General features: G+C 40.6%; 1 long non-coding RNA gene across 1 annotated transcript; it reads right to left on the bottom strand.

Annotated features, from left to right (window-relative positions):
• Positions 1–31,773: 31,773 nt before the first annotated feature.
• Positions 31,774–47,295, bottom strand: LOC132017390 (uncharacterized). Its single transcript, XR_009404254.1, has 3 exons — positions 47,207–47,295; positions 43,606–43,748; positions 31,774–32,324 (listed from the first exon to the last, which is right to left on the bottom strand). It is a non-coding gene; the product is annotated as an uncharacterized LOC132017390 (long non-coding RNA).
• Positions 47,296–64,822: the final 17,527 nt, after the last annotated feature.

Consider the following 64,822-nt stretch of genomic DNA (forward strand, 5'->3'; position numbering starts at 1 on the left):
TTTCTTGGCAGGGCTGAAAGCTGAGGAGGAATCTGTGAGATAAGAAGAACTTGGCCCATTGGAGGAGTCATCAGAAGGTTGGTCCGGCTAGCATTCAGTGAGAGTTCTTGGGAAGGCTGGGGAAAAGCCAGATCCCATTTGAGTTTGGAAGGTATTCTGAGGCCAAGTGGAGGCCTTGGGAGGATTTAAACAATGGAGTAGTATAGGCCACTTTGACTTTTGTATAAAGAATGGGTGGCTGGGCAAGAGTGGCAACAGGAGTTGAATTGAAAAGCCACTCCAGTCGTCTGGGAGGCATCGCCAGGTGTCTGTCTCCAATGGTTGACATTCACAGAGAGAAATGCTGGGCTGGGGGTAGAGTGGTGAAGAAAAAGGGAATTGGCTTTGAGATCTGTTTTGAAGGTGTAACCTTCACTTTTATTTTATTTATTAGAATTTTATTTTATAGCATCTATTGAATTTATTTTATTTTATTTTATTTTAAAGATTTATTTATAAATTTTAGAGAGAGGGAGAAAGACAGAGAGAGAGCATGAGCAGGAGGGTCAGAGAAAGAGACACTCTCAAGCAGACTCTGAGCTGAGCTTGGGGCTTGATGTGGAGGCTTGATGCAGGGCTCGATCCCATGAGCCTGAGATCACAAGCCAAGGTGAAACCAAGAGTTGGATCCCTTCCTGACTGTATCACCCTTATTTATTGCATTTAGAGGAGGGTAGTTCTGGGTTCCCAGTCTTAGCAACCAGGTGATGGCAGAAGAGGAACAAAAAGACAAGAAAGAAAAAAGAGACAAGAGAAAGAGTGGGGGGAAAGGCCAAAAAGGATTTCAGGAGAGAGAGAAAAAAAAATCCCTAGGAACAATGACAAAATCGAATGGCATACACAATTTAGGAGGTATTTCCCCAGTCTTAATAATCATAGATGAACTCATTAGCTCCCACTGGGGAATGGCATTAAATATAGAAATTGTCACTCACTCAACTTGACCATAGATTGAGTGACTCTCACACTTTATTTTCAGTGTACCTGGGCCTAGTATAAGTTATTTGTCACATGAAAAGCCTCACTGAAGATGCCTGCAGGTGGAAAGAAAATAGGGCAATAAGAGGTTGGCCTTTGATGTGCCAGAGCTCTGTTCATAGGAACATAGCTTAGCGGTTCAGAGTACTGACTCAAGAACCAGACTCTGGGTTTGGATTCTAATCCCCATCCAACCACCACCACATTTCTAGCCATGTGATCTTAAGCTAGGTACATCCGTTCTCTTACCTCAGTTTCTTCGTCAATAACATGAGGGTACAAATTTACGCCTTCTTAGTGTCGTCTATGGCCTAAATGAGATATTGTTTATAAAGGGCTTACTATGACATGCTACCGAAATGTGAGCACAAACACAGACACTCTCTACGTAACTGGGCTAGAGGTGGTGTGTGTTTGGGTTTTAGTTCTTCATAAACAAACCACAGGAGGATGTGGTGACTTGATAAATGGGGCAGCCCTAAAAGCAAATGTTTGTGCTTAATTCTTTATGAAAGCATTCCTGGATTGTGTTAGAGCCTTAAAGACTTCTCTTGCAAAGGAGTTGATAATATTTAGATCCTTTGACTCTAATTGTTCATTTGTGGAAGGAATGCAAAAATCCTAAAATTTGATTGCTGCTACCGAAGTAGCCTATGGTCTTATAGGAGAGATGAGTACATATTCAGAAAGTCAATGAACCGAGCTTGGTGGTGGCCATGCTGAAGATAAGTACAATGAAAGCTTTCCAGACTCAGGTTCCAGACTGTAACACTGGAGTTCTAGCCAGCAGCCACTTTTAAGCTCCAAGGATATATCTGAAGTAGAGAATCCTCCTAAGCCCTGGAGTAGTAGGTTATCGGCAGGAGAACAGGTCTTCCAGAAGAAGCTGCCTCTGAATTCCATCTGCTAGTGTGTCGGTAGTGGAGGGTCTTCCTGGCTGGCCTTGTAACAGGAGGCTGTCTATGGTATACACTTGGATTTTTAGGAGTTTATTATTTCATAAAGGAAATAAGACAAATGCAAAAAACTTACCATCTCACTCACCTTAATTTCCTTCAGGACAAAACAAAAGTCCTTAGCAAAGTATATAAGTTTGTTCATGTTGTGGTCCCTGCCTATTGCTTTAAGTAAAGGATGCTTTCAGCTGCAAGGAATAGAATGTTGGATCAACAGTGGTTTCAACAAGTGCCTCTCAAGCTATAGGTTATCTTCCAGTCTCTTATTAAAATGCACATTCTGATTTAGGAGGTCTAGGGCGGGGCCCAAGATTCTGCATCTCTAACCAACTCTCATATGGTGCCAATTCTGTTGGTCTAAGGCCTATAATGTGAATAGCAAGACATTATAAATTGTAATTTCCCCTCCTTCATATAACAAAAGATCTGGAAGTAGTTTCAGATTTGACTCAAATCAACAACGTTCGTGGTCTGGGACTGGCACATCAGGAAAGGGCTGGCAAATATGGCCCACAGGCCAAATCTAGCCCACTGATTGCTTTTGTAAATAAAGTTTGATTGGAGCACAGCTAATCTCGTCTGTTGATGGGTGACCTATGACGGCTGTCATGCCAGAAAGGCAGAGCTGTCACAAAGATCACATGGCTCGTAAAGCCTAAAATGTTTACCTTCACCTGGCCCTTTATGAAACAAGTTTACTAACTCCTAGCTTACACATTACTATTCATTCTGGGCCTGGACCCATGCCCTCTCCCAAACTCAGTGCGGACTGGTGACAAGGAAGAAAGGCAGGAAGTAACTGTGCCTACAACGTGGCTCCTCTTCTTCACATCCTGTCATCCCCTAACACGTAATTCATCTTCTAGATATAGCACATACTGACCATTCCCCCAAGGCATCGGGCTTCACTGTAACTTCGGAAAATGCCAAGAACAGCAAGATCACAAGTGTTTGCTGAAAACAAGGTAAAGGCCTGCAGCCTGGGCTGGTTGCAATGGGAGTGACACACAGGATGGACTCGGGTTCCATACAAGAGTTTGGACTTCTAAATCTGTAGGGGGACCTTAAAGTTTTTTAAAGCATGAGATCAGATTGTTGTTTTATGTGTATAATTTTGATGACACTGCAGTGAGTGGCCTGTTATATTAGACTGCTTAGACTGTCATAACAAAGTGCCCCTGACTAGGTGGCTTAAACAACTTAAACTTATTTTGTCACCATTCTGGAGGCTGGAAATCCAAGATCAGGGTGCTGGAAAATTTGTTTCCTAGTAAGACCTCTCTTTCCTTCTGGTACATGGTCACCTTCTTGGTGTGTCCTCTTCTGTCCTTCTCTGTGTTTTAGCAGAGAGGAAAAGAGATTTATTTTTCCTCTTCTTACTGGATTAGGGTCTCACCTTTATGATCTCATTTAGCCTGAATTACCTCCCTAAATTCCCCATTTCCATATACAGGGGAGGGGTTAGGGCCTCAACATATGAATTTTAAGGGAACGCAGTTCAGTCCATAACAACTGATGGGAAGGAAAATTTAAGTAAGGAGACAAGTTGGACTCCAAATAAAATATTAAAAGCTGACAATACAATAACCTGACCTAGAACAGTGAGCTATAGGAATAGAAAGAAGGGACAAGAAAGCGATCATTATATATATATTTTAAAAAAAATCAATATGTCTTGGTTACCAAATGAATTCAAGCAAAGACTGTCTTTGATAGCTGTGCTGACAGTTGGAGGGTTAGGGAATGGAAAGATTAGAGAATGGAGCTACCGTTAACAGGAAAATGAAGACATGAGGTTTCTTTGGATAAATACAGTGACTTGGGATCTAATCATTCTGAGGTGCTATGAGGTTATTCAGGTGAACTTGGGGGACGATCAGTTCATCTTCCCTTAGCCAAATGCTACCTAAAACAACTTTTATGAAGAATTCATCAACATTGATTTTTTTTTTTAAACTGGCACAGCCTTCCCTTGAAACCCATTCGATCATTTTTGAAAATTGATCACCAGATCCTTCATTATCCAACCCAAGTTCTTTGTTCTAATCAGTGGGGATGATTCTATTACCACAACATGGTGCACATAGTATTCTCTACAGAAATACTTGATGGATATTCATCAGTGTATGCATTTAAGCAAGAAATATATAGTAAATATAAACTGATCACACAGCTCTAGGTAGCATCTGACTGTAGTCTACATTGGAAGGAGTGTAATCATTCTGTTCTCAAAATGCTTGTTTTCTCATCTGACATTTTGCTTTCTTCAATTTTCTTTAAATGTCACAAAAGAAGGTGAGGTAGTGTTCTGAGAAGGATCTAGGTATGCTGCACAACAGTTCTGGAGGAGGAGATGAGCCGTGTGACAATGTCTCTGGGTGTGGTCTTGAAGCTCTGCCCAGTAGGAGCTGGTTTTCTAAGAAGAGACACAGAGATGGAGCCTAAAATTGCTATGCAGACACCGCACAAGCCTGCGGTGGTTGTCACACATTTACTAGTGGAGACCACCAACCCGTGCACCATCGTGAGGTTTCACCCACCTTCTTTAGTAGAATCACTGGGAAAAGATCAAGTCAGAGCAAAAACCTGGATCCTTTTAGCTGTTTTCTAGGAGTTCTCATTTCTTATGATGTAGAAAAAAAAAAAGTGTTTCTTTTTTTAAGATTTTTTTTTTTTATTTGAGAGAGAGAGGGAGAGAGAGAGAGAGCACACAAGCAAGGGGGAGGGGCAGAGAGCTCCACTGAGCAGAGAGCCCCACATGGGGCTCAATCCCAGGACCCTGGGACCATGACCCCAGCAGAAGGCAGATGCTTTACCAGTTGAGCCACCCAGGCATCTCCAGTGTAGTCACTTTAAAATACTCTTTTGAAAGGAGCACTGGGTGTGGTGTACAAACAATGAATTTTGGAACACTGGAAAAAAAAATTAATTTAATTTAAAAAAATAAATTAAATTAAAATACTTTTTTGACTTGAGACTATGAATTCCAAAACATTCTGTCTTGTAGGCTGCAAGACCACTTGCCCTTCTGCCTTCCCTTGGTTGCCTTTGAAATTTCCTTTCATGCATGCTCTATTTTCAGGTGAAATAACCCTATCTCAGTGCCTTTTGACTATGTCTATTTTTCCATCAACAGATATTGACTATCTCTACATGGCACGAATGACCTTGAGCCAAGTGCTATGAGTTAAACAACTCATGAGATATGCAGTGAGCTTTGGAGCTTATTCTTAAATATTCAAACCAGTTGAAGGACAAAGAACACAATTACGCAGCTGGTCACTAAGCTGAGACAGACCTGGGGTGAATTCCAGCTTCCCTTTCTACCAGCTTCAGAAAGTTATTTAAATTCTTTAAGTTCCTGTTTTTCCTCCACAAATGGGCATGATAATAGTATCTGCCTCATGGGCTTGTTGTAAAGATTAATAAAATAATAAATGTACAGTACAGTGCCTGAGCACAGAAAGTACTTGATACAATTTAGCCTTATAATTTTTACCATTACCATTTATTTCTACAGGGAATGGGAGGTTTAGACTTTTCCTTCTGAACGCCGCTCTCCCAACTGTTTTTGTTTTTTTTTTAAACCAGTCTACCTTGTTACACAAGGTTCTCCAGTTTCCTTTCCTTTTTCTTTTTCTTTTGTTTCTTTAAGATTGTTATTTATTTATTTGTAAGAGCTAGAGCTCAGAGTGGAAGGGTAGAGAGAGAAGCAGATTCCTCACTGAGTGCAGAATTCAACATGGGGCTGGACTTGGGCATCGACCTCAGGACCCTGGGATCATGACCTCAGCTGAAGTTGGATGCTTAACTGACTGAGTGCCCCCCCTCCCAGGCATCCCTCCAGTTTTCTTTTAAGAGTGGTGGGAAAGAAGCTCTGCCGAGCACCTGGTATCTGATCAGAACCCCAGCTGCAGATGTATGTGGACGGCAGTGGGGATGTCGTGCCTTGATTTAATCTGCTTCAATTCTGTTCTCCTCTTCTCATTCCTGACCTTTGAGAAGCATTTCACGTGGACAAGACAAAGAATGCCATTACGCAGCCATTGATAGGTCTGGAGGCATTCACTCAATAAATATTTATTCTGTATTTTCTGTGTGCCAGGAACTGAGTCAGTACTGGTGACAGAGCAATAGATAGGGCAGCCCCAGGCTCTGACCTTCTGGAACATAGCCCAGCAGACGGCAAACACCGAAGGGCAAGGAAAGCTCTGAAAGCTAATGGAGTGGGGCTCAGCCTAGGCTGTTAGCCATCACCGTGACCTTCTACCAGGGACAGCAGGAGTCTCATGGGCAGGGCGGCAACTCTTGATTGCCCAAACTGGAAACCCAGGGTGAAATGAATAATTGAAAACGTGAAGTCTAACCAAGGAATTAAGCAGTTGGATATGAAAGTCTAATTTTACCAGTGATTTCCAATTGCAAAAGAATGTGGGCTAAGAGACAGTTTTAGCCTCTTCAGAATTTTTCTGGTCAGGCATATTAGTTCACAAATCACAATCTGAAGGTGAAGGGGTGAGAGGTGATATTTCTGGTGCCCTCCCCCAGTTCTCAGGACGGTAATTCTCAGGAAGCCACCAGTGGACTGAATTATGAATTTGGATTCTAAATGATGTGGTCTGCTTGGACAGCACTGATTTCACCAACTGGATGAATGATTGGAGGTGCTCCAAATTTCCTCAATTAACAAGATTGAGCTGGCCTCCATGAAAATGGTAGTTCTAATGGTTACAGGCTCTGTAACGATTTTATATAAAAATAGCATCCAGCTGCCTAGCCATCTGGCAAGGATCTGATTGCCATCCCTTGAGGTTCAGGAACTCATGATTGTCAAATCACAGCTGAACTCGGTGGGGGTGGAGGTGGGGGCCCGAGGCCTGGTCTTAGAACTATGTCCCACTGGAATGAGTCAGGTATTGGGTCAGAGCCTAACTGGCCTCAGATTCTGCCCCTCATACACAGCTCATCCTATGATGGTGAAGCCTGCCTCAACCCAAAGATGTCCTAAATGGTGGACGAAATAAGCCACCAGGATGGGCAAGCCTCAGAGTGCAAGCAGGAGTGGAAAGAACCAACATTTGTTGAGCACTGGTGTCTTGCAGAATTCTAAATTCCACTTGAACTACCTAGGAACCACTATGCCACTGTGCCAAGGGGTTGACATGAGACCAGTCCTGCAAGGCAGGGAGTGGGGAGAGGTGCTAGAAAAATGTGTCCTTAGAGGGCTTAGAGAAGAATTCAAAAACTGCGGTGACAGAAAGAAGCTGGCAGGATCCACACAGAGGGAAGAGCAGGAGCAAAGACTCAGAGGCACTGGCCCTTTCTGCTGTGAGATCTCAGACATGACTTGGTGCACCCACCTGGAAGAGAGTGGAATAACCAGCATCATCTTGGGCATTATTATCCTGACCTTGTAAATGAGGGAGAGGGGAGGGAAAGAGTGTCCTGATGCTTGCACATGGTTGGCCTGAGCTGGAATCACCACCTCTTTTCCACTGGCCTTGCACCTGTGTTTCTGTCTTCAGTGTGTCCTCTGAGGATGCTCCCTGGGAGAGTGGGGGCTGAAGGGCCGGCACAGCTGCCCGTAGTGGGGGGCAGGGAGGGGACACAAACCCTTCTCTCCCCGCAGCCACCCCTACCACCATTCCTTATTTACCTTGGCAGCAGGAAGGCCTGGGGTAGGAAGCCAACTTTATCATGCCCCTCCCCTAGCCAGGCTATAATTAGCCCTGAGATGAATTAAACATGAGCCCAGCTGGTCTAGGGGCAGCAACACTGTCAAAATAAATAAATAAATATAAATAAAATAAATAAAAATTCAAAAACTGAGACCCAGGCAGAGGTCCAGCCATGTGAATAGGTGCCCACAAAGACAGGCTAGCCATTTGTGGGTCACCCCAACTTAGGAGCCATATGAAGAGAGTCAAGAGAGCGATTTGGAAAATGATGTGGGAGACCAGAGGTGGCTTTGTGTTCCTGGCTCCAGCTTCCAGGTCCATCTGAGAGCAAGAAAGAGAAAACAGCTTTCTCCTTACCAGCTGCTGGACACTTGCCAGGTTACGAAGAGGGCTCAGACTGCTTGAGCTTCTTGATTCATGATGTCGGGGTCAACAACCGTAGTAGCAGAGGGAGCAGGAAGGGGGTGGGTGGGAAGGTTGTAAAGAGCAACAAGTCAAGCGCAGTCATTTTCTTGAAAGGGAACACTGATTCCATGCAGGACTAGGGTACTTCTGAAGAAAAAATAGGATTACCTCACAGTTTTGGAGAAAACGTACTTTCATTTTTACCAATTAACATTCTCCCTTTCCAACTACAAATAGATGTTCCTCCTTTTCCCGTCTGGGACAGGCAACTGAAAGCACAGTAAATCTGCCTCACTCTCTAGTTTCTTGGAAAGGAAGTGTTTGACTCCTGGGTCATTTATGATGTACAGCTGTATATCCAGAAAGCATAACAGGCTGACTGTTCAAGAGAATGAAATTACACTGCAAAGAAGTCACAGGGACTCTCTGGGGCCCCCTCCTCACTTCTCATTGCCCAAGGAGTTTGCCAGGCTGCATAGTGAGAGCTGGAGAGGGCACTGTAGCAAAACAGCATGGTTTGCGATACCAAGACTAGCTCTGCCAGTTTCTGATTTATGAGGTTTGGGAGTAACTGATCTGTTCTCTCTCAGCCTCAATGTCTGCATCCCTAAAATGAGGGGTTGTATTTTAGGATGCTGAAGAACGTTAGGATCAGATAAAATGATGAGAAGTTGTGCTCTGCTACATCTTCCCAGACACCCTGCCGGAAACCAGGAAGTCATAGGAGACACCTTGCTCTCCTGTTTCTCACTATACTATTTCCACCTTCTAAACCACACTAGAAATCATCCCTTCCTCTTTCTCCTAGTTGTCCCTGCCTTATGTCAGTCTCTCTGTCACCTGGAGATATTGAATCTCAAGCATCCAGTTTTACCCTCCATTTATACACCAGCCCTATCCATTCCAATCTCAAGCATCCAGTTTTACCCTCCATTTATGCACCAGCCCTATCCATTCCAACGCATCCCATCACGAAATAACAGCTAGAGAAGTGGTATTCTATCTTTTCTTTCTGCATCATCAGTGTCAAGCATGGTAATAAGAAAAATGTTTGATGCATGAATAACTAAGTAGCGCAAATGATTAATGTAACAGTATGTACAAGCACTTTTCTTACAAGATAGTGTATGAATGCATTCTTTTTCAGTTCAGTAAGCATGAATATTATCTATGTATCTGGCATTGTGCTAGGTGTTGAGGATGTAAAGATGAGTCGGATAGAGTTTCTGATGTTTAATTACCACCCATCGAGCAAGGCAGGCTGTATTAGCCAATGTTCTCCAGGGAAATAGAACTGATAGGAGGTATAAATGCCTGAAGAGAGAGATTTATTTTCAGAAACTGACTTGCACTTCTGCTAAGTCCAAAATCTGCAGAGTGGGGTGGCGGGCTGGAGACCAAGGAAGTTCTGAAGTTGTAGCTGTAGCCTGAAGGCAGTCTAGTGGTAGAATTCCCCCTTCCTCAGGGGACCTCAGTCTTTTTCTAGTAAGATCTCAACTGATTGGATAAAGCCTACCCATATCACAGAGAGTCAATCTGCTTTCCTCAAAGTCTACTGATGTAAGTGTTAAAATATACCTTCACGGGGCACCTGGTTGGCTCAGTCGTTAAGCGTCTGCCTTTGGCTCATGATCCCTGCATCCTGGGATAGAGTGTGACTTCTGGCTCCTTGTCAGTGCAGATCCCGTTTCTCCCTCTCCCACTTCTCGCTCGTTTCCACTCTTACTGTGCCTTTCTCTGTCAAATAAATAAAATCTTTAAAAATACATGTATACCTTACCTTCACAACAATATCTAGACTGGTGTTTGGCCTGGCATCTTGGCATCAAAGCCCAGCCAAGTTGACACATAAACTATTTCTCAGGTACATAGATAGTCAATGACAGCACAGTGGATACTGTTGTATATCTACAAAGTGCACTAGGTCATTTTTTTTTTTTTTAATGAACAATTGTTCCATACTCTCTGACGTTTTAACTAACATCTGTTCATTGTTCTCTCTCTATGCCATACACTCCACCGGGTGTTTCTGTGTGTATGCCGTTCACTGTTCACAGTAACCTGTGATGCATGTATGTGATCATCTTTTACAGGGAAAAGAAGTTCAAGTAACTTGCATGAGGATCCACAGCTAATATGTAGTAGAGCTGAGATCCAGTGAAGACCTTTCCACACCAAAGCCAATGATCTTTCTACTACATCACAAAACCTTTAATAAACATCAAGCTGGAAGACTTCTCTTTCCCCATAGAAGCACTTATTCCATCAGGAATTCTGTAGTATTGTTTGATTTTTGTAACAGGGATCCTCTACATATAAGGATGTGAATCTATTTTCCCAGTTCATTTCCTGTCAGCTCCATATGTGGAAGAGGGCCATGATTGGTCACAGACATATTGGATCATGCTGAGTCAATAACCTGAAGGTGAAATTTCTCAGATATCATTATTATGACTGAATTTTTTTTCCCACACACACATACATACAAGTCTCCTTACTCTAGCACGTAGCCACAAGTCTTTCTCAATAGAGAAGATACAATTATCCATAACAGGGTAATTTGGTGTAATTGTCTGCTCAGCATACAAAGAATATTCTGCTTTAAACCTACCAAAATTAAGTAGGAAATGGACTGCAGATAAAAAATGCATTGTCTCTGGAGCTCCAACCTTCAACAAGAAAAAGGACAGAAGGTAAGAAATGTGAATTCAGGAAATTTTTATTGATGGCCTACTTATTGATCACCAGACACTGTTAACATCTCAAGGGATACAAAATGAGTAAGGCATAGTCTTCTACCTCAGGGACACAAGGTGTGGGGAATAAAGGAAGAAATAATATTTCCTGAATGACTGAATGGCGGTCATTTCATCTCATTTAATTCTTGTAACAACCCCATGAAGTAGGTAGTAATATCCCCTTTTTATAGAGGAAGAAGCTTGGTCTTGGGAAAATGGAGGGACTTGCCCAGGATCATACAACTGGTAAATACTACAGCTGGGATCTTCATCCAGACCTCTTTCTAAATCCAACACTCATGTGCCTTACACTGGATCACACTGCAAGAAGATGAAACGAGTATACAAACCATTACCACTAGCATAGGAAGACAATGTTGAAAAAGGACAAAGTGAAGGTGGCTGATCAGAGGTGTTATTTGAGGTGGACTAAAATAAAAGCAGGGGGTATTTTTCAGGAGGAGATGAGAAAAACATGAGCAAGACTTGGAAGAAGAAGCCTAAGGTTTTGGAGGATAAGAGTTACACAAGCTTTCATACAGCTTTAAAATCAGGATGATCATTTTAGAAAGGGTAACTAATAAGGTTAGAGCAGAGTAGATTGGAAGAAAGGATGACTAGGTAGAAGATACTTGCAAGTGGTCTCAAGAGAGGCAACAAGAATAGGAAGGAGAGACAGATCAGAGGTATCAGAGGGAATCATAGGTGGCACCAAGTTGATATGATAAGTCAATGAGTTCAGGCTGCTGCAGAAGCAATGGAACCAAATCCAAGTGATGGAATAGGTAAGATAGGTAAGGATTATGGGCTGGTGGTCTTAATGAAGGTGAAAGGAAAAGAGGGAGAGAGGAAGGAATGGAGTGAGAAAAGGAGAGGGATATCAGAATTTGTTATCCTGGAAGTGAAGCACATTTGAGTTGTGACCAAGAGTAAGATGTTGCCTTCTGGGGTGTGGCTAAGGTAGACTGAAAACAGAGTTCATCTCAGTGGAAGAGACCAGAGGATTATGAATCTGGAAGTCACCATGAAAGCTGGCAACAAGTCCTATGGAAAGGAAGTCAGTACTCTGAGTGAGACCATTGAGGAAAGAGAAAAGTCCCTCAGAATTAGAGGTAACTGGGACCCTGATGCTGGGAGAGGGCAGAAAAGTTGGAAGTTTACCATAAGTCAGGAAAAAAAGTCTGAAAAAAAGGATAGTGCATTATCTTTCACTTATAGGAAATGTTTCCATAAGAAAACAAAATTATCTACTCCTAACTTAAAATTAGGGAAAAAACAAAATAATAGACATTCACATAAAGAATTACATTTTTTTCATTTTTGCTGGCAAGGAATCTCAGAAGAGGCAACTAACGCTTTCCAATCAAACTGAAATGCCTTACCCACACCTCCCCTCCACTGTCCTGAGACCCACCCAAACTACTTAAACCCAGTGAGAAAGAGAAAGATAGGAGCTAAACAAATTATCTCCCATTTTTGTTGAGTCAACCACTATTGATCACTGAAACAGGCTTACATGTTCGAGGACGCCCTACCCATCTGTATCACTTGTGATGTCCAGTAGAATGGGCGGAGCGTTGGCCCATGGAACGTGCAAAAGGACATGCAGCCTAAGTGAATAACTTCTCATCAGCATGAGGTATAAAAGGAAAGTCTGTCCAAAAGGGTACCACAAGCTGCATTCCAACCCCATGACATGCCATCAGGTTCCACGACTTGGTCAGCGATTGTGCTGCAGTTGTTGCTTCTATTAACTACAGGGTTTTGCAAGCCTGGAACTTCCACCCACCCAGAGCCGATTGCCGAAGCTTATCTGACATTTGTTACTGAAGAGCTCATCGCACTGTCATGCATTCTCTGGTTTAGACTTGATTGAATTGTCACATTATCCAGAGTGCAAATGAAGAGCTCTGCACACCAAACTTCATGTAATTTTAGTTTTTCTATTGTTAGTGCTTCACCTGCTAGGGAATTCCAGAAAGTCTACCTAACGATTATGTGGTAGGTCAGTGCAAAGACATGAGTGGTCAAGTTGACAGCTATAAGGGAAGACTGAGGAAAACAGTCCTGGTGGCTGGCAACTGACCAGATTCGTTTGCTTTGTGCTCACATTAGAACCTCATTTGGAAGTAACCTTGGAGGTTAGTGAGTCCAAATGCTCATTCAAAGCACCATAGTTAGAGTATGAACTTTGAGGCTCAGGGGACAGGCTACTTCAATGGAATGGCTCAATGGAATGGCTCTATTACCATCCTGAAATCTAAATATTAGCTAATATTTACTGAGTGGCTACTGTGAGCCAGGCACTGCGCTATTTCTTTAAATGCATTATTTTGAATAGCCCTCTTGGCAAGCCTACAAGGTATGTATTCACATTCCCATTTTCCAGATAGGAAATGGGGTTTGAACACATGTAAGCAGGTTCATAGAACCTGTATCCTTCCATTAATTCTGTGCTGGTTCCCACTTCAGGGTACAACATGCACTTTGAATTCTCCAAACATTTCCCCTCTGGCTTTGGGTAACCCCAACGTTTTGTCAGCTCCTCTATGAGGTAATATAAATCTACAGCTTCTTTCACAATGATATGAGTAATACCAGCAATAATAGGTTTTTAAGTAATTTGAAAATATATTCTTTTCATACAAGTCTTATAAAATGGATAGAATAGGTAGTTTACAGTTCAGGTTACTCATAAGGAGTCAAAATGGATCATTAAATTCCCTAAGGCACAGCTAGGATAGTGAGGAACCAGGATCTAGACTCAGGACTTCTAATGGTGAGGTCAGTGGTTCTCAGAGTGCAGCACCAAGACCAGCAGCATCAGCAGCATCTGGGAATTTGTTTGAAATGCAAATTCTCAGGGCCTATCACAGGCCTGATGAGTCAGAGACTCGGGGCAGGGGCGGAGGGGGGGAGTACGGTATGGGAAGGTGGGTCCAGCAATCTGTTTGAACAAGCCCTCCAGGTGACTGGGGTGCATGCTAGAGCTTGGTCCTGGGCCAGAGCTTCTTCCATTGTCCAGCATGGTGACCCCTGCCCACCTCCCCCACAACTTCTCATTCCGATCTCTGCAATGACTACAAAGAGGAAAATGTGATTGGTCTAACAGAATCTTCCATCCCTGAAGTGAATTTCCTCAGTAATTTCTTAATATTATGCTTAGGCATCTTGGTGTTGGAAAAACAGGTCTCAGCCCCCAAAGAGAAGGTCAATCAAAACCCATTGAATTTAATTTTTTCTCCATGACAGTCCTACAAAACAGAGATTGTGTCAGCATCTGGGTGTCTCAGTTGGTTAAAAGTCTGACTCTTAATTTTGGCTCAGGTCATGATGTCAGGGTTGTGAGATCAAGCCCCACATCAGGCTCCACATCAGCAGGGTATCTGCTGGAGATTCTCTCTCTCTCTCTCCCCCTCCCCCTCTGCCCCACCCCTTGCTCTTGCTCTCGTTCTCTTTCAAATGAATAAATAAATCTTTAAAAAAAGAGAGAGAGGGATTGTGCTTTTGTTGGTTTGTTTGTTTTGACTACTTACAAAATGAATTTGCAATATTGCACTTGCGAAATATAATACCATCATCATCACAAATGGCTCTTGGGGGACTTTGGGTTTTGATAGGATTTTGCCTGTAATCACTGAATCAAGGAAATATTTTTCCAATAAACTGTTTATTACAAGCTAAGCCATATTCATCAAAATGTTAAGTCTAAGATAGTCATTTGATGATCAGTGGAGTCTAGAAGGCCCAGGAGAGTGGACAATTCAGAAAGAAAATTGAGAACTGACAGCCCTGACCGAGCAAATGGCCATCAAGACCAGTAGAACTACCCCTTCCTTATTCAAAATCAATATTCACTGGGGAGGAAGCTCTGCAGAGAGCACAAGAACATGGCCTTCGAAGTCAAATCAACCTGGGATCCAGCCATAGCTCTGTCAATTACTGTCTATAACGTGGAAGACACATTGCCTTTCTACCCTTAGCCTCACTCTGTACATCTGAAAAATGGAGATCATATTCCCACACAAAATGATATCCTGAGTATTAAATGAGCTTAAATATAAAAAGCATTTAAAATCCAGTGACTAAAACAGAGTAAATATTCAAATATTGTTTTCAGTTATTTTTCTGTATTAAGTACATATACTCGATCAGATGCTATGTACTTGATCAGATGCCAGAGTTGTAACAATGACTGCCATACGAAGCACGCTTGCTGACGCTCTCCCTTTTTTCTGGAAAAGGTTGGTTTGGGTTTGTTTTTAATGTAGCATTTGGAAAATATCCAGAATTCATCATACAACTTGGTATAGGGCTGGTGTGGCCCCAGTACAACTTTTATCTTAAGTACCATATCTTAACAAATCTAAGATACTGTCATTGAAAGATGCCTTATTTTAGTTATGATTCAGAAAGAGAAAATACTGCCATTCATAACTGTAAGAGGCCATCGATTGTCAAAAGCTCCCTAATTTCAATTCAAAAGGTGAAAAAATCTATGTTTTAGAATTAATGCAATATGGTATTTTCATTTCCCCCTCATTGCCTAGAATCCACAGAGAAACATTCTGCCTGGATTATGTGTATATATATGTGTTAACAGGATGGAAGGGGAAGTGGCTCATGAGAAAGACATTTCACAATAGACCGGAACTGGCTTTAAGGGAAATTTACTGAGCCAGAAAATAAGTAAAATATTGATGTGATAATCATGGACTGACTGTGTGCCCCATCCAAAGTGCTGCAGCCAGTCAGTCAAACACATTTATTTGGTCCCAACTTTTGCCATTTACTATTAGGGGGAGGGCTACAAGCCAGATCCCACCTATTCTCTCTCAGCGTTCACATTCTAGTAGGAGATAGAGCTACGAAGACAGTGCAGATCAGTGGTTTCAATATACTAAAATATACACAGAGTCTAGAAATAGTACAAGGAAAATGATTCATTGGGGTTGGGACAGTAGGGAGTATATACCAAAGAAGGCTTTCTGAGAAGGCTATGTTTGAGCAAGGTTTTGAAATATAGCCCAGAGCTGAAGGAGTAGCTAGTGAGAACAACGGAACTGACAAGAAGGTGTGGGTGTCTTTATATCTCTTCCAACTTCGTTCCTGCCCACAGCTGGGGACTGTATGCCCTTCCTCAGCTGGGCAGGGCCAGAATATGGAAGAGTGGTACCAGTCTTCTTCTGCCTAAACCGGTTGACTTTGTGAGCCCACACAAATTGCCTCACTATTATTTATACACATACACAAAGAAGACAAAATAAAAACAAAAACTAGCACAGACTTGGTACTTTATTCTTTTTTCATGGAATTAAAATGTTTGTCTTTTTCAAAAAGCAGCAATAGGACTGTGTCTTAAGGAAACGTGAAGGTACTCCTTTTCTTTAGAATTCTTCCCGTTTTACTCTGCAAGAGAAATGAAGGGGGAAAAGTACGTTGTATTACAAGATGAAGAAATCAAACTTGTCATGAAGTTGGTGGAAAATACAAGTAAGTCAGGGAGATGGAGGAGTGTGTGTGATTTTTTTCTCAAGTGAGGGGTTTGCTCTATGGTTGGGATGATCTGTGTTAGCAGGGAATGTGTATACAGAAATTGATTCCATTTTTTTTCCTGGGCACTCATTCAACTTCATCTCCTTTCTGTCTCTATAATCTCTGCTGATGGTGCAGTAAAGATTTTATTATTCAGAGAGGACTCTGGCCAACCTTGACATTTCCAAAGCACCTCGTTTCCGGCACCCTATCAGCCTGTCACTGCCAATGCAAGATCCCTCCTTACATGGCAGAGGAGACTAAACCACAGTGTAGTGCTGCTCCTTCCTTGTTTCATTTTGAACATTTTTTTAAAAAAGATTTTATTTATTTATTTGACAGACAGAGATCACAAGTAGGCAGAGAGGCAGGCAGAGAGAGAGAGAGGAAAGCAGGCTCCCTGCTGAGCAGAGAGCCTGATGCGGGGCTCGATCCCAGGACCCTGGGATCATGACCTGAGCTGAAGGCAGAGGCTTTAACCCACTGAGCCACCCAGGTCCCCCCCTTGTTTCATTTTAATAGCTGTCATTCATCAAATTGCCTTCTTTCTACATCCGCCACCTACTAGATACTCTAAACTACACTCTGATCACACACCAGATAACACCAGTTTGATCAGTTTCATATACCAGAGCAACCATATTCCAGGTGACTCATCTCTGGACTTTCTGGGAGTTCAGAAGGAATTTGTCCACAAAGAATAGATGCATAGTACGGGTTCTCTCTGAAATAAAAATCCTGTATCAGTTGAACAACTCCCTGGAGACCAATTGTGGCAAATCAGAGATAGGCAAGAATATAAGATTACGGGGCGCCTGGGTGGCTCAGTTGGTTAAGCAACTGCCTTCGGCTCAGGTCACGGTCCCGGAGTCCCGGGATGGAGTCCCGTATCAGGCTCCCAGCTCCATGGGGAGTCTGCTTCTCCCTCTGACCTTCTCACCTCTCATGCTCTCTCTCGCTGTCTCTCTCTCAAATAAATAAATAAAAATCTTTAAAAAAAAATATATAAGATTACGATTCCAATGAAGTAAACCTCACCCCATAGAAATATTTTTGCATGGTGATCATGAATGCAAAGTATATAGCATACTGTGCCTCATTTAAAAAAAAAAAAAAAAAAAAGCTGGTTTCCTCTGGGTAGGGCATTCTCAAGGGTATCCTACCCTAATTTGAGATGATGGTGTTCTGGAAGGATGCAAATCTGTAAAAGAGGAGAAACACAGAGGAAGGAAGTTTGATTTGTCTTTATCAGAACCTGTATTAGTTTAAACAGAGAAAAGAAAAGCCTGACCATCTTCCTCTTTATTAAACCAAATTATTAGTTTGCAAAATCTAATTTTTAAACACACTTTGGTGAACCAAAGAATGTAGCCTGCTATATACATCAGTGGGGTTTAATGCTCACCTCAGACCATAATTTTTCTGTCTACATAATTTATATATTTTTTGTAAAGCAAAAGGAATTTTATTTTCATTAGGAGCTTTTATTTATTTTTTTAAAAGATTTTATTTATTTATTTGACAGAGATCACAAGTAGGCAGAGAGGCAGGCAGAGAGAGAGGAGGAAGCAGGCCCCCCGCTGAGCAGAGAGCCGGACGCGGGGCTCCATCTCAGGACTCTGAGATCATGACCTGAGCCGAAGGCAGCGGCCCAACCCACTGAGCCACCCAGACGCCCCTCATTAGGGGCTTTTAATTCAGTGCCAAAACTCCTTCTTCTTCTGGGTCCAATGTAACGTCATCCCATTTCACAACTGGGAGTGCTGGGGAAATAGGGAGCCAGAAAGCTCAGGGAGAATCGCTGGGCTTCAATTCATGTGTAATATATAGGTAAGTCATCTTCTCCATGCTTCCTCTGGCTCCACAGAGATAGTGGTGGTAGAAGAAAATGATAGTGGAAGGAATCAAACATGAGGGGTGCTTTCCCCTCTGTCCCTTCCCTACTTACCTACTAATGCCCTGTTGACACGCTTATCGCTTTTCCCATCAGGGAGGCTTCTATGGCTCCACGACTGTAGGAGTGATCCCCTCCTATCAGTCCTAACAAAATGTCATTCAGCAAACTATAATGAGAATATCATCATGGTGTGGAGTTTCAATAGAAAGTCTTTTTGTTTTTTTGAGAGAAATGCCGATACTGTGTTAAGAATTAAATGGTTCACACATGTTGAGCTTTCATTAATATCTTATTTATTAAAATATTAATATTTTCAAATGAATCATTGAACATATGCCCAATTACATTGAAATATTGAAGTTATATTCATGAAGAGAAGTATTTATGGATTTTTTTTCCCCAATAAAGAGCACTGTGAACAAGTGTGTCTTTTCCAAAACCAGTTAAAAGTATAAAATTTATAACATTCTAGTGATTGGAAATATTGTAGGCATCACTTATCCTCTTCTATTTGTTTTCTATAACAAAAATCAATCCAGAGTTTAGGTGCCTCATTCAAAAACAACCAACAAGACGATGGTAGAGGAGCATGACATTCAGGAGTCTTTCTATCACATCATGACATTCCTGGCTCAACCACAGGGATATGCTATACTGAGTCATAAGAAATTTTACAATATATTTGGAATAATGGAGTTTAGGGATCTTATCCAACATAAATACAATTTGCTAACATTTTCATGGACACGCTAAAGCAGCAGGATCCCAACTAACAATTATTTCTTCATTTTGTACTTTTTAAACTGTCTAGTCTACCTCATTACTAACTCTGGCATTACCCCCTTATTATCTAAACAAATGCCTCAGCTTGACTCATGACCATGTTTCTTTCCAGCATCTGTTTTCATGCTCCTTCTGGCCATCCCTTAGTTACCACAACACCTTCCTATCACAGTCTTTTGATTAACAAAGAGAAGCTTGAGAACCAAGAAGAATCCTTTCCTGTCCAATTGGAAGCGAAAATCTCAATGAATTCTCTCCCATAGTAAGAAATTCAATTATTTATTCATTGATTCATTTAAGAATTCTTTCTGGAACACATCCCAAATCTCAGGTGCTGGGTTATCTGCTGTGGAGAATCAGAGCTAAATGAGACGTTGTCCCTGGACTTGTGGAGCCGATAATCTGGTGAGAAGGGCAAGATGTGTACACAACACTGTGGATACAGAGCAGAGACAGAAATAAACAAGATATTGGCCAGGTGCTTTGGGGAGTAGAGAAGAAGCCATGTATGGGAATCATAAGGAAAAGCTTTGTCTAAATATACAAAATCCAAGAAGTCAAGACATTAGGTGCTAGAACTCTTCCAGGAACCATTTCATCCTCCTACCGTGGAGAAGACACGACCAAGAACCAACATCTGGGCATTCTGACCAGAAGAATATTCACAGCCATTGCCACATCACCAACCAGAATAGAGAGGTGGGTCTCAAGGTTCCTGGAGTAGGGAGAGGTCAGAATTGGAGAGAATGCTCCAGAGAGAATCTACTAGAACACCAACCCAGCCATCCGTAAGTCACTTGAGAGAGAGTCAAACTAGATAGGTTTGAAAAGACACATTCTCAGCTGCTTAAGTAGGCAGACTCGGCTGACTCTGGGACACATATCAGTCACAGGTGTATTCTGACATTCTAGGTGCATTTCAGCCAAAGGGGTAATTTCACTCAACACAGTTGAGGTTGAAGCATAGCAACTAGCACTTTTCTTTACTGGAGCTGATGCAGCACCCAAGCCAGAGTGCTCCCCTTCTCTGCATGTGCCTAGGAGACACCCAAATCACCGTATTGCCTAAATCTCAGATCCTCAGCTAATGTTGAGTACATCTCAGAGCCAAGACTAGGATGAAGCCGGTGAGGCACCCTGGACGCAAAATACAAGATGCTTACTGCCAGGTGCCCACCCTGCACCCTGAGAGAGTACTACCTTAAATCCACCTCTCCCTAAAGAGTGGCATCCAAATGTTAAGAAGAGGGAGGGCTTCAACAATCCTAGAACAGGTAGATACTTGCCGTCAGAAGAAAGTGTGGGGCAATGAGTAGTCTCGTCAATGTCCCAAGGATCTGTGATTAAAATTTCCTATTGACTGAATACCAAGGACTGTGGTATTCCTAATGCCTAGTCCAAATAGGGCTCTTTTGATTTCTTTTTTTAAAGGAAAGATTTAATTCACCCTTTAATTTACCGCCTTCCATGAGCCCCCTTCACATCTCTACCATTGAAAATGTGGTTCACAAGCTTCTGTTCATTGCTCTGTTCATTGAAGACGGAAATTGAAAATATATGCACTCTGGGAAAAAGTTTCCATGCAGGATATTTCTCTAATTCTGTTGTGGCTTAAGCCTTGGTTTGTAACACCTGAGTCCTGCCAAGGAGTGCCAGCTCTCATGTTCAAACACTATTCTAGGATTAGAGCATGTTTACCACAATGCCCTCTGGCTCACTCTCCTGAATGAGGCTTGAAATTGGCAATCATTTTTATAAACAGAGTAATAACCACAAAATATTCAGCAAATTAAATATATGGTTTAAAAACTACATAATCCAGGAAGAAAACATAAACACGATTATTTTCATAATACATCTGGTTTTCTTTGTGATCCAATTTGCTTTAGCTTCACCATTTTCCTTTAAAAGAAATAAAACTAGTATTACCATAAATTTGTATTCATGTTTCTCTTTCATTAAATTCTTTTTCTTCTCTCTTCATTCACACTAAAAAAAAAAAAAATCCTATTTTAGGAAAGAGAAAAAAAATGAGAATTGTTTATAAGGCAAGAACGACACACTTCCTTTATATAGCACCACTACTTCAAAAGAAATGGGTAGATTTTCCTCAAAGGATAAGAGAAAAATAACTAAATATATTTCACAGAACCACACATTTTTAGCTTTAAGATGAATTACACCTGAGACAGAGCACATTCTCTCCTTAACATGAAAGTCATAGATTCTCACAATATCTTTTTAATACAGAAGAGGATGAGCCCTGTGGCAAGAAATCCCTCCTGCCAGGCTTCCAAACAGAGGTCATTTGCCAGTAAACGTGCCTGAAGCCTGGCAGACTCAGAGGTTAAGTGAAAAGCTCCAACAGCACAGAAATGTAGGCCCTTCCCTCGTGATTCATCACCATCAGCAATCAGGCAGCAATGGCCAGAGTCTAAGCATAAATTACTTCATCACAGTCGATTTTAATTTAAACCCAATTGAAAGACCATTGAAGTCTGAATGCAGTTGAAGACCAACTACTTCACCTGTCACTTAAGATGAGCTGCAGGATATTTTATACAGTTGAGAGCAACAAGAGAGAGAGAAAGTATTACAGTTCATCCAACTATAATTTTAAGAGGAATCTTCAAATATCTAGAGAAATTTTTAGATTTCTGAGATGGTTAATCCTATTCTATATGAATGTGTTAATAGCATACATCTCTATGGAGGTAAGTAGAAACTTGAGGCAATAATAAATGGGCAGTAATTAAGAGAGCAGTACTAGAAAAAATAATAGCCACCATTTGCAATATCTTCTCTCACTGAATCCTCACAAAAATTTTGTGAAGTGGGGGTTGATATTCTAATCCCATTTGCAGATGAGAAAACTGAGAATCAGAGGGAGAAGGAAACTTGCTCAAGGGCATCATTTTTGTCAGTAGCAGCACTGGGATTTGAACTAGGGCAAGTTCTAAATGCATGCCCACATTTGTCTTCATATCCTAAACTGCTTAATCCAGATGATAGCTGAGTTTACTAGGATGGTTATACTCAATGGTGATTAAAAAAATAATATTAATAATGTGTAGCCAGCAAGTTATTTCTGTGTGGTTGCAAGAACAACCTCACTTAGACAAGGTTCCCACTTTGAAAAGATAGCCCTGTGAAGCATGTCAATAGTGTAGTCTATTCTAGCAGGATAGAAAAATCTGTACCCCAATGTTTATAGCGGCAATGGCCATGGTCGCCAAACTGTGGAAAGAACCAAGATGCCCTTCAACGGACGAATGGATAAGGAAGATGTGGTCCATATACACTATGGAGTATTATGCCTCCATCAGAAAGGATGGATACCCAACTTTTGTAGCAACATGGATGGGACTGGAAGAGATTATGCTGAGTGAAATAAGTCAAGCAGAGAGAGTCAATTATCATATGGTTTCACTTATTTGCAGAGCATAACAAATAACAAAGAGGACATGGGGAGATGGAGAGGAGAAGGGAGTTGAGGGAAATTGGGAGGGGAGATGAACCATGAGAGACTGTGGACTCTGAAAAACAATCTGAGGGTTTTGAAGGGGCAGGGGTTGGGAGGTTGGGGGAGCCAGGTGGTGGGTATTAGGGAGGGCACATATTGCATGGAGCACTGGGTGTGGTGCAAAAACAATGAATACTGTTAAGCTGAAAAGAAATTAAAAAAAAAAAAAAAGGGAAAACTGCTGTATGGGTAAATGTGGTTGTGCTAGCAATTCTTTTCGCTTCCTGTTCTACTTTCTATCCTTCTCACCTAGTCTGTGCCCTGGGAGGCTGGTCTCTATGAACTGCATGAAGGTTAACCCTTCCTCACCCTCTGGGAATTGGTTCAGCCACAGAAGGCTCTGGCAGAGGACGGCGGGTGGGAGGAGATTGTACTGGGGCTGTGTATTTTTCCTCGCACCTGTCCACTAGCCTGAGGGTTAGCAGTGACTACATTCCTCCTCAGAAGGTTGAAGTTCATTTTATCTTCAGCTCTCTTTCTCTATCTCCCCACCTCCTCCTTCTCCCCCTCCCATGTTATTTCCTCCTCTCCCCTTCCTCTCCACCCCCTTTCTCTCTCACTCTCTCCCGGAAATCCCTTAATCCTCTTGAATCTGCTGGCTGAGAATAGCTGCTTAGCCCGGGTTTCCCTAAAGGAAAGCCTGAAGTGAAGGCTGTGTCTATGTGGTTTATTTTGGAACTTATCTCAGGGAACACGTGTGAGAGGCAGAGGGAGGGAAAGAGAAGGAAATAAACCCCCAAACAAGGATGAGTTCTTGAATTGGCCACTGCTGTTGTCAACTGGTGCTCAATCCCTCAGAATCTTCTGAGGGATCTTAGAGAATACAATCACACAACAGCCAGCTAGGGAAGAAATCAAAAAGTGTTCATCAACCAGCTTTCATTACCCCTTCTTCAAAGGTGGGGCACTGGCACTAACCGGCCCATCAAATATTGTGCATGCCTGAATGTCAGGCAACCCACGTCTCTGTATCAGAGAAGCCCCAGGACAGACCAGAAGAGGCATCACAGAACAGGTCAGTGACAGAGAAGCTGGTAGAAGCTCAAGCGGAAGTCCTCTCTGTGGTGGTGGGAGGAAGGGGCGGTGAAAGGGCATGTGAAAATGGCATCCTGCTCTTGCTGGCTCCAGAGTTAGTCACCACCCTCTTGTTTGTTTGCTTGTTTTTACTTAACCCTGCCACTTATTATAAATGGTTCCTTCTTTAAAATCTCAACTACCCCATTTGGCACATGTGCTTCCTATTGTAATCCTGCCTACTTGACCGGTATTCTGCATCCTTCCAAGCCTTCCTTCAGACACTCTTCCTCTCCTTTCCCCACTCTTCTCTCACAAACAATGATGCCTAATGGTTTTATGCTCCCCTCTTGTACAGGGCTGGAGAGTGTCCTCCCAAAATTTATGTCCTTCCTGAAACCTCAGAAGTTACCTTATTTGGAAATAGGGTTTTTGCAGATGTAACTAATGGTTAAGATCAGGTCCTACTAGAGAAGATGAGACTTTAATCCAATATAACTGATGTCCTTGTAAGAAGAGAGGAAGAGACACAGAGAAAGAGATTCATGAAAAACAACTTTGGAATATGGAGGCAGAGATTGAAGAGAAATGTCTATAGGACAAAAAAAAAAAAAAGATTGCCAGCAGCCACCAACAGATAGGAGAGAAGCATGGAACAGATTCTTTCTCAGAACTCCCAGAAGGACTCAACCCTGCCAACATCTGATCCCAGTCTTTTAGCCTCCTCCAGAACTCTAAAGGAATATATTTCTGTCGTGGTAATTTGTTATGACAGCCTTGGAAAACTAGTACACCTCTTCATCAAGGCTCTCTTTCTAAGTCCCACAGAGCTCTACAAAGCCTCATGTTTCATTTTCTTCCAGCCCATTAAAACTTATCTGTCCTAGGTTTATCTTTCAAGGTCGTGGCCTTTACCCACCAAGAGTAGATGAGAAGACTGAGTGTGTCTGCTAGGGCTTCACAATTAGCTAACATGATGCCCAGCAGCACAGCATTTCTTTTCCAATTAGGCCCTCCTGTCTGTTCAAGGAAACACTTTAAGAACCCTTACTGGCCAGCTGGAGGAGAGTGATATAAGCCATTCTCAAACCATACTGTGCAGGACACCAGTTGCCTATATCCTACCAACTTGAATGAGAGGCTTAGCTAGCATGGAGACATCCTAAAGCCCAAATGCCTGTCCTCCATTAATTACCACAACAAGAACCGCACAGGATCCGTGATGGCAGGTGCACAGTCCACTGAGGAGTGAACTTGTGGACCTGACAGGTTGGGTAATAGACACCAAAGTGTTTGTTTCCTGTAACCACCCCTTGATATGCACTTACTACTCATTCCCACCTGTTCATCCATGCCTTCCCTAGAACCCTGCTCTGCCACATGTTTAAACCAACCTGAAGGAGAAAAGGTCCAGGGTCAGAATATGTAACTAGCTTCTCTTGAGTTTGTTTTTCAGTGTAGTTCTTTAGATGAGATATCAGGCGAAAATGAAGCTTTGTATGCCACAGGTTTGGTTTGGTTTGGTTTAGCTGTCTTATTAGCATTTGCATAGGGCAGAGAGTGAAGAGATAGCACCATACCTCTCTGCTGCTCTGCTCTGTCACCACAAGCTTGGATTTGGGAGATGAGAAAACCCACTCCATCTCCAGCTACCTGACAACTGGGGACCTGGAGGAAGATATGAGCCTCCTAGAGCATCAGTCTTCTCACCCATGCACTGGGGAGAGTGCTTCCTCATGGCATGGGATGAGAACCAACCAAGTACATGTGGCTATAACATCACAGAGTAGCAGATGCATGTAAACTCAGGGGACCCTTCTCACTGCTCTTCCACCTTTCGGTCCCATTTTAAGTATCACTTTCCTTGTCACTTTGGCTATACCTATTTATGCTTATTTAACTTTTTATGCCTTATCTCCCAAACTCCACTGGAAATTCAAAGCCAAATATTATATCTATCATTGTAAAGAATATTAATAACCTTTACGAGGCGTCCTATGTGTCAGATGCTATGCTAAGCACTTTACTTACCCAATCCTGACATTAAGATAGGGTAAAATAGAATATTAACTTTACTTTGGAAATCTGAGGAGTGAGGCTTACTTCAAGCAACTAGTAAGTGGTGAAACCAGAATTTACAAAGAAGTCTGTCTCCATTCTGGAATCTGCTCCTTTAAACACAATGCCTCTATCCCACTGTCAGACGTGTAGGAGGGACTCCATAACCATATTTTAAAATTATAAGCAGAACTTGATCTTTATGATGCAATACAAGATTAAATGTGTATGTTAATGACAGAACTTACATGAAAAAGACTTGCATTAAAATCAAATAATATTAATTTCATGAAAAAAATGTGTTCTTTCCAAGTAGGCTTATCCCCACCATGCCACCAAATTACTAAATTCAGCAGTTACTAAATTCAGTGGGGACTTGTCCCTCAGTCTTCTCCCTCTTGATCTTTCTGTGGCACCTGATGCAATTGATTAAGACTTCCTTCCAACGCTGTCCACACTTGGCTTCTAAAACAGCATGTCTCTTAAGTTTCCTCCTGTCTGTTTGGATGATTCCTTTGCTGACTACTCCTCTCTATCTGTTAAGGTTGAGGTGCCCCTGGACTCAACCCTTGGCCTCTTCTGTATCTGCACTCACTCACTCCGTGATCTCAACCAGAGTCACAGTTTTAAATACCATACACTCAGATCTACTATCACGCGAGGTGGTATTCTCAAACATCACTGTGCCCTGCAAAACCCCACAGTGACAACCACAGAGTTTATATGAAAAATGTGATTGGGGCACAAAACTCAAAAACGTCATCAGTGACCTGTAAAAAAAGAAGAGAAAAAGAGAACCTGATAAAAACGGCAGCACAGTTTCACACTTATTAAATGGAAAATGCATGCGTCACTATTATAATATATGTGGTCCTTTACCTTGCCAACAGTGAACTTTGCCTGTGAAGGGGTTCTAGCTTGTGAGTTCATGTGGAGTCGTGGAAGGAAAGTTTTCTGAAATCAGTTGGCTTAAGTCGTAATGACAGACATGGATGGGTGTGGCTCATAATACGTGGTGAACTGATGTAGCTGGGCTAGGTGTCTGAGGTATGGGCATGTATTTTGGGTTTTCTTACACAGTTCAGTTCTGCTAGTGCCATTTTACGCATTCACTGAGTGTTTCTTCCAGAATGAATTGCCCACAATCAAATGTGAAATTCCCGTTTTGTTTCAATTGTCCCCTACTGTATCAGCCTATACTAGGTCTGCAAAGACACTGTATTAAATAAGGTCATGTGCACACGTCTTGGGGGTTAGGACTTCTACATATATTTTTAAGGAACACGATTCAACCCATAATGCAAAATTTGCCTCCAAATTTCTGGAAGCTTCACCTAATGTCACACTAGGATTTTTTTTTTTTTTTTGAAATTTTTATTCACAGCTTTCCATAGTAAAAAATACATTTTACATTATGTCACAGCATGCATGTGCGCAAGTTCCACATAACTGACTCTGCCTGGAGTAATCTGTTATTTCCTCTTCTAGTAAGAGAAAACTTGCTACTCGTGACCCACTAATTGATATTATGGCACCCTGCTGAGTTGTGACCTACATTTTAAAAATGCCATTTTGGAATGAGAACAAAAGCTCCTGTTCTTCTGATTGGGTTAGGTTCTAAAGGATCCTCCTCAAGTCTATTCATTTATAAGTAAAGAGCATGGGATCGTTGTTGATTGCATGGCACAGGACACTGGTCAGCCTGGGTTTTCTGATAAATCTTTGTTCTCCACAATTTCTTTCACTATTTTCCAATTCATTCTCTTTGCGTATGCAGATTTTCCTCCCCTACTTTCAATTTGTTATATTGTCTCAGCTTTTGGTCACTTTGTCATCTCAAAACTCTTCTTACACACTGCTCTGTCACTTGGGAGACTCAGTCAGGTTAACAGTGCTTACTATTATCTCAGAATGGACCATGAAGACGGGATAAGCAGGAGGTTAAGGCTTGAAGGCAGAGATAAACGGACTACTCAGCTTTCACTGGAAAGTGAAGTTTTTCACCTGTTTTCAGCCTCTGCTAGTCTTTGTGGTCTTAGGTCAGTTTTTCTCTCACTCCTCATCAGCCCCTTTGCCTGGGGGACTGTCATTAAGGAGCGTGAACATTGCTGATGGGAGTCTGGTGCCAGCTCCTGACTCCAGCGCTACTGCCCACTCAGCCCAGAGATGGCATTTCAGCAGCCAAAGCCCTAAGACCACTCTGCTACAATGAGGGGAACTCCCCCATCTCACTCCAGCCCACGACTCACTGGATAATCCCAAAGAAGTATGTCCCTGTGCTTCTAGTGGCTCAGATATTTTGTGGGAGATCAAGAGTCTATTGTGCTAATTTTGCAAAAAAGAATATTGTAGACCAGGAAGCTTAAACAACATGCTCCTGTCACACTATAACTTAATTGTAATTTAGAACCTAAACACATTCCTGATTTTCCTGGGTGTTTTCCCATGAGCTATAAAAGGTTTTCATCTTTTTATAATATTGCCAAGGGCAAGCCCTGTTTATCTTCAAATGGGCCAGGATAAGTAAAATTTATACAGGAAATTCTATTGTTCTCTGAAGATAACCAAGTTTTACATTTGTTGTAAATATCAATCAAGTTATGATCTGATCTTTCCTTTCTCCTAATTTTCTTGGCATTTCTCTCTAGCAGCCCCTCGATACCCCACCCCCATCACCATAGCTCACATTCTTCTCATTCAAAATGAAGAATCTGAACTTAGATCTCTCCCAAGGAACCCAAAGAACCATTTTCCTTCAAAGACTAAAATTCTTGCTTTGCATACTTTAAGTCTCCCTGAAATTAGTCTGTATGAGAATTAGTTGGTCCATTCAATGTGACGTGCCTTTTTTCTTATGCACACAAAAGCTGAATTTAAATTGATAGTGCTTTATAAAAATCAACATCTTAAAATTTAAAGATGTTTAAATTGTTAAATTTAAACATTGTTTAAATTAAATTAAAATTGTTTAAAATGTTAAAGATATGTATGTCCATACATATATATATGCATATATATATATGAATATTTATGAAGTGTTCCTACTACACATGAGGCTGAAATACCTGAAATTACAAAATTTTCCATGAGTTTTCAGGCATTGTGAAAATTACATTGGGAGCAGTTCTCATAATTTAATCAATGTGTTTTAGATAGAACTGTAGACTTTTCTCTAAAGATTAAAGCTTCTGCCAAAATGGGCTGACAACTGAACACCTCTCTTATCTTCTAGGCTTTTTCCGGTTCTCACTAAGCAACCTGAATTCCACATGATCCTACATCCATGCTACTGACCACTCATCCTTCTGGCCCATTTTAAGAGAACTTCCAAGGTCAGAAGATGTGCACATATCTTTTTTGAGTCTGTAGTCAATGCTTCATAGAAAATTGGCTGCTGTTGGGAGATGAGAGAAACTAAGGGGTTTCCCTATAATTTGCACTCCTGAGTACGCCATTCAGTTCTTTTGGAAAGCCCCTGTGAGAGAAGAATTTTAGCCTTTAAAAACAAAGGTTTTTGCTTCTTCAGTGATACAGAACCTTGGCATTTCAGAACTGAAAGAAACAAAACTCAATGACCCAAGAAAAACAATGGTGAGAAAAGAAGTAAACCAAGTCTAGTGTAAACAGAGGCAGAAAATTGTTTTTTATTATAGAAATAAGACATTTAAAGGCAAGCAGGAGCTAAGATTAAATATAAAAATGGAAATACTTTTAAAAAGAAAAATATTTGGCAAGATCTTCTTAGTCAACAATTTATTTCTGGTTCTGTTTAGTTATTGACTTGACTCAAAAGAGGGGTTTTCCATTAATAAGTCTAAAAATTGTCATATAATCATGTAAGTTCATTATTCATTATATTATTATTAGTGTTTATTCCCACTCTTGTCAGTCCTCTGTATAGCTTCGGAGGGATGAGGCATTTATGGTTAGACTAGGTAATTTTTTGAACTATAATTATACTTAGTCAGCTATGAATAACAGGGAATCTAAATACAGTGGCTCGAACAAATATGAGTTTACTCATTGTAACGTAACAGAAGTTGCTAGGGAGGTTAATGAAGTTGTTTCAGTAATTCAGCAATGGTAGAGCCAATGTCTTTGTGATTCCTTGGCCCAGCCTTTTCCTCATGATTACAAGAAGGCTGCTGAAGCTCCAGTTATCCAGGTCTGCATCCAATAAAAGGGAGGATGTATGTATGTCCTTTTTAATGATGTAAGCAAAGGTTCTCAAAATTCACGTAAGATTTTTACTTTTATCTCATTGGAAAAAAATTGTGCCACGTGGCCATTCCAAAGAAGTAAGGGCTTTAGAATAGAGGCAGTAAAGAGAAGAAAGTGTTAGAAATGGGTGATGGATCAGCCAAATCAGAATGTCTGCCAAAGTTTTTGTCTGGATATTTCTGATACATGGTAACATGTAAACAACCCTAGGAATGAATAGATTTGAGAGTTGAATTGGCTGATTTCAAAACATCAATGTCACCTAGTGTTTTTTATTAAAGATGAGAAATCAAATGAAGCCTTAAAAGTGGCAGTGGTAGATGGAGTAACAGACCCCCATATATCTACATCCTAATTCCCTACACCTGTGATCTCATGATAGAGAGATGGGGAGATTATCATGGACTGTCAGGGTTGGCCCAATGTAATGATGAGGTTCCTGAGAAGAGAAAAGCAGGAGTGTCAAGGTCACAGAAGAAGATACAATCATGGAGACAGTCCACAGAGAGAGAGGGGAAAAGATGTGAAGATGCTGTACTGCTGGCTTTGAAGATGAAAGAAGGGGCCACGAGCCAAGGAATGCCACAACCTCTAGGAGCTGGACAAGGCAAGGAAATGGATTCTCCCCTTGAGCCTCCTGGAGGAATGCAGCCCTAAGTGGCTCCTGGACTGTAGGACTTCTGATCTCCAGTACTGTGAGATAATCAATGGTGCTATTTTAAGCCACCAAATGTATGGTAATTTGTTACAGCAGCTGCAGAAAACTAATACAGTGGCCTGGATCAGATTAGAATGGAAGTTTCGAATTGCTCTTGAAAAGTGAAAGTTAATGTCTTATTAGAGAATGTGTTCAAGCCTCAGAATTATCTTCTATAGGGCAGTAATAACTGCTAACACTCACTGAATATTTACTGTGTGTTAGCAAAATGCAAAGTGCATTGTAGGCATTTAATTGCACCCTTGAAACAACCCTATGAGGTACACACTAATACTATCTTCCATTTGAATAAACTGCCAAGGGCATGAAAACTAGGGAGTGAAGTAGGGGCAAGAGAGCGGGGCACGCTGGCATGGGTGGCAGGTTACTGGTAAGGAGTGTTTGGAGGCAGTGGCACAGGTTCACTGGGCCCCTCTGCAGTAGCTGGCTACCATGTCAGTGGCTGGGAACCCACAAGACTGTGGGTCACGGAGGAAACTCTCCATGCTCTTTTCATGAACACTGGGAAGAATTTGGCCAAGGACGGGAATTTTAGCTGAACCCCTTGATGGGAACTCTGAACTGCACAGAGAGCCCTTTGTGTTTGTCCTGCACTAGGAAAGTAGCCAGAGGCTGGTACTAACAGAGGAAATATATACCTGTTGAAGGCAATCTAACTCATTTCCAATAATTTTAGAGAAAAATGACACTGCTATCATAATACCAAGACATGCTGGTCTCCCAAAAGTGAGGTTTGAATCCTGATGACCTTAAAACGGCAAACAAACATATAACAGCTCTCACTTTGCATGGCTCTGATACAAATGAGTTTCAGTTAACAAAGCATGCACAAAGCAAGGGCTGCCTGCATTAAGTTGTCAAAGGAATGAAAAGGAAATAATCCAGAAAATTACTCTGCAAGAACTCAGATGTTAAAAATATATTAGATGCTACTGCTTTGAATGCTCTATCAAAGGCAACTATTGTAAAAGAATTCTGAAAATCCTAAAAAGGGGCATATATAGAAAAAGCAATTTTAAAAAAATTTAATGATATTTACGAAGAAAGCTTCAAAACCTTCCATTTATTATTAATTTATTTGGTGTTAGTGAATTATGTTCCAAATGTAAGAGAAAATCAAGTTTTAAAAAAGCGGTTGAAGAAATTATGCATAAGAATAGCTAACAAAGACCAACAATTTTAATGTGTTGCATATGCAAACATCAACACGGAAGTGAGGACACAAGAGGAGCCAACTTTTATATTATCAGAACAAAGCAACATTTAAGTCCATTGTTTAGCTTACCTTGAAGCCTTTTATTTTTGTAAGAAAGGAAAGAAAGGACACCAAACAAAAATATCTCTTTCAAAGACCTTCCCTTTTTTCACGTTTAAACTGGATTTAGGAGCCTTCTAAAATAACTCTTCCAGGGCCAAGCTGGGGAAAAAGAAAGCGTGTCTCATTCCCAGGGAATAGAAGGGGATATACGACCAAGGAAATTACAGAATGAGATGTTCAGGTTCAAAAGAATGAACATGATTAAGGGTCAGGCAGGCAGTTTCCATGACGTAAGGGTGAGTATTTGCCATCTTTACATTTCGGGCTCTTTTTACATCATCATCCTTTGTCCGAAGAGATGACAGTCCTGGCTGTGACTTCCTGTGTGCGTAAGGGGGGGCGCTGGAAGGGATGAGGCATAACCGGCCGCCTCATCCCTGCTTCCGCCCGTGTTTATGTCCCATTCGAATGACAGCCACAGCTTCCAGGACCCACTGCTGCTATTTCTGGTGATGCCTCAGACCTGGCACAAAGGGAAGATTGGAATTAACCAGTTATTTTTTCCACTTGACACGCTTCCTTGTCATTTCCAACGCTGGTCACCTGCATTGTGGGACTTCTAATCAGGCTTCATATGCCTTGATCTTGAAAGATCTTTCCTGTCCATTTTTAGAATCTTCCAGTGACAACCTTATTATTATTTTTTTCTCATTCAGCACAAGAATTTTAGGCACACATATGAAGGACTCATAGGCTCGAAAGAAAGTGAAACAAGTCAGAAACGATTACTACGGAACCAGCTGACACTCAGCATAGTGTCTCTATTAAAACCATCCCTTCTTGTTCTTTTTGTCCTCTTTCAATATGGAGATGTGACTGTGAAGATAACAGTACACTGCCCTGCTGATAACTTCCTCCAGGGTCATAAGACAAATTTTCACATGTCTCAGAAAAGAGGCCATCCTAGTTTTCAGTGCATCATCTTCAGCTATGACTCTGACCTCTTACAACACATTCACCTGCTCTCCTCAACATCATCGACCGGGCTTGGTTCAGTGTGCTCATTAACTGACATTGCAGAAGTAAACTGATTTTGCCACCAATAAATTTGGAAATTTGATCACAAGTTGCTGGCCCACCTGTGAAGGATTCCCAGCATGCCTTTTTCTCCCCCAGCTTTAGTGGGATATAACTGACATATAATGTATAAGAGCAAGTAGTCAGTATTCTGATATAATACACATAAATGTTGCCGACTGATGACCACAGTAAGATTAATACATCCTTCATCTCACAGTGTTACATTTTTTTTTTCTGTGTGGTGAGAACATTTAAGCCCTCTCTTAGCAAATTTTTAGGTATTTACACTACAGTATTGCTAACTATAGTCACCACAGAGGTTATTTAACCCCAGAACTTAATCATCTTAAAACTAAAAGTTGTTACCCTTTGACCAATATCTCTCCATTTACCTCCACTTCTCCTCCCTCCCCAGACCCTGGCAACCACCATTCTACTCTGTTTCTATGAACTTGTCAGCATTCCTTTTTCTGTGGTCCACCTCTTGAGACTTACATAATATACTGAATTTTGACATAGTTTTTCCAGCCTCCTCTTACCTCACATTGAGTTTGGAACGTGCAACTAAAGAGATACAGCTCAAAGCAAGCCCTTTGTACACGCGGAATTTTCCCTTTAGCAAATACCCATTACAGTCCCATTGTGTACAGTTCAGAAGTATTTCTGAGTATTTCTTTTTATTAAGTTGCTTCAAATAAGATAAAAGGGAAGCTCAATTGACCACTGGCTCTGAATTTGGCAGGAGGACTGTTAGGCCATTTGCAGTGTCCTAGACAAAGAAGCAGCCACAGCCCGAGACCTTTCTCCCACCTGCCTATGTCCATCCCTGCAGTAGGGACTCCGAGGAAAGAGCAGCCTGAATTTCATCACTGGTGCTAACAGAGCTTGGGGAGAAATTTTCCAAGATAATAAAGCTAAGATGTATTAAACACTTCTGTGGCAGCATTCTAAGCTCTTTGCACACGTTAATTTATTACATCTCACAACTCTATGAGGTAAGGACTATTATCTCCACATAAAGATGCAGAAGAGGCACAGAGAGGCAGAGTCACAGGCCAACAGAGTAAAGAGGAGCCAGGATCAGAAGGGGGTGATGACTCACAGGAGAAGCTGATCCTCGTCACCCGCGTGGGACAAGCACTTAGAGAAAGGATGCAGTTGCAGACATTGGAAGAGAGCTCTGCTTTTCAAAAAAAGGACATTAGGAGAAAAAACCAAAAACATTGAGTTTAGCATCCAGGAGTCAATTACAGTGTGTGAAGGAACAGCCCTCCAGGTCTGGGAGGCAGACAGGGCTTGTGGGTATTAAGGATCTCCTTGGCAGAAAGCAGGACCCAGCTACCAGGTCAGGATCTGGTTCTGGGGATGGAATGTAAAAGCCCAACATGGACTGTAGTATTGAAACAAGTCTAGGTTGTTAAGACTCTGATTCCCACTAATTAAAGTGTGTGGGTTTCTTCCCCCTACCACCAAATAATTCTCTGACACCAAGTAGGTGTCCTACAATCCCACTCAAGTCTCATACTGTCTACCGGGAGATGATGTCAGATCGCACAAGTTAAAGGTTGGGTTCTACAAGATCTTGCCCTTCGCCCACTCAAATGCCAACTGCCAGCCAGCTTGTCATATGTGTTTTAGCCCAAATGGCCATTGATTGGAGATTTTAACAGCCTCATCCTTGAGTTCAATTACTTTGCAAGAGCAGTTCACAGAATTCAGAAACATTTTACTTACTAGACTACTGGCTTATTATAAAACAGTGTAACTCAGGAACAGACAGATGGAAGAGATGCATAGGGCAAGGTATGCGGGAAGGTTGTGAGCTTCCATGAACTCTCCAGGTGTACCGCTCTCCGCAAATCTCCATGTGTTCACCAGCACTGAAGGTCTCTGAGCCATGTCCTTCTGAATTTTTATGGAGGCTTCATTACATAGGCATGGTTGAGTAAATTATTGGCCATTGGTGACTGAGCTCAATTTCAAGCCCCTTTCCCCTCCCTGTAAGTCAGGGCCAGTAGGACTGTGTTCCACCCTTCTAATTACTTGGTTGTCTCCAGACAACCAGCCCCCTCATTAACATAACAAAAGACAACTCTATTTCTCTTACCACTTAAAAAATTCCAGGGGTTTTAGGAGCTCCTTGCCTGGAATGGGGTCAAAGACCAAACATCTACATCTTATTGTAAATCACAATATCAGATTTGTCTATGCAGCTACTAGAAGTAAAAGAAACGAAGCCATCACACTATAGTATCAGATGAGGACTGATCTAAGGAAGAAGTGGGAAGCCAGCTATCCAATGGGAAAAGAAGGTCCAGAGCTTCTGGGCAGACTGATCTCTTTTCATGCCCTCACAGAAGAAGACAAGGCCAGAGATACTCAGCCCCAAGAAGACAGGCTGAACCTCACCTCCAGCTTGGTCTTGGCCACTTGGAGCCTAACTGGGCCTGTTTCTTATCTATCCTGGCCCAGTTGTGGTCAGGTCGTCAGAGTATCAGTCAGGAAGAAAAGAAGCAGTAGACCAAAGCTGTCAGGAAACTTAAAGCCAAAAACTCCTCATGCCATCCACAAGACAAATACCGAAGGACTGAAGCATCCAGCAGCAGATATTTAAACTTAGCCTTAACTTGATTGTTACCCTTCCAGGTCAGGGAAAAACAAGTTTTTCTCAATAAATCGAGAAACCATAATGCTAATTTTTAAATGTGAAAAAATAAGAACCAACCAAAATCTCATGAGACAGCAATAAAATTATGGAACAGCATTTAATCAAATAGCAAATAGTCATCACAAATCATGTTTTCAAGGTATATTTACTGTCCTTGGAAAATACTCATAAGAGTATGACAAAAAGCAGGCTAACCTGCCAGAATATGCTCTGGAATTGTTGGGGAAAAATTATATTTATGTTCAATAAAGAAATTACTCTGAGAAATACAGTCTTGTTTTACATAACAAATATGTTGCTTCCAATCACCCAATATTGATAATATTATTATACTATAAGAATGTTAAGATTTATGAAATATAAAACTATACTTTTGTAACATTTATTTTTTTAAAAGTCTGTCACCTAAAACGTCTAGAAATACTGAAAATAATTTAATTGGGGTGAAGTTTACATTACCCTTAACTTTCTAACAACTTGGTTTATTTTTCTCCTTTTGGAACTAAAAAATTATAAAATTTCAAGTTAGTGCATAGAGATGGTAATTATTCACCTAAACTTGGAGATTAATGAGCAGATTAATGCATATTAAACTTTACTTTTAATAAATCATAACAAAAGTTATTAAACATTTTTGTAAGATTATTATGTGACCTAACTACCTCAATTAAAAAAGAAAAACATCTTTAAGCAGAATTTTATGGTTGGGAGCAATTTTGAATGGTGCAGACTTTCTTTCAGTGTGGACTGAGCATCAACAAGTACAGGTAAACTGTAACTTCTTGAGGCTCCGAAACTGTAAAGTGCAGGTGCAGGAACACCCACTTTCTTTTTGCACAATACATTATGCATGAAATAAAATTTCTTGGCGACAGACACTAAAATCTCAGCAGATCTCTAACATTTGCTGACTGGGGGGTGCATGAGCACTGTTGATGTTAGAGAACTAATTTTTATCTTTTTAAAGCCAAATGGTCAGGATAGGAATGGCATGTATAAAAGGGAAGGTGGATTTCAGTGAAAAAGTGCAGATGGGCAGACTGATCTCTTTTCATGCCCTCACAGAAGAAGACAAGGCCAGAGATATTCAGCCCCTGAGCAACAGGAACCTTAGAGGGTCAGGGCAGGTTGATGTGTGAGTGAGATGAGGCAGGACAAAGGTACTACACAGAAGGTAGTACTCAGGTACTACCTGAGAAGGTAAGAGGTAGACGGTAGAAGGACAAAGGTAGTACTCAGGAAGCACAGGTAAAGGAGAATGTGAGCTGGTGCCAAGAGGCTGACCATAAAGACAGAAGAATGGCAAAGGGACAGGATCCGTTGTAAGATAAGGAAGTTGTAGTAGGGGCTATTTCAGGAGCCCATGGTGTGGTCTCCTAGGTTTTTTTCAAACTAATGAGTAAGTCTTAGGTCTTCCATATTTCCTCTTTCTCTATTCTCTGGTCCCCTTGACCCCTAAGAGATACAACAACTAATTCAGGCACCTGGGAGTAGCTGGGAGCCTGGATTCCCAGGTATCATCCACCAGCTTATGACAGGGATGGGTAAACTGAGAAGATTCTGGGGAGTCTGTTGGTATCTGAAGGCAAAGAGAGTGATGGGGGAAGGCCGATGGACATACATCTGCACTTTTTGCCATGGATCTTGGGTAATTCCCACTAGCGTCTGGATTTGCTCCACCATGAAAGGTATAAAAATACAGCCAGGACGTGAAACCCAAATCAGGAATATTTGCCCTCCATGCAGTCAGCCCAGGGCTTGCTGTCCTCCTGACTCATCACAAGCTTCTCCCACTCTCATTGTTCAGCTTTAAGATGTACAGAATGACGTCAGTGAATTGCAAGGACTTTTCCAAATGCATGCATTTATTTTGGTTTATACTTCCGCCCCCTCTCACTACCCACACCCATTTTAAAAAAGGATCTGAGGTCTATAAATTGATGTTCTGTGTAAACTGAAATAGAAAATTAAAAGCTACATGGAGTAAGGGGGAAGCAAACATACAAGCTGATGTAATGACAGTAAAAGAGCCAGCCGCAAAGAAATCGATTAAGGAAGAAAAAACTATGAATTACCACTATCAGTATCTACTAAGGTCTCAGAAAAAACTCATTTCCATGATACTAATTCACATCAGCTTCATTATATTTGATTAAAAATTGCCTTATACCTATGAAGGAAAATAATCTAAAAGCTGAGTGAGCTTTTTAATATCAATCTTAGCAAAAATGACACTAGATATCAATAACTGTAAAAAGGCAATTTTTGGCAAAATCAAATATGAAAAACAAACACAGTGATGCTTGATCACAAATGCAGAGCCTGAAAATCAAGTAGAGTGAAGCAATATTGAATAAAAACAAACAAACATTAAAAACCCATGGATTTTGAAATCAATCTTCTGGATTCAGCTTAGTTTAACATTAATTAGCTATGTCACATAACCTTTCTGTGCTTTAAGTTATGTACACTTAAATCTTCAAAAGCTTGTTTTGAGAAATAGGCATAAATATCTAATGAACCTACTACAGTGCCCAGTATACAGAAGCCACTCAATAAGTGGCATTTATTAATTGAGCACCTACAATGAATCAGGAACTATTCTAGGGGCTAGGATTATGGTGGGAAATCAGAGAAATCTTTATCTTAGTGACCTTTATGCTGTGATAGGGCAAATAGCCAAAAAACAAGTAGGAAAAGAAGAAGTAAAGAGAGAAGACAGGGAGGGAGTTAGGAAGAAGAGATAAGGAGAGATTCAGGTAGTGATATTTCCTATTAAAAATAGTCAAAGTGTAGAGAGTGCCTTGCAGCAAAGGCTAGTCACTGTAGCTAAGTAGTCAGGAAGGGTATTCTGAAGAGGTGGCATTGTCTCTGAGTCTTGGATGATGATAAAGGAAGCTAGAGTAGGCCGAGATCTTTGGACAGAGCATTCTAACCAAAGGAAATGACAAAGAAAAGGGAGCACTATGAAACTAGAACAAATTGTGCATTTTCCATAGACAAAGAGAAGGCCGTGAGTGATGGGAAGAGGGGTATAAGATTAGGTCCAAGGCATTGGTGGGACCAGCTCAGGGAAGCCCTTGGGCTCCAACAGAATTTAGATTCTATTTTAATTGCAATGGGAGATTATGAGAGAGATTTAAATGAGGGAGTGATATGATTAAATACAATCTTTAAAAAGAGCATTCTGGGGGCGCCTGGGTGGCTCAGTGGGTTAAAGCCTCTGCCTTTGGTTCGGGTCGTGGTCTCGGGCCCCATATTGGGCTCTCTGCTCAGCAGGGAGCCTGCTTCCCCACCTCTCTCTGCCTGTCTCTCTGCCTCTTTCTCTCTATGTCAAACAAATAAATAAAATCTTTTAAACAAGATTTTAAATTAATTAAAAAAGCATTCTGTGTGATTATGAAAAAAGAAGGGGAGGATCCATGGGTGGAGAGAGTATGAAACTAAGCAGACCAATTAGGAGACTGCTGGAACAGTTCTGCTAAGGCACAGTAGCTTCTGGGCCTAGCCTGTTAGCAGTAGAATGGGTGATATGTGGTTGGATTGAGGATATATTTTGGAGTTAGAGCTAACAGGACTTCCCAAAGAATGGATATAAGGGAGCTAAAGAGATCAGGACTGATTCCTAACTATTAGACTTGAGCCACAGGCAGAATGGTAGTCCTATTACTATGATGATAAAGAGGAGGATTAGAATGGTTGGTGTCAAGATGGTCCGACATGCAAGTGGAGATGCCAAGTGGACAGCTGGACATACAGTCTGGAGATTAGGACTACTCCCGGGAGAGAATATTTCTATAAACTGTAATGGAGACTTGCATGATGTAAAATGTCAAATTCGGTTTTACCAAATAGAAAAAAAAATTAATACTAATAACAAGTGATACTTGCTGTTTTCATGAAAGTAGATCTTGAAATCTTTTATTTAAATGGCTGATAAGTTATATTTTTTATAAGACTTTATATATTTATTTAAGCTAGAGAGAGAGAGAGAGAGAGAGCGGACGCAAGTGGGGGTGAAAAGACAGAAGCAAACTCCCCACTGAACAGGGAGCCTGATGCAGGATTCGATCTGAAGACCCTAGGATCATGACCCAGACTTAAGGCAGACACTTAACCAAATGAGCCACCCAGGTACCCCTTAAACTACTTTTATTGATACACAAGGATTGGATCAGTAAAAACTATAAGTTCTCTGTGGTCAGCAAAACCTGATAGAAACAAATGATGTTTCAGTTGCAATATCAGAACCATGGTTTTCAAATCAACAAAACCCTTATAGCACATAGTCCTTGATTCTAGATAAAAGGTTGCTTTACAGGTTCACATCTTGTGATGGTATAGTTAAAATCCTTTCTTCCAGAAAGAATAGAAAGAGAGAGAGGTCCCTCAGAGTTTTATTTTTCTTGACACATCTAATGATATCCAAGCTGGCCTGGCATTGATAATGATAAACTGATTTAAGGGAAATTCGTCAATTCTGTTCTGGTAAGATCCCCATGCTGCCATCGGGGACCTCCTTATTTATGCAGATAGAAGAGGTTAGCATACATGAAACACATGTAAGGTAATGTGACTGAGTGTGTGAATGGGAGAACAGTGTTTTGCATTGACCTGTGTGCTCTTGGTTGCTTTTATCCTACACTTTCCCATACTTTTCAAATAGCAATGCTACTTTCCATATGAGCTGCTGTCAGGGAAAACAACCAGCCTAAAAGAAAGATGTCTGTAAAAATTGCAACTGTGTTTCTTTAATGAAGAATAGGCACAACCATCTGAAAGCCAAAGGACTTTTTATTTGTAAGTACCAGATTTGTTGAGAGAAATCAATGGGTTCCAAAGAATTCTAAGAGCTAAACTTCAGTGATCAAGAACCATATTTGGAATTTGCACTAACTTTCACAGAATAGTAGGAATGACAGTCGATTGATCTCCCTTTTTACCCAAAAAGGAAATGAAGATTTACCAGTGAACAGCCAGTGGAGGAGATTCAGAGAGAATAAGACAGGATACTTCATACAAATAAGATAGCTGATGGTGAAATTTGGTCTCTCCTATGGTCAAGCTTTACATGGAGAATGGTAAAGACATGTTTAAGAGACTTCCAATAACACTTTCCAAGGCAGAGCCCAAGAGGATAGTGAATCTTGTAGAAGAAATTGAGAAATTGAGAAAGAGGCCCCTGGGTTGGGAGGTTCTCTAGAGCTAACGTAGACATTTTTAGCCACACACACACACACACACACACACACACAAACACACACACACACACACACACACACACATATATATATATATATATATATATATATATGGTGAAGCAGAAAAAGGAGGTCTATCTATAGAGAGAAGCATAAAGCAAATGTGCACACAGAATTTGTGTGGCAGGTGAGAGGCTGGTTAATCAATCACCCTTCCCAACACTTCCCCCTTGTTTGCCTCACTCTAGTAGAGACTAGAAATTCTAAACACCTGCCCCCAGTCTCCTCTGACACCAGGAGTTCCTATGACTTGTTTTCGGCCCTCGAGAGGAAACGTGGAAGGTTTTGTTGAGGGAGCACATTCTGGGAAAGCTTTTCCTTCATGGATGGATGGGTAGCCACAAGGGCAGTTGTCCATCTTTACAATTCCTCCTGAACAACATCTGGAGCGTGACATCTATGATTCATGAAGCAAGGGACACAAGCAGAGTCAACACACCAGGATGAGGAGGGTGGAAAGCCCTCCTGTCATAGACCCAATGCCCTCACTCTTGTTTGTGGTGGAACATGCTTACACCTTTAGTGACTTCATAGAAGTGCAGTGAGGACCAGAAGGAGACAACTGTGGGTGAGCACATTGTCCAGGGAGGCCAGGAGTTGTATTAGTGACAGGAAGAGCCATTCACTGCCTCTGGTCTTATATAACCACTAAGCAGAAACAGTTGAGAGCAAGGAGGCATGTATAAAAATCAGTTCAGAATCTATCTCAAGAAGGGCATTCTAAGATCATTAAAAAGAGAGCTAATTGACCATCCAAGAAAATGATTCTGCTATATTTTCCTTACTGGTATAATTAACTAGCAGTAAGACATATATAATTATTCTACAGATGAGGTCACTATGTTACAGTCATAGGCCATAAGATCTTAAAGGCCTCAAGTTGCAAAAGCAAAAACCAAAAAACTAAATGTAGTAGGAAAGGTGAGTAAAATCCTGTGATGAAACCAGAGAGCACTATCACAGAAAAGCCTCAGTCTGAATAGTGGCTCAGGTTTGAATCATCTTGGCCTGTACAACCAGGTCCAATAACCCACCCAAGTTAAGGAAGATTCAGCTGATCTGAAAATCTTTATACTTGGGACAGTATAATTGCTAAAAAACCTAGGTAGGTAGACTTAGGGAAAGCCTAAAAAGAAAAAATTAAGAAGCAAAGTAAAATCTATTGCACTTTTTAATCAAGAATAATTGAGAAGATTTTTGAAGGGTTTTGTAATCACAGTGACACTTTATGTTGTTTTGTTTGCTTCTTAATGTGTTTAATAACATATTAATTTCCCGTGTCTGCATGACAAACTGCCACAAGCTTGGTAGCTTCAAACAAAAGAAATTTATTTGCTCATAGCTCTGGAAGAGGGCAGAAGTCTAAAATCAAGGTTTGGTTGCTCCAGGAGCTCTATGAGAAAATCGATCCCCTGCCTCCTCCACCTTCTAGAGATTGCAAGCATTCCTTGACACGGGGGGACCACATTAGGAACACATTGCTCCAATTTCTGCTTTTGTGGTCACATGGGTTCCTCCTCTTCTGTGTGTCTCTGTGATCTCCCACTGTCTTTCATAAGGACGCTTGTGATTGGATTGAGGTCTCGTCAGATAATCCATAATAATTTCCCCATATCAAGACACTCAATCAAATCAGCAAAGATCCGTTTTCCTTACAAGGTAACATTTAGGTTTTAGGAATTAGGACCTGAAATCCTTGGGTGTTCAAAATGGAGCCTATTACAGAGAGTTATTAAAGAAATCTGACATACTTTATGTATGATTTCAGATACATTTAAGTTTAAAATCAATGTATAGCAGTTTAAGGAGCTATATATATTTTTTTAAAGATTTTTATTTATTTGTTATATATAGAGAGAGAGATACAGAGCGCAAGCACAGGCAGACCGAGTGGCAGGCTAGAGGCAGAGGGAGAAGCAGGCTCCCTGCCGAGCAAGGAGCCCGATGTGGGACTCGATCCCAGGAAGCTGGGATCATGACCTGAGCAGAAGGCAGCCGCTTAACCAACTGAGCCACCCAGGCGTCCCTAAGGAGTTATATTTTTAAATGTTTTTTTAAGATCTATTTATTTTAGACTGGGCGAGACAGCCAGAATCTCAAGCAGACTCCACGCTAAGTGTGGAGCCTGATGCTGGGCTCGATCTCATGACCCTGAGATCAGGACCTGAGCTAAAACCAAGGGTTGGACACTTAACAGACTGCACCACCAAGGTGCCCCTAGGGAGTTATATATTTTTTATTATTTGTACAAGAAGTATGTAAATATTTAAAGGAGTGCCACTTGCTTTTAAAAGTTAATTTTAAATAAATACAGAAGATTAATAAATTAAACTTTCAACAAAGTGTAAATGGGAATGAACATTCTTCTCCACACAAAAGTCTCTTGGATTTTAACAAGTCTACAATATTTTTTCCCTGCTGACTCTCTAAATTTACTCTATGTGTGTGTGTGTGTGCGTGTGCATGGGGGGAGAGTTTCAGTAATCCTTCGTAGCCTCTTTCTCATTCCTACCCTAAAAGATGAGGAAGGAGTTGGAATTGATGCAAAAAGCAAACATGTGTGTACACCCACCTGCTTACCCCATTCATGACTGGAGCAGGCATTCAGCGCACTGGGTCAGTCACAGCAGTGGGCAGTGGTCCAACTGTAACTGCCCAAGAATAGCCTCTGAGCTCACCAACAAACTGTTGTTTGCCTCATAGTGACTCGTGTCTTGTGCTTGTGGGTTTTGGTTCCTTTAACAGTGGGTCACAGGGCTTCTATCGAACGTCTTGTTTTGTTTATTTTCACTTACCATGCTAAATGTGTTCTAGGGTTCAAAGCTGCTTTTTGAAGAAAGATGTTTTCTGAGATGCATTTTTACAATGTGTCCTGTTCCATGAGGAGCATGACTGAGCTCAGGGACCATCCATCATCATCCGTCATGACAAGTAAGTTCTGAAGAAGTAAAAATTTTTAAAAAAGCATTTTGCCCCAAGGCATCTGCTCCTCCCCTTAGCATATCCGATTCCTAAAATCATTCCTTTCCTGGTCATTGGCGCTTCTTTTCCTCCAAAGATTTCCCACCCAAACCTCCTCAGGGTTTTCTGCCTGCCTGAGCAGAGAGCTGGTTCACCTCATAGAACTTGCATAAGTTGGGCAAAGTGGGGCTGTCCGCGAAAGTGGAGTCTCAGAGGCACTCAGAATGTCTTCCTGAAGATTGCCCTTTGGTTATTTTGTGTCTACTGAAACCACATTTTTCCTTTAGTCCTCTTTCAGTTTGCTGTGTGGTCAAAATGTTGGGTCAATGCTTTATTTTATGTTACTTTCATTTTTGAGAATGACTTTATTGAGTATAATACAGGGGATGAGTCATAGTAATTCAAGGTCACTAATTTGATAGGTTACACCAAATGCTACCAAATGTTACTAATTTTGTTGTGTATATATTATATATGTACATATATATGGCTTTTGATATTCAGGATATATTATAAATAAGAACTCGGTCACCTTCCTTATCACAAAATCAATTGACATGCCTGGCACCTTTTTTTTTTTTTTCTTTTGGTAGTGGAGGAAGTTGGAGGGAGATAGCTTAAATGATTGACTGTGGGTCACAAAGAGGCATCCTTGTCAGAGAAGAAATATGCTTTTTTATGATGAATGTATATTTATGATGAAGTATAAATCACTTCAAGCTAAAAACACTTAAATAATGCTGCATTACTATAATTTTTTAGTTACTAAAACAGCATTTCCTGAATACTCTGGAAGTTTCTTCAGATACCTTCTATTAGAGTACCAGTGAGTTGCATCCCAATTAAGTCTCAGAGAAGAAATGAAGTTATAAAAGGACTACATGGCATTTTTTATTTCTTCAGGAATATGTGGATAGATGCGAGACAAAAGTAGGCGGACAAGGGCATTCCATAAAATTGAGAGGGATGAGAGGGGGGGATCAATTAATGACCAAGTCACTTCTAAACTGGGAAGGTCATAAAATTTGCTTTTTTATTCCTAAGAACATATGTGCTTTCCAGTGTTGTGCCTTCCAGCTCCTTGATGAACATATCTGTAGCAGACTGGAGGGGGATGCCGACCTAGCAGATTTGAAAGTCTACAGGGAGTTTTAAGTTCCTGGTTGAAGACTGGATTTGAAACACACCTTGATGGCTTAGTCACTCGCATGCCTGGGCATTGCAGGTGTTTGCCCTATTACTGAGGGCTTCCTCTGTGGAAATTTCTTTCTGTGCTGTTGAGACCACTGTATATGAAATCACAAAAGTCGATGCAAAGGCTAGTGAGTAACCTGAAATGCCTTGAGAGAAAATAGGGGAAATTTCATAAAGGTCCTACCCAGTCCATAAAATAATGAGTCTTGAAGTTTTGGGAAATGATCATATAAGCACATAAAATCAATGAATAGATAGAGTGGGACATTTCATTTCCTAGAGAGTCCCGATGGCAGTAACGTCAAGTCACCCCAAAGCCAGTGTCCTCAATATATCCCCATAGACTGGATCTTTGTTACCCTAGCAAACCTGACAAAACTCACACAGAAATCCTCACTTGTATTCAGCAAAGCGCTTTTCAAAATCACAGTTTTCAATCAAAAGAAAATTTAAAATACTTACAGAGTTGGGTAACATATACACATCAATATAGATATCCTGATAGAACGTAGTATAAAGAACATAGAATTCAGAGCTGGGACACCCAGATTGAGAATAATCTCCACCTCTATCCCTTGGGAAATTTTTCTGAATTTTGGTTTCCTGTTTATAAAATGGTATAATAATGCTTTCCATACCTAGGTTGTTATGATGTTCAAAGGCATAAATAAATGTGAAGGTACATTGTAAATAATTGTTTAAATGTAACTATTATGTCCATCATTAAAAGAAAACTGAGTATAATGGAAAAACTGCTATATTCTCTGATGCTGTGGCCAGACCTATGAAACATGCAAACCAAGACCAAGTCTGGAGCTAAAAGTAAGGGGTTGAGGGTAAGGGATACAGCCATGCCATACATGCCTATTCTATTCTGTTTTCTGGGTAACTTAGAATAAGGCAGGAATCATAGGTGATTATCCATATTTCCTCAAATTAGTCCACCAGAGGTTTCTCTGGGTTGATAATGTCCTTACTAAAATAAAGATATGGTCTTGATAACTGAGGTGATTATGCATGTAGGCACTAGAGCCAGACTATTTAGGTTCAAATTATGGTTTTGTCATTTACTTGTTCTGCCACCTTTAGAAAATTGCTTGGTCTCTTTGCATCTCATTTTCCCAATGTGTGAAATAGGGATGATAACTACCTATGTAGAAAATTCTCAGTAAATCATAGTTTGAAAGGCTTCAACCAGGCAAGTAGAATGGCAGTGTGTAAGGAATGTTTTCCTTCTTATTATTCTCTGAATAAATCAATTTTTTTCCTGGAGCAACACAGCTGCTAATCCCCACAGTGTCCTCATGCACACCAAGGACAATCATCCTTTCCTCAAGACACTGTACTACCGACAGGGGAAAGAAAAAACAAAGCAAAAAAGTCTATAATGACAACAGTGCAACTGGAATCCCCTAGAATTGAGCAGTGACAAACCTGCTTAACCTTATGTGACGGTACTTTCTCTGAAACTCAATCTCCTTTTGTAGGAAAAAAAAAATAAACACAAAAACAATAACAACAACAACAAAAAATCAGTTGTTGGCTTAGAACTTTCTAAAACCCCTCATAAAACTGAAATAGGAGTGATTTTTTTTTTCTTCTACATCTTGAGACTGACTTCAGGGTCAAGAGGCCTCATCCCAGTGTAGAACCTTGTACCAGGTCAAGGAGAAGTAAGGAACCAAGCACAGTGTAATCTCAGGTTCCCAGGGCCTGGGGCAGGTAACAGAGCCCCTTTCAAACACATAGCCAGTAAGGCTTGCATTTTCTGACCAAGTTAGCACCCTTCCCACCATCTCTCCCCACAGAGAACCTGAAGGTGGTAACACACGGCATGAGTAACCCCTGAGCCTTCTTAGCTGTCCAGGCAAGAACACAGAGTCTTTAGGTGGAGCAAGAAAGGTTTGCTTGCCTCTCACCCTCCCTAGAGAACAAATAATAACAATCTTTAAGTGGCTGAGAACATGACATACGAAAGCAGAAAAAGCAGTGAGAGGAAGTCATGAGAGAGGGGAATGAGGAGTATAAAGGTTCAAAGCAGAATGCAGGCAGCCAGCCCCACTTCCTTCTCAGCCACTTACTGTCCTCGGAACCCCAGCCCAAACAGGCCTCTGCCACCACCAAGACTCCCTCCCAGCTCCGTCTCCTCATCTGCTCTCTGGCTTCCCGCCCCTTCTCCCTTCACTGCCACAAAGGAATGGCTTCTTCAGCTCACAAATCACTGAAGTGCAGTGGAGTTACCTGCTTTGCACACAGGCTGCCAGGGTGACCCCTTGGTTAGCCCCATCGTGTACCTCTGGGGTGGTTTAGCAGTTGAAGCCTCAGCCTCAGCAAGAACAGGAACCAAGAAGTTCCCTTCTCATAGGACCTGTAACTTGACCTCCTTCTGAGAACAGAGATAAGAGGGATGTGGTTTTTTTTTACTTACAGGCCTCAAGGCACACATCATACATTTGTTTTACAGATGCCAAAAAATGGAAGCCTCAGACAGAAAGCTTTGTAAGAAATGTTACAAGCAGAGGCTCCTAGCGGGTCTTAAAACCCCACGACAAGTCAACCAGACCCAAGTGTCAGGGCTACCAGCAATGTCCCAAGATGTGTCCAAGGGCCCCCTGTGCATAAATCATCCTGGGAAGACGGAGCGTGCGGAGGAAGATGGTACCCAGGCGAGCAGAGTGCTTTGGTTTACAAAGGACTTCATTTTTGCAGTCGGTTTTGATCTCCATAACCCTACAGTGAAGTCAGGCTGTAGGTCATAATTTCCATTTCAGAGCTGACAAAATGAATGCTTAGGGAGACAAAGTGACTTCTAAAATCCCATAGCGAAGCAGAGGTGAACAAGTAGACTTCCCTTTCTGGACTCCTGATCCTCTGCTGTTTCTGCAAAAGGACACTGGTAGTGGGGGAAACCAGAGAGTGGGAGACTGTCATCTCCAGGTCTGCCTGAGGAGTTGCTGCAGCAGAGTCACTCTGGGGACACCAAACACCTATTAGACCCCTTCAGTTTGCACAGGCACACCAGCCTCAGGCCACTACAGTGAGCCTTCCTGACTGTTCTGAGAGAGAAGTTCTCTCTGAGGCCAGCGATGATCAGACAGGCCCCAGGAGCTACACTTCTCCCTGGAAGCATCACCTTCAGTCTCTCATCTTGTTTACTGAGTGTATGAGCACTGTTGATATCTAGGAGGGCAACACATGATCCATTGCCATTTCTTCCTAGGTCGCCAGCAGTGTTTTCAGTGCTCTGTGCAGGCCCTGCACAAGACTCAGAAAGGGTTAAGTCATGAGATCAGTGGAAGGATGGAAAGATGGAAAAGAGCAGATAGAGAAGGTGATTGGGTCATGGACTTTGGGGAAGGTATGTGCTATGGTGAGTGCTGTGAAATGTGTAAATCTGACGATTCACAGATCTGTACCCCTGGGGCTAATAATACATTATATGTTAATAAAAAATAAAAAAAAATTTCAAAAGATGGAAAAGAGCAAGTATAGACTATGTGTATAGGGCAGTGGGGGGAGGGGCAACAAAGGAGAACATCCCATACCAAACACATCATCGATTTCCTAAGCTGACAGCAGGAAGGGTGCTTGATAACGATTGTCAGTTCCAAGTCCTTAAGGACATCTCCATATGAAGGGCAGGGGAGGGGCAGCACTGCCCTGACAAGAAAGAAGCAGGTTTTGGGGTCTGGCATACAAGACCATACTGGGCTTGCTATTATTCACCCCTTTGACTGGTGAGCACAACGGAGCTGCAGGAACATCTGGGTTGCACCACTCTGGGAACATTAACTGACTGGGCTTTAATGAAGGGCTTGTCAGTGTTCCAACCCTGGTCCCAGCCCTAACTCTGGACCATGGACAAGTCATTCATTTAAGCTCCAGGGTCTCATCCGTAAAAAGAACTAGAACAGTAGCACCTTCTGGGAGTTGTTATGAGAATTATATGATCTAATGAGTATAAAGTCCTGAGTCCATGCCCTGGTTAATGGCAAACATTCAGTAAACGCGAGTCAGGATCATTCTGTCTACTGGACTGTAGGGTTCCCCAACATGAGAGCAAAATTCTTCACGGCAACACCTTTCATTCATTTTCCAAGTTCCTGCTTCTCATGTAAAAAGCAGGACAAATACGGAGCTATCATTAACAGGCTCACATTTTCCTGGGTGGTGTAGGTGATCCGCATAAGTCACCCACCCCCCAAATCTACTACTTTGAAGAATTATTTTGAGCTGAAGGCAACTGAGAAAATGGTGACACAGGAAAAAATGCAGACACAAGAAAAAAAAAGACCTTACCAGAGTTTGCCATCCTCAAAAGCCTAAGCCTTTTTTCCTTCATCCTGTCTCTAATCTACAAAGTTACTGTCCTCCATTAGGATGGTAGAGAAGCCCCAGTTCTAACCACCGCTCTGAGTTACTCATCACTGATGCTCCCACATATATGTGCCACGCATGTATTCATCAACTCTCTTTTTCTCTTGTTGTCAAACTAATTTGCAAGGTCTTGGTCAAAGAATCCAGAAGGATTAAGAAAAAGTTGTTGGGGGGCACCTGGGTGGCTCAGTGGGTTAAAGCCTTTGCCTTCGGCTCAGGTCATGATCCCAGGGTCCTGGGATCGAGCCCCACATCGGGCTCTCTGCCCAGCAGGGAGCCTACTTCCTCCTCTCTCTCTGCCTGCCTCTCTGCCTACTTGTGATATCTGTCTGTCAAATAAATAAATAAAATATTTAAAAAGTTAAATAAATATAAATAAATATATAAATATAAATTTATATAAACATAATAAATTTATTTATCATCATCATAATAATAATTTATGATGATGATAAATAAATTTATATAAATATAAATAAATATTTAAAAAGTTAAATAAAATACTAAAAAGACTGTTGACCAGTCTTCTAAAATCACTCTAGTTCTGAACTATTGCCAGGAGCCAGATACTGCCTACACCTGAAGTGGCATAAATCCCAAAGGTCGATAGCTTGTGTCCATATCCAGGACTTATCTCACTTGTTCCCTTCTACACCTCCTGTGGATTCAACATGAAGCTGTCTAGGGAGGAGCATTTAACCACAGTAACCACTGGTCTCATGAGGTTTTGCTTAGAGCACAGCTCACCAGTAGCCATGATAGTTGCTGCCATTACCAACACTGATATCACTGTGATCAGCGGGGATCCATGCAGTGTGGGAAATGACTTTGACACAAGCTTAGTGTTTATGAAAATAAGGACTGTGATATTTAGTGTTCTCATGTGAGTTCAAATTTAGTATTTCTTAAATTTAGCAAATTCTAAAGAAATCACTGCCTGAGGAACAGAAAACTAGAGGCAGCCATCTCTGGCATTCAAAGCAGTGAGCTATAAAGACTGAGTACACATCAATAGAATTTACAGTGTGTCTCAAAAAGAAAGTGATTTATGATGACCGCATAACACCAGCAATCCCATCATAGCTTCCAGAAGACAGAGCTCAAGCCAGGCAAGACTGGGCTGAGATTTTTATATTCAGTGCAGTGGAGCAGAGACCTGAGGTCAAAGAACTGCAATATGCAATGACACACATTCCAGGAGAATAAGACAGTGTCCAACTAGAATACATTGTCCTGGATCACAGATACTTCCTCCTTTCCGACTTTATATGCCCCTTGTTTGGCTCAGAGAGTGGATCCTCACAAATATTAGAGGATGATGACAGATATTTCATGGTTTAAAACAAGAAAGATTTCTGAGTTGATGTTTTTTATGGAGAAGTATGCATATTGTGATATACATGATTATATGTGGATATAGGCAATGAAGATAAATTTGCATGGATTTTATATGACAAGGACCAAGCCTTTTGGTACAGCATATGCTACTGAGGAACTAATGGTACTCTTGTGTCTCTCTCTACTGTTAGAAGCACTAGCCATTTACTTCCTCTGAGAATGAGTCCAACATGTGTGTTGTACATGAAGAAGGAGCCAAACATTTATTTCCAGGATGACTAAGTATGTATGTGTGTGTGGATGTGTGTGTGTGTAAATGCTTATTTTATAAGGTCACATAATTAATGGGAAATTTTATCTAGGTTAATATTTATTATGCTACCTTGAAGAATCATTTACTGTCTTAATTATATAATTCAATTTTCATGACCATTTTTTTGGGGGGGGGGCTCTGAAAATCTGTAAAGAGCTGTTTAATCTGCACATGTGGACAGATTTGTCTAAGAAAGAATTGTCATAGCTACTACCAGAGTCAAAAATGCCTGTCCTATAGTCACAACGTCTGTCTCATTTGAGAGAAAAAAAGAAAGATACCCTCCAGAAATCTTAGAGCCTTCTCAACACATTGCATTTAAAGTCACTCTTCATTTGAGTTGTCAAAAGTTCATGGAAATTCATACTTCTTGAGAATATTATTTGCCTTTTGAGAGTCCATATAATGTTAGAATTATTCTCTTTCATTTTCTGGTGTTCAGGGCAATAGGAAAAGTTGAAAAACATTGAAATGTAAAATGCGGTCTTCTTTTTTTAAATGAAGGGAAGGTAGAAACCAAGTTACACAGAAGAGTGAACCAATGTTTATTCTTGGCAAATTTCCTAAACCTATTATTAAGCATGTGGTTTGAAAGCAGATTTTTTTTTTAAAGCAGTTATCCCTAGGGGCCTATATGGGTTTTCAGAAGCATTAAGTCCCAAAATAATGTAATACTTTTTTTGATGGTGGTTCAGGATGGTTGCTTGTTATGCAAGTGTATTTATAAAGATATTGTATTATTCAAGCTCACAGGTGGTGCTCCAGTGGGTGTCTCATCTGTCCTTGTTCAAGCCACTTCTCACCTCTTTTCTGGTTTCCACAAATTCTCTCTTCCTCTGGCTCTCTCTTCCAGTGATGATTTCTACTTTTCAGAACCCCAATATCCTATACAAGAGTGATGATGTTTTGAAGCTATTACATCAAAGGGTTTTTCATTCCTTTTCTTCATATTTCATGCTTATAATAACTATTCTGCCATGATAGTCCAGGGGAAAAAGGAGGAGAGAGAGGGACTCTTCAGAGTGCACAGTGTGGGGAAAGTGTCCATCAGATAGCCAGAGACAGTAAAATGCTTGCCCATTTGGTCTTCATGGATGGCAGGAAGGAAGAGAGAGACAGAGAAGGTGCAAAAGGTTCAGACTTAGAAGTCAACACTTTAATGGCAGAAATATAAGAATAGGAAAGACTGAGATCATCCTAGTTCTGGGATGTAGTTTTGTCAGCATGGAGAAGGAACCACAGCACAGCACTGATGGATGACAGCACTCTGGGTCTCTCATGGGCTACCTAAACATGCACTAGAACTAGAAATTTCTATGTGCCATGTTGCAAGACACCAAGACCTTTGATAAGGATGAAGACATAGTATATGCCTGGGTCTACGGTCTCCTGTGAGAGGTGTCAGGATGACGGCCAAATAACCTCACAGGCACCAAGACCCTCAGATCTGTCTTTTCTCTACCATCCCAAGTCATATGTGCCTCATTCCCCTTCACATCAAGGTGTTACCCTTTTGTGCTAGGAAGACGGGAAGGAACAATAAGTGGAACATGAAATTTTAAAAGACTGAGTAGCTCCTAGAAATAACCTAAACCAGAAGAAATAGAAGTATCTTAAAATGTCAAAAGATTCTCATGCTTAAAGATTCTTTTCATTAAAAAAAGAATCTTTTTCCTTATGTTAAAAGATTCTTTTTGAAGGATAAAACCATGATTCTCCCTTATTAAAGATTTTATTAGGTCAAGTTGTGAGGAAACTGATAAGATTCAAAGGAGAATTCACACACACACACACACACACACACACACACACGTGCAGATGATCAGGAAGACAAATATGAATACCAAATGAAATGAATACCAAAAATTGGCCAATAGCTACAGAGCAATTATTTTTTTTTAAAGACTTTATTTATTTATTTGACAGAGAAAGATCACAAGAAGGCAGAGAGGCAAGCAGAGAGAGAGGAAGGGAAGCAGACTCCCTGCCGAGCAAAGACCCCCCCCTCCCCCCCATGTGGGACTGGATCCCAGGACCCTGAGATCATGACCTGAGCTGAAGGCAGGGGTTTAACCCATTGAGCCACCAAAGCACCTTTACAGGGCAATTATTAACTGCATCTCTACCAGACACAACTTGCAAGAAATATTAGCATTGCTATTGGTATTCTACAAATTCCCAAGATTATAAAATAGCTCTAAGTCAATGAAAAGGAGATATAACCCAACAAACTTTCACAATTTTTCCTGGCATCTTTTACCAAGGAGTGAGGACTCTTAAAACAAAAGTTCAAATCAGTTATAGAAATTGAAGCTATATGTTCTTTGCATATTTTGAAAGTAATGTACACATTTTGTGATGCTGTGAAATCACCTTCCAGAGATGCTACACCATCTGCCTCTCATGTCCATCTGACTTATCCCTCATTAATGCTCTGTAGAACTAAAGATGACAAACTGAGCCAAAGATTCTAAGAACCTGCAGTGTTTATGTGCAGGGGCCTCTAAGCCAGTGATTTGCCAGGGCTGGCCCTTGGAGGAAATGAGAAAAACACTTCTCCTCAACTTGAGTGCCAACCTCATTTACATGAAGAGACACAAAGCCATGTTCTACAGGCTTGCAGCATCATGGAGAACTGTCCTTGAGATTTTATTTGAACCCCTCCTCCCCCCTCCCCAGGATGCCTCCTAACGATCTTGTGACTTAGTCCAAAGGGCTATCTGAGTGACAGGAAATGATCATCTGATCCATATTTTCATTCTTTGACAATCTTAAAAGCCTCCTGTTGGTGATACTATTGCATCACCCATCTAGTCTTCCACTTGTTCACATCAGCCCACGCACTGGGCTGAGCTTACTGAAAACTAGTAAAAGCTTCTTAATTCCTATGAGCTGACACCTTTCCAAGGAGTTCTGTCTCCTGTTCCAGGGAAATAGTATGGCATCTCAGAGAAGAAGGAAGGCGCAAGAGTCAAAGAAACCCCAACTTACTGGCTCATGTACTCCTCTTCAAGCAGATTATTATCACCTGGGAAATAAGAGGATTAACTCTCATCACCCCATAACCTGCTAACGTCCATCATGCAGCTAGGTCTCAGGTTTAGGCCAATTGCTGGTAATACCTACTCTTTCTCCCACTTAGATTTTTATTTTACTTCCACATCGCTGTCATGCAAATTGTGTATTTCAGCTCTTTCTCATTGATTTACTAGCATAATACTATCCTTTATCTTAGTATAGCTAATATAATGGAATAATCCTGTTAATTTACTTATAATCTAATTAACATGACAGTGTTGGATTATAATTATCTCATTTTTCTCTTCTATCATGATATACTTGTCATCAAAGATTTCATCTAATTCTTAATTTTTATCACTTCCTTCTCAACTCCTGATTGCCTACTGTATTTTTCTAGTTTGTGATCTATAAATGGGATTACTAATATTATCAAACTCAAACTCATCAGCCTCCCCTGGAATCTGCATTTCTCTTCTTCTTAGCTTCATGTCTGTGACTGGTACAGTATCCCAACTTCTCAGCTTGTTCATAACCTCGACCCTTTCCAGCTTTCCACTGTTCCACATTGTTCTTTGTCAGGCCAGCATTAAGGGCTGGAAATTTAAAGGAGATGGAATGGCCTCCAGAAGTTGAAAGCTAGCGTATAGGAATTTTTAAAAGATAGATATTTAATTCAACACATGGAATAACTTTCTTAAAATGTTTATTTCAGAAGCTGAACAGGCTATTCTAGGAATGGTGAGCTTTCCTTTATGGTGCTGTTAAACCATAGCTAAAATACCATACTATTGAGGTGGGAGAGGAGAGATATATATATAATAGCCTCTAAAGATTGATGTCTCTGGTTACCTATTGGGACAATGAAGAACCAACTCCAGTCAGAATAAGGAGATCAACTCTGCAACTGCTTCCTCCTCCATCTCCATATAGGGGACCCTAGGAGTGAGTAGGGGGAGATGGTAACTGGTGAAGGCTGGTAAAAGAAGACATTTATTCTGGTGACATTTACTAAATGACCTCTATAGGACAAAGAGATCCCAAATGACATTTCTATTTGGGAGCGCAGGATTTAAATTCATATTCTTTATCATTAAACAAATATTGATCCAGTGTCAGCAATGTGAAGAGTCTATTGCAGACTAAATAAGAGACTGTTTGCAAAGACATAGGCAAAACAGCACATAAACAATGAATAGGAGTTCCCTTTGTCCATCAGTGTTGTATTCTCACTTACGTCGCTGTGAAAAAGTCTTTGCTGTTTAATCTGAGGATTAGCAAAATCATAGTCCCTGTCCTGCTCCTTCAAATTCAAATTAAAAGCTTATTTGATCTTTAGTGTATTGTGTTTTGGCATAATAGATTTCTGTAACACCATTCCTGGGTATTCTACATCTGCATTTGACAGCCCCCCCTTCAGCAGTGAGGAGGTATTTGTATGTGTTCTCTCATGCGTTCTAGGTATAATATTACTTCCCTGAGGACAAGGATTATCTTCAGATTCGCTTTAAGTCTAGCACAGAGCCAAATATATTAAATGTTTATAAAGATGTTCATAAAAATGACAAAGAGGGGACTTTCCTTTGTGCAATGCTTGCCATTTTTCAGTCTTAATTCTAGTTATAGATGAAGAACAAAGTGTTCAATCAGTTTTCAGTCCAGTTTGCACTGAAGGAAAAAAATACACATGTAAAGACATAAATGTTTGACTAGTTGTACATGAAGAACTCTTATCTGGAAAGGAAGATGACAATGCTAACGATGAATTCACTGAGGAAAGGCATTAGATAAAGCAGATTGTCATCTTTTGTTTCAAATCATGCAAAAGGGATTGGGGGACACTCCTGACCATAGTGTGTCAACCAGGAGGGTATCTTACAGGTTTTCAGATATGATATTAATGATTGTGACTATTTTCACAGCGGGCTGTAACCACTGACTATTTTAAAATAAAGATGAATATGTCCAACTTAATGATTAATTTATTGTATGATCTCCAGCACCTCTCCTGCCACTGTTTCTTCATGTACAGATCAGCCTTGATGATCTTTGTGTCTGGCTACTGCCTGGAGTATCACTAAGGTCACTGAAATGACATTAGCGAAGGAAATCCAATGCTTAGGTGTCCTTTTTTTTTTTTTTTTTTTTTTTACCGTGTTCATTTAGTCACTGCATAGTACATCATTAGTTTTTGACATAGTGTTCAATTATTCATTAGTTGCATATAATACCTAGTGCTTCTCATGAACCATGCTCTCCTTAATACTCATCACCTGGTTACCCCATCCCTACACCCCCTTCCCTCTGTAATCCTCAGTTTGTTTCCCAGGGTCCATAGTCTCTCATGGTTCATGTGCCTCTCTGATTTCTCCTCTTTCAGTTTTCCCTCCTTTCTCCTATGGCCTCCATGCTATTGCTTATGTTCCACATATGAGTGAAACCATATGATAATTATTTTTCTCTGCTTGACTTATTTCACTTAGCATAATCTCCTCTAGTTCCAACCATGTTGATGCAAATGGTAGGTATTCAATCCCTTCTGATTGATGATGATTGAATAATTTCCATTGTATATATATACACCACATTTTCTTTATCCATCCATCTGTTGAAGAACATCTTGGCTGCTTCCACAGTTTGACAATTGTGGACATTGCTGCTATGAACATTGGGGTGCATGTTCCTCTTTTTTCACTACATCTGTATCTTTAGTGTAAATACCTAGTGGTGCAATTGCTGGGTCATAGAGTAGCTCTGTTTTTAACATCTTGAGGAACATCCATGCTGTTTTCCAGAGTGGCTGTACCTGCTTACATTCCCATCAACAGTAGCACCAAAAACCGTAAGATACATAGGAATAAACCTAACCAAAGAGGTAAAGGATCTGTAGTCTAGAAACTACAGAGCACTTATGAAAGAAATTGAAGAAGACAAAAAAAGAAGGAAAAGCATTCCATGTTCATGGATTAGAAGAATAAACATTGTTAAAATGTCTATTTTGCCCAGAGCAATCTACAATTTCAATGTCATCCCTATTAAAATACCATTGGCATTTTTCAAGGAGCTGGAACAAACAATCCTAAAATTTTCATGGACTCAGAAAAGACTCTGAATTGCCAAGGAAAGGTTGGAAAAGAAGAACAAAGCTGGCGGCATCCTGTTGCCTGACTTCAAGCTGTATTACAAAGGTGTGAGCTCCAAGACAGCATGGTATTGTCACAAAAACAGACACATAGACCAATGGAACAGAATACAGACTCCAGAAATGGACCCTGAACTCTATGGTCAACTAATCCTTGACAAACCAGGAAAATGGCATCCAATGGAAAAAAGACAATCTTCAATAAATGGTGCTGGGAAAATTGGACAGCTACATACAGAAGAATGAAACTGGACTATTTTCTTACACCATATGCAAAGATAAACTCAGAATGGATGAAAGACCTCAATTTAAGACAGGAATCCATCAAAATCCTAGAGGAGAACATAAACAGTAACTTCTCCGACACTGGCCACAACAACTTCTTTCAGGGCACATCTCCAAAGGCAAGGGAAACAAAAGCAAAAATGAACTTTTAGGACTTCATCAAGGTAAAAGCTTATGCACAACAAAAGAAACAGTCAACAAAACTTAGAGACAACCCACAGAATGGAGAAGATATTTGCAAATATAAAGATAAGGGGCTGATATCCAAGGTTTATAAAGAAATTCTCAAACTCAACACTCAAAAAACAAATAACCCAGTCAAAAATAGGCAGAAGACATGGACAGACACTTCTCCAAAGACATACAAATGGCTAACAGACACATGAAAAAATACTCAACATCACCAGCCATCAGGGAAATACAAGCCAAACTACAAGTCAAAACCACCAGTTAGTATGGCAAAAATTAACAAAACAGGAAAAAATGAGTGTAAGCAAGGATGTGGAGAAAGGGGAACCCTCTTACACTGTTGGTGGGAATGCAAGCTAGTACAGCCACTTAGGTGTCCTTCAAAGGAAGGAAACCTGAACCATCACTGACATAACCCAGGAAGTGTTACTGAAATGCCACCACAGAAAAGGAAGCTGTAAACACAGGAATACATGAAGCAGGTGAGAAAGTCCCATGGGCTCTGATGGTTGAGAAGCCCACCTTTATATATGAGATACATGAAACACTAGTTGGTGGCTACTCTGATTTTTCTGCTGCTTCAGTCCTCCTGGCTATCCCGCTGGCTTGTAGCTTGACCTTAAGCACATCATGAAAGTGGAATAACTCTTTTTGTGCCTCTTCTTGTCTTCTCTTTCCATGCCCTTTCCTTTCATTTGGCATCTCTCAACTAGGTCCCCAAATTTAGGAGACCCAGTGCAAAATGAAAATGCAGTGTCCTTTGTTCAAAAATTATTAAGTATTTCAAGATGGCAACAGCAAAGCATTAAACCAAGATGGGGCCTCTTAAGTGTGGGGACTGTGCAAATGTATTGGTCACATATCCATGGAGCCATCCCTGCCCTCTACTCCTCACCAGCAGCTTAAGCCTCCTAAGAAGTCTCACCCTGACTACTCCAGAGGAACTGACTACCCAACAGTACCCAATAGAACTCCTTTCTCTTTATTTCCTTCCTCTAGAAGCCTGTTCTCCACCCTCACTCAGCTGCATTGATTTGTGATAAGGTGCTGATGCCTAACAATGGAATAATGAGTAGTAAGGACTTTGCATTGTAACTCAATGCAGAGCCTCTGGTAGAAGAATCTCAGGTACTAGGACAAGCTTCCGGAGAAAGGTATTTAGGCCTTTTCCATCACATAGCAATTTCTTGCTTTTTCTCACTGTGGGAGAAATATTGGGATGTTTTTAATTCATACATCCATATAATGTTTATTGAGACATACCGCCTGACACATATTGTGCTAGGTTCTGGGAATGCAAGGGTGAATGAGATTTGTTCCCAGCCTTAAAAAACTGCTTGCTACTGGAGTTTGCAGACATGAATCACAGAGTGGTGACATCGGTGAAAGATAGTGAGAGATAGCAGTTTAGTGATACTGGAGAATAAAGTACAGGTGGTAAGAGGAACTACATCATAAAGAATGCTTTGCTTATTTTATTTCTAAACTTTCTAGTAGGTAAAAATTGAGCAGTTACAAGATAAATACATGCAGAAATATAACTGATATTCCTTCTAAAATTGATACATGTTGCTGTAAATCTCACACTCTACTTGGAGCAGAGATTTTGTTCCATACTACTCAATGTATCTGAAGTGAATTGGAATATGCCACGCCAAAATATCTCACTTTGACATGTTGATTATTTGAGCTGAAGTTGACTTAGGGAGAGCAGATGCAGGAAGGTGTACTCTGGCCTCCCCTGTCTAGCTAAAAACCACGTATAAATTTCTGGCAAAAAAGGATCTTTGCTGTACCAGGAAGAGAAGAATATTCTTGTGACTGGAGATGGGGAGATAATGCCAGGATGAGGCTGTACAAATAAATCTTACTAAAATAACCCCTTTATCTTCTATTAGTTTCCCCCGGACACTTCCTGGTCACATTCCCACAATTTATGACCTCCAGAGGCTCAAACCTTTTTTCCTTTGCATTGTCACATCTCTGTACTTCATTGTTCTTTGTTAAAATGGTATGTAAGCCCTTATGCCTAATTATTTCTTTGGGCCTTCATTTATCTTCTATGAAGGCTACTATGCCACATGAAAATACTAGCATCAAGTAAAATTTGCTCACTTTTCTTCCAATAAAGTCTTTTACCAGTTTAATTTGCAGAATGAGATACAAACCTAAGAAGGGGAAGAAGAATTCTTTCCTTTTCTATAGTGCTCAGCTGAATGCAAGGGTTTTTCATCCAGATTCACATATTTTATCTCAGTCATTGTCCAGCTCAAACATAATCCTCTTAGAGTATATACCTGATTACTCAGAGCTTCTTCCCCACATCCCTCTTCACTTCCTCCTTTCTAACTTTTTGGGGTAAGAGACAAGGATCATATGTTGTCCTGTAATAGGGAAGATGGCTATCTGGTCCCCCACTCACTGCTGACTAACCTGCATCTTCTCCATATGTTGACCTCTCTACTGGTAGTCTCTGTTGCTGTGCAATGTGACCTACCTGGACACAGTGTGCCAAGATCTAGGAAGATATTGTGGTCTGATCACCGGGCATTATCAGACTCCAGGAGCTGACCCTGTCAGTGACCTCACACTCTTCTGCACTGAAATGTGGGTACTGTGCTCTGACCTCACCCAAGTGTGCAGAGCTCAGTGAGGCTGTTATGAGGTCCACTTGCCTCAGCCCTTATCTCAGTCATCCAGTCATGCAGGTTAGAATACCAGTCCCAGGGCGCCTGGGTGGCTCAGTGGGTTAGGCCGCTGCCTTCGGCTCAGGTCATGATCTCAGGATCCTGGGATCGAGTCCCGCATCGGGCTCTCTGCTCAGCAGGAAGCCTGCTTCCTTCTCTCTCTCTCTCTGCCTGCCTCTCTGCCTACTTGTGATCTCTCTCTGTCAAATAAATAAATAAAATCTTTAAAAAAAAAAAAAAGAATACCAGTCCCACTACCTGCTTCCCTGGAAGGTCTGCAGTCTCGGTAATCATCCCAAGGAAAACAGAGTTTTAGACATTCTCATGTTTCCTCACAACTTTCCGCTTTTTCCTATCCCCACTTCCACCCCAGGTTCTCACCCTGAGGCAGAAGCTGAAGGATTCTCTTTCTGGCCTTCTCCCTATTATCTCCAAACCCAATCTCATTAGGACTTTCCTTCTACTGTGAGGAGGAAACTTCCTCCTATCCCACCTTTTCCCCCAGATCTGTGATCTACTTTGTAGTTAACGCTGTAAGTTTAATTTCTTGACAAGTAAAAAGAAAACTGTGGGATTTCTCAGAAAACTCTGTGTCTTAAAAGTCTGATTTCTAAGACTATTGTCTTCTAATCAAGTTTAGCATCTGAGCTCAATGGTGAGCAATGTTTTATTCCAGCTGTTTACGTTCTCTTCTTCTGTGGGACTAGATCTTCATAATATAAAGGCTACTGAAAAAAAAAAAAATGAAATACTAACTGAGGGAAAAAATCTAATTAAGAAGCTGTTCTGCACAAAAGATTCACAAAAGCTGTTTTTTTAATTTCAAAAAAGAAAGAAAACTTTATTATTATTATTATTATTGTAGAAACCTAATAGAAACAGAAAAGGAAAGGAATCTAGACATAGATGAAGGTAATAGTAGGCAATAAATGAGAACAAGGCAAAGATACATCAAATCGGGTATTTACAACATCCAATTTGATCAGCTGGGGAAGCCCTGTGGAAACAGCCAGGCTGGAGTCTTGACTGACAGGCCTGGGCAGAGTGTCCTCCCCTCAGGTGAGATTTACCATAAGGGCCGTATTTATAGGGCAAATAATAGGGTTTGAAATTGAACATCTGTTTGACTATGTGCAGTTTGGAGCAAGCTGCATTTCCATGTTACCATATTTCTATATTTCCAAGGAGCTTGGGCTATGTATATCTGCTTCCCCTTCTGGATTCCATTCCAGCAGGTCAGCCAGCTGGAACAGGAGGTGGTATAAGGCAAAATTTGTAGCTCTTGGCATCCAGAACAGGAGGGCCAGTTCTGACCTGGTGGCCAGACAATATATTTTAAACAATTAGGCTCCCAAGGTTATTCACATGGCACAAGTCTCAAAAACAAAATTCTTTAGCCTCCTGTGAATGTGCAGGTCCAGGTGGTTGGTTATGTGGGACAAATCACAAAAACATTTATCTATACAGAACAGATGCCACTATGTGGCAGATGCCATTGAGTGCAAGGAAACAAATAAGGTGACCCTCTGATTGTTCCAGATTTTTGTGTGGAAGCAATTTCTAAACCACAGGAAGGGGGGAATTTAAGCTTTGGTTTCTCTGAGTGGAGGAGAGAGATGTAGGAGATTGGGAAGACTGAGGTATCTGCAATTATACAGCAGAGTTCAGAGAGGAAAAAGTTAAAGAGGAGCTTCAAGAATGACCTTAGGCCTGAATACTAACACCTCTTGTCTGAATAATAACCTTTGCGTGGTAGGTTGAATTAATATTAGAACAACTGTCTGAATTACTATAAACTGAATAATTTCCTCAGCTAATACAGATCTGGGAGAAAGTCCAGTGAAGAGGAAAAGGCCATACTGAATACCCAGTGCATTCAATAGGGACCACAGAAGGGTCATATCTTAGGAGGAAGATATGCTGAATCACCTCTAGAGTCAAAACTATTTTAGACACTTCCTAACAAAATTCAGGCTCCAAAATCAAGTTGTTGGCAAGTAACTTAATTGGCTGCTAATTAATATTCACCATTCTTTGAAGGAAGACAACAAGATCTGAACACTCAGCAACACAATATTCATAACATGTGGCATTCAATGAAATTCATTAGATATATAAAATTTAAAGCAACAAAACATATACCCAGGAGGAAAATCAGTCAATAGAAACAGAGCCAGCACAGATAATGAAATTAGTATATAAGAATTTTAAAACAATCCTTTCAATATGCTCACATAATTAAAGGAAAATATAAATTCAATGAGGGTTTCAATAATTACACTAAATATAATCTCCAGTTTGCATTTGGATTTTATATTTTATATTTATATACACTCCAATGAAAATGCAGAGATTGCCAGATTAAATGAAAAGCAAGATCCACTATAAGCTACTATAGGAAGTATCCTTAAATATAAAGACAAGGATAGAGTGAAATAAAAGGAAGGAAAAAATTATACTATGTCAATGCTAATCACAATAAAACTAGAATAACTATATTAATGTCAGACAAATAGACTCAGGAAAGGAAATATTATCAGGGATGAAGAAGGTCATTCCGTAATAATAATAGGGTCAGTCATTAAGCTCTTAATAACAGAACTTCAAAATATTTGAAAGAAAAACTGATGGACTGAGAAGAGAAACATTAAAATCCACAATTCTACTTGAAGATTTCAATACTTCTCTCTCAGTACTTGATAGAAAAAGTAAAAAACAAAAACAAAAACAAAAAAACCACTAAAGTTCTAAAAACCTTAACAATGCCATAATCCAACTTGACCTAATAGAATGTTACACTCACTAACAGCAGAATTCACCGTTTTTCAAGTGCACATGGAACATTAGCTAATATAGACCATATGCTAAGCAATAAAACAATCTCAATACATTTAAAAGGACTTTGATTACACAGACTATGTCCTCTACTCAAAATGGAATTAAAGGGACGCCTGGGTAGCTCAGTTGGTTAAGCAGCTGCCTTCAGCTCAGGTCATGATCCCAGCATCCTGGGATCGAGTCCTACATCGGGCTCCTTGCTCAGCAGGGAGCCTGCTTTTCCCTCTGCCTCTGCCTGCCATTCTGTCTGCCTGTGCTCGCTCTCCCCCACTCTCTGATAAATAAATAAAATCTTTAAAAAAATGGAATTAAAATAAAAAGCAATATAAAATGAAATGAAATATAAAATGAACTCAAAATATTTGGAAATTAAATACACTTTTGAATAACTTGTGCGTCAAAAAGAAATCACAAAGAACACAGTATATGCAATCCTTGCTTTGCACAGGTCCTGATATGCACAGATTTCAACCACCCTAAATATAAGTTTCCCATCAAGATGGTTCAAATTTCAGTTACTACATTTCAGACCACAGTATATTACTGTAAGCAATTCTACAAACCTCCTTGTTAACTTATCAGCCCATGAATCACTATGCAAATAACAAATAGTCATCATGATCAGTGGCGAATCACATCACTTCTTCCAAAATTCTTTGGTAATTTGTTGCTGTTCCTCTATTATTCAGTTCACACACATATAGTAAGCAGTTTCCTTCTTCTCTCCCACTGATAAACCACATGACATTTTACAAAAATGGGTGACTTAGAGAAGGAACTGGCCAACAGAGATAAAAGTACAACAAACAAGCAAAACGTGATCACATCAGAAGCACAGTTTGAATTAAATATAAATGGAATGAAAGAAGAAATAGCTAATGTGGAATTCTTAATATGTCTGCTTTTTGAGAGATTCTAGTATTATAGTCAAGGAAATGTAGTAAAGCTGACATAAATGAGGAAAGTGTTTGTAATGAAAAGGATAAAGATGTCCCAGAGAAAGTGACACTGGCAAAAACTTAACATTAAAGGACTCTTGAATATATCATATGTGCCAAAGATAAAATGTTGGAATCTGATTCAAACTTAGGAAGTTCTGAATATGACAATTCACAGAGTTGTGGAAACAGTGATCACTCCTCCTCATAAATTATATGAGGTAGGAAGCGCTATTATTAATAGTTAATAGTAAATGCATGGTTATAGAGTATGGTTAATAGTAATATGGTTAATAATAAATGCATGGTTCAGTGGCATTAGGTACATTCACTTTATTGTACAACCTTCACCACCATCCATCTCCAGAACTTTTTCATTTCCCAAATTGAAACTCTGTACCCATTTCCTAAGTTTTTTAAAAAGGAGGAAAACACTTTAAATCTCAAAGTGTTTCATTATAAACACTTTAATGCTTCTAATATTTTAAATTACAGTATACTAAATAAATGAGTAGTTTATTACTTTTTATTGCAAAGTAATATTATTTGTCAAATTAAATGGAAATAAAGGGTATTATGCTTAGCGAAATAAGTCAACCGGAGAAAGACAATTATCATATAATCTCCCTGATATGAGGAAGTGGAGAGGCAATGTGGGGAGTTTGGGGGGTAGGAAAAGAATAAATGAAACAAGATGGGATCGGGAGGGAGACAAACCATAAGAGACTCTTA

Source organism: Mustela nigripes, chromosome 5 (genome assembly GCF_022355385.1).
Source record: "Mustela nigripes isolate SB6536 chromosome 5, MUSNIG.SB6536, whole genome shotgun sequence".
Taxonomy (NCBI): Eukaryota; Metazoa; Chordata; class Mammalia; order Carnivora; family Mustelidae; genus Mustela; species Mustela nigripes.